At 42.0% G+C, this 71,436-nt stretch overlaps 6 protein-coding genes and 1 pseudogene across 6 annotated transcripts; 4 read left to right on the top strand and 3 right to left on the bottom strand.

The window, feature by feature from the left end:
• The first annotated feature begins 2,510 nt into the window (after positions 1–2,510).
• On the top strand, positions 2,511–8,336 carry LOC9271650 (small polypeptide DEVIL 9). Its single transcript, XM_066304316.1, has 5 exons — positions 2,511–3,484; positions 3,894–5,156; positions 7,178–7,308; positions 7,536–7,652; positions 7,987–8,336. Exons 3-5 carry the CDS (start codon positions 7,251–7,253, stop codon positions 8,100–8,102), a joined length of 291 nt encoding a protein of 96 aa, XP_066160413.1. The 5' UTR covers positions 2,511–3,484; positions 3,894–5,156; positions 7,178–7,250; the 3' UTR covers positions 8,103–8,336.
• Positions 2,514–2,987, top strand: RTFL2 (Small polypeptide ROTUNDIFOLIA LIKE 2). The gene has a single exon (NM_001426614.1). It carries the CDS (start codon positions 2,598–2,600, stop codon positions 2,715–2,717), a length of 120 nt encoding a protein of 39 aa, NP_001413543.1. The 5' UTR covers positions 2,514–2,597; the 3' UTR covers positions 2,718–2,987.
• Positions 4,232–4,736, bottom strand: LOC112936454 (small polypeptide DEVIL 4). Its single transcript, XM_066304317.1, has one exon. It carries the CDS (start codon positions 4,734–4,736, stop codon positions 4,617–4,619), a length of 120 nt encoding a protein of 39 aa, XP_066160414.1. The 3' UTR covers positions 4,232–4,616.
• Positions 8,337–21,019: 12,683 nt separating the features above from the next.
• LOC9269108 (small polypeptide DEVIL 4-like) lies at positions 21,020–21,532 on the top strand. Its single transcript, XM_015755989.3, has one exon. It carries the CDS (start codon positions 21,082–21,084, stop codon positions 21,205–21,207), a length of 126 nt encoding a protein of 41 aa, XP_015611475.1. The 5' UTR covers positions 21,020–21,081; the 3' UTR covers positions 21,208–21,532.
• A 1,305-nt stretch (positions 21,533–22,837) lies between these two features.
• LOC4346672 (bZIP transcription factor 44) lies at positions 22,838–24,879 on the bottom strand. Its single transcript, XM_015756663.3, has 2 exons — positions 23,912–24,879; positions 22,838–23,494 (listed from the first exon to the last, which is right to left on the bottom strand). The coding sequence occupies exons 1-2, from the start codon at positions 24,089–24,091 to the stop codon at positions 23,213–23,215; spliced, it is 462 nt and encodes a 153-aa protein (XP_015612149.1). The 5' UTR covers positions 24,092–24,879; the 3' UTR covers positions 22,838–23,212.
• A 20,710-nt stretch (positions 24,880–45,589) lies between these two features.
• LOC136351683 (uncharacterized) lies at positions 45,590–51,906 on the bottom strand (annotated as a pseudogene).
• A 438-nt stretch (positions 51,907–52,344) lies between these two features.
• On the top strand, positions 52,345–63,981 carry LOC136351682 (vegetative cell wall protein gp1-like). The gene is made up of 4 exons (XM_066303945.1): positions 52,345–52,632; positions 60,949–61,875; positions 62,445–62,523; positions 63,800–63,981. Exons 1-4 carry the CDS (start codon positions 52,345–52,347, stop codon positions 63,826–63,828), a joined length of 1,323 nt encoding a protein of 440 aa, XP_066160042.1. The 3' UTR covers positions 63,829–63,981.
• The last annotated feature ends 7,455 nt before the right edge of the window (positions 63,982–71,436 follow it).

The following is a 71,436-nucleotide window of genomic DNA, read 5'->3' as shown; positions in this document are numbered from 1 at the left end:
TCTGAACAACCCCAAAATAATCACTAATTCAGTTACTCTAGATGTCATGTCCTCTTGTGTTGGCGTCCTAGCTTACACAAGCTGGCCACGTTGGAGGGCCTAGAGGGGAGAGTGGTTCCATCTTTCTCACCCTCTCTCCTCAATCCCAAAGAGGTGGCTAGAGTGGTGTTCGGTGTTCGGATGTTAGGGTTGGGTTTTGGGCGATCTTGGTTGTAGTTCCTTTGTTGGCCTAGCGGCAGCCGGTCAGGTGCGCCTTCTCCTGGCCTGTGTGTAGGTGCTGTCGGTGCGTCGCTGGTGGATATTTTTCTTCTTTCCTGGCTATGGCCTCCCAGGGTTCTAGCCTTGTAATTTTTTTCCTGCTCTATTCAATGAATCTTCGCGCTGTCTGGTGTGGATTGTCCGAAAAAAACATTTACTGCATTATTATATGGACGGCTAAAACTTTCATTAGCTATAAGATTTTCCCCTAAGATGCTGTATGTTTGCATTAGAAAGTTTCACTATATTTGTGCATTGCTCCGATTGATAGGACTTGATATGTTCGGACTGTAGTCCAGAATAGATTTTATTCTGTTGAGTTTATGAATGATGCATCTTGTGCTAATCGTTTTCTAGTCTATGCATGACTTTAATTTTTCCCTTAAGAAAGGTTACAATTTTCTGAACTAAGGTGTACTTCCAAATATAGCTATACCTGAAAATATTGAATATCTAGAAGGTGGTGAATAATGTCAGGACTTTATCTTTCTTTGTTATGTTTGCTAAAAGAAGGCTCGATCACATTATTGTCCAGTAGAAGGCACACCTTTTAGCTTCTAGTAGAAAACGAGCATGGGGGCCTATGTTACTTCAGCTAGAAACATGGATTCAAACTTAATAAATTAGTATGCAAAAAATCTCCGCAATAAAAGAGAAAAGAACATCAAAGACTTGAATTAATTTTGCTGATAACAAAAGGTTCCACTCCCTTTCACTGATTGAAACTAAAGACTGAGATCATGCTGCATTACCCTTCAAAATAGGAAGTTTCTTTCTGGTGCCCGTTCAATCTACCTTGTCATCCTCAGCATTTTTTCCTAGCGTATGACTTCAGTAGTAGAGACAGATTCAGTGCATATGGAGATTTTCTTCTGATTTGATTCCCCAGTGCATGATTATTGTTCAATCCTGAAATTTTTATGGTTTCCTCTTGCACTCTTTTGGACTTAACAATGTCTTGTAGTGACTTCACTGATGATGCTTGTGTAACCACACGAGCTATACAAGATATTTCCGATGGTAAATGAGCTAAGGCAAGCCATTTTCAGCTGGAATCACTATATACTCCAAGTTTATGAAAATCTAAGCAAATACATTTTAGGCACTGGAATTTATGAAACACATAGGTTAAAACATTCTGTCAGGAAAAGAAGAAATAAAGGCAATTAGTGATATTAACATTTGGGAACTTGTCACCTTACCAGAAGGCAAGTTTTGTACTGCAAAGAACAGTCTGAGAGTCTGGGGACATTGATAGTTCAAATCTGTATTCTAATGCTTCCATGGGAAAAAAATTTACATAGTAAGAACAAAAGACAGAAGCTATCAAGTTATATGCTCTTTTCAAATTTATGCAGTTGTTAAGTTGCATGCAACTGAACGGCCTGTTTTTAAGGATATTGTCCTGAGTAGATAGAGAACACCTTTCAAGGGCTCTCCTACTGAAAAATTATCCAGATTCCAGGGTATATATGTTCAATCTGCCATCAAAAGTTCCTTATAGGTTATAGCACTATTCTGTTCCTAAGTTGCCGACTGAATCACCATTACCTGAGATTCATTACTGATGAAAGTATAACGTTGGAGTTACCTCCATCTCAGTGCATGGAATGTAAAAGGAGTTGGGAATTTTAGCATACAGGTCTCCTAGAAGTCCAAGATTTATTTTTATGATCTTGTAGATAATAATTTCTAAGTCATAGCTGCAATACTTCGTTCTTAGTGTTTGTCAGGGATAATCTTAATTACTTATAGCCCCATGCCAGTTCATGGAAAGTGAAATCAGACAAGTCTCATAGAAATCTGAAGTTTTCACCCCAGCTTGGCTGATGGTGCAACATTTTGCAATGAGAGTTAACCAGGTCTTAACATCTGTTGGTGATACACTTATATCAGTTTTATTCTATGCATCAAGGTGACCTTCCTGGAAGCTTCCTGCTAAGGAGCTAGGACATTTTGGAGTCCCATTCTTGGGGTTAGTAAACAATCTGCACCTGCCTGACCACTTTATCTTGTCTGGTTTTACCACAGTAATTCTCTTGTTAGTGGCCATGCATATTTTAAGTTTTTGCTAGCTCCTAAGCTCTATACAGATAGAAATATAGAATAGTGATTATGATAAGTTTAGGGTCAGAAGTGTGCCTCCTAGTGCATAAACAAACTGCCTGCATGTGGGGGTATGATGTTCTTTTGATATGGCATATCCCCTCCTGTGCCACTATATAAAGGCCCCTCACTCCAGCTTCCCTCTCATACCACACACTAGCCATTACATTCTACAACTTGTCTATCTCCATCTCTTCCATCCTTTGCCCTGCACCCAGCATTCTCATCAGACTATGAAGATTGAAGGCCGAAGGGGGCAGATGGGGAGGCTCAACAGAGCTTTCAGGGAGAAGAGAGCTAGGTTCTACATCTTCCGCCGCTGCGTCATCATGTTGCTCCGCTGGAGCGATTGATCGATGTCCATTGCGGACCTTGTTTTCCATTCCATTCTGGATGGAATTTTTTTTGGCTCTGCCATTTTGGTAGGATTTAGCTAGAACTGAGGTGTAGTTGCTCTGTATAGTTTGGCAATGTACCGCTCTGTAGTCTGAAGGTTTCATTTTGGGAGATGTCCTTTTTCTCTAGCTTGTGAGAGATCCAACTCTACAGTCTTGAGATGTCCCCCCCTCTTGTACAACTTGAGAAAAATTGATATGGAAAATCACTTCTTAATTGCCCTACAACTTGATGGTTCCGTTTGCTGTTGATGATGATCGCCACTGTGGAAACTTGCAAGTTGCAAGACTTGAAATTGAGTGATGGCACTTTACTTCTTTTTTCGAAACTGCACTTTTTAAATGTTTGCAGTGATTTGTATCAGATGCTTTGTACTTTGCACCTTCGATGGAAAAAAATGGAATTAGTTTTTTCTTTTTGTCATACTATTAATGCTCTATCTATATGTGTGAAGTCTTATGCACCATTGAACTTGATGCATATTACAAATATCTGTATACCATACACAAGAGAAAGTAATATATTGTGCATACAGTAAGGAGGCACAAAGCTCTTACCTAATTCTTTGCTTCATATGTTAGTCTCAGGCACCTGATTCTCTTGTCTTAGAGAAATACAGTCAATTTGTTTTGTGTGACCAATGTAGCAGAGGTATGGAATCCAGCAATCTACAAAGAGAACACTATTACTTTGTGCTGAGTGGAAGCTCCTTCTTAATGCAATGGTACGCAGTCCTCCTGTGTATTCGAGTTTTTTTTTTCTGAGTGGAAGTTTACTCAGAGTTAATATGAATTTCTGAATCTTGACTGAACAATGCCACTGGAATATCTTTGCTACTATCAGCAATGCTTTTTCTCAGTCCATCAAAGGATTGTGGGCACCGGTGCTCTCATTCCTAGTAGCCAGAATTCACTTTTGACCTGGGTGCAAAAGCAGACTAAATGGACTCCCTCCTGGCCATTGCTCAGAAGATGTCCTGCACGTGCCTCAGTGCGTGCGCGCGTGCGTGCGTGTGTTCGTGCGTTTGTCAGCTTGCTCCACTTTTGTCTGCATTTGTTTGGTCACATCTGCATTTGCTGTGGTTCTGCATCCTGTGTTTGTTTTCTTTTGTTCTGATAACTTAAGAAATGCAGGAGGAGCTCAGATCTTCCCAGAAGACAAGGCCCCTGCATTCCTGGTGAGCACTGTTTCTCTCTGTATCTGTGACTGCACTGCAGCTGGTTATTTAGTGATTTTGTCCTATCTGTGGGTGATAATATCATATGATCTGGTGGCTAACTTAGGTCTTAGCTAGAGGCTAGAGCCCTGCTGCCTGGATGCAGTGTTGCATGTGGGTAATTAAGAACAGATGATAGGCTTCAGTAGGCTTCATTCTTTCTGCTTAAGACATTATAGTCAGTAAAGATTCCATTAATCAAGTTATTTGCTTAGTCATCATGTCAAGAAAAGACAGATATAGACTCACTTGATGTAGAAATGTAAAAAAAAGTTCAGTTTCACTCGATAGAATTCGATCAACTTTGCTGTTCTTCTGCTGAATCATTCCTAGGTAGACTGCTTGCTACAATACATAGCATGTACAAAAAGCTAGACCTACCATATCCCACTGCCAAAGGGATAGCAGCAGGACAAAAGAACTGGATAAAAGGGAAAAAAAAGAAGAAAAAAAAACTCAAGAAACAAATGATAGGAACTCTAGACTTGCCAAGCTTGCTTCAATGCAACCTCAACCTAGCATGAGCACATGGAGTTCCTTCCTGGTTTCTACTTCTAACTGATATAGTTCCCTAGCTATGTGTGTAGACTCTCCATGGATCCTTGATGGGATCCAATGGAAGAACATGCAGTACTGGAGTTCATTCATGCCAGCAAAGGAGCATGACGATGCACCGGCGGATGATGTAGAGCCTGGCTCTATGCTCTTTCAGAGCTCTGGTCATCCTTCCTCTCTGCTTGCCTTGGTTCACAGTCTTCATGGCTTCAGTTTTGCTTGATGAAACAGAAGCTACAATGGTGATGAATGTAGGTGTCTCTGCTCTCTGATGATTACGTTTGGAGCTTGCTGCTGTGGTACAGAACTTGGAAGGAGGCTAATGATTTATAGAGAGGAGGCAAAGCATGTCGCACCTCTGCTCCCATGCAATCGTGCTAATACTTTAGTTTTCCTTTGCTTTCTTTAATCTAGGGAGACAAATCTCTGAACCTGAATGTAGCTTATTGTTCTTGTCGCCGACAAAAAGCTTGATTTTATTGATGGATATGATCATTTCAGATAACGGACAGCTCATCCTGCTGCCACCTGCATACGTGTAGAAATCTGCAGATTCAGTGGTTCAGCATGGCTCCGATGAAGGTTCTTGGTATCTGGCACTGGCAGTGCTGCTCATGCGCCGCTGGTATCGTAAACTATTCCCTTATCTTGCTTTTCTTCTCCATGGAGATACTTGGTATATCTCACTGCACTGTAATTTGCCCATCTGATTTCGTTGGAGGAATTAATTATGGTTTTGTTGCATCCCCCAGATCTTCTTGGACTTGTCAGAATTAACAATGTGTTTTAGTACTGTAGTATATCCTCTTGTCGGTAGATTGTGTGGTTAAAGAGTTGCAAAAGTTCTTAAAAACCAGTGTTCAAGCATCTTAGAGATCTCCTCATGTCCTCTTGATACGTTCGGAAGCTGCTAGGAAAGATGGGACGAGTGCACTGATCATCCGTGCAATCAGCATATCTTTTTTGACTGAAAAGTACTTTGTAGTGTACTTATTCTAGATGACCAGGAAATAGCTTTTGTGTGTGCGCGCACGCTTTGGTTGGAGTGTTCTTGTCTTGTGGACAATGTAGCCGTTTGATGCTCTGTTCTTTACTGAATTTCCATGTCTCCCTAATTCCCAGTCAAAACACTGGGCACTTTGTTATATAGGGCCTGTCTGCTGCTTGCCACTTGTACTTGTAGAGAGCTCCCATGTTTTCATTTGTGTGTCTCTTTGTTATTTTCTATCATGAGTTGATTAGTAATTACCTTTCTGTTGCTAAGTTTAAACTTTCTGAAGTATCTTTCATATAGTTGGATTAAGTTGGCGTTTTTCTTTTTTGAGGCCAAGTTGGATTAAGGCTGCTGGATTTTAGTTTTGACCTTGATTTAATGTGTTATGAATATATATGATTGATAATAATTAGCACATGCAACATTGTCTGACCAAGCATTGAATCTTCTGTATGAATGCTAGTCAAGCATGTGACATTAGATGTCTCAATGCTGGTCGTGTAGCACACAGGCGCTGTCTCATGTTAACCAACATTTTGGTCTCGACCAATGAGTTGATCATAACCTCACTATCATTTTTAGTTGCCTCTGTTAACTGCTTCCTCATTACTAGGTAGAAATTTAACACAAATAGTTAAGAGTTATTGAGCACATGCAGAGTACCCATGTTGTCTGAGGAAAAGGAGCACACTAGCTACCTTATAGGTGTGCCGTGTACAAAAATGTAATTTACATTATTTACCTGTAGCAGTTCGGACCAAGGTTTGAAATTTCAGAATGGAATTTGAAAAATTCCTATGACTTTGACTTTTCAGTCCCTCCGTATAGAACTTCATAAAGGTCAAAAAGTTTTAGGCATTCAAATTTTCCAACTTCTGCTTGAAAATTATCAAAATTTATTCTCTGAGATGTTTGTTTCGTTTACATGTATACTGACAACAAAGACTTAAGGTATTTTGGGCCCCTGGAATTTCAGTGACCCCTGAAATTTTATACCACCTCTGATAGTTGAACCCTGGTTATGACCTATAAGGATGGTTTGAAATGAAGCATGGCATCTGAATGTTAAAGATCTACAAATTGTGTTCTGGATCACGATTACCATTGGTCATCTGGTAGTTTAGTGCTTTGATTCGTTGCCTAGTGCCCTGGCTTGTAGTTAATTGACTGTTCAAGTTGTTAGTTTGCTGTCTTTTGTGATTGCCTATCCAAGTAGTTGCAGGGCTAGTGTAGGGGCCTGGGTTGTGTCACTTCAGTCAGTTCAAGGGTTGTCCATTTGGAATTATCTCATGATTGGAGTTTAGCCCCCCACCTTGATCTGTTCATCAGTGCCAGCTAATGTCAATCCAAACATTGTTTGTTTGTCATGGAAAGAACCTGGTTTGTTTTTCATGGAATGAATCTTGGAAGTATACTTAAGTCAAGAATAGACCATACCGATGGCGAGCACGGACACTAACAGTAGTATTTATCCTTGCAAAAAGAAAAAATGAACACATTAGGATCTTTCATATCCATGAATAAGTATTATTTACCTTTTGCTGGTACTAGATTGATAGGTCTATCAACAAGAATTTCTCTTCTTGTAAATGTTGACTGATGAATCTCTGAATTGATTTTGCTTGACAACCTCTCATTTCTTTCCAACCCAGGTATGTCTGTGCTGTGCTGTGTCCCTTTCTAGTGCGAGGAAAACTCTAGTATATTCTGAAAGAACTTGCAAGCATGGATCTGATTAGAGTTGTTGTAGTCAGTATGAGCAATGCACATGAGCAATCTGCAGGTAAGGAGAAAAGAAATCTCTTATCCAGTCCCTTCACTGGGTTTTTTTCATATTTTCAGACTTGCTACAGTGTCTCCAGTGCCCTTTTAGTAGTTTTAAGGGCTAAGCTTCTGCATTGAGATACCAAAATTGCAGAGATTATGGTAGGCTTGACTGTTTGAGGACCATGAACAGCCTCCCTTGGGGGCACTAAACAATGGAACCATGGTTGCCTTTCTTGCTTGCAGGCATGTATGGCCACTTGATCCTGTCCGCGGCGCGGCGCATGGTCCTCAATCATGGAGCAGCCCCTGGGTACTGTGCCTCAGCACCCATCAAGGGTCCATCTATGATCACATTGTTAAGTAAGTGCTCACCCTCCTTAACCATTATCATAAGCAATAGAATATCAGGGGCATGCATTTAGACTTGGAAGTGTCTCCTCCAAGGCAAAAAAAGAAAATAAGTACTGAAATTGCATGTGAGGTGGTGGGTGGTTATGGTGCAAGCTCTAGAGATATCCTTTGGCTCCTCTATATAAGCAAAGATTGCATCACTGCAGTCTCATTCTCTACCCGCATATCGGCATTCGCCTGAAGGCAAGCGAGAGAGAGAGAGAGAGAGAGAGAGAGAGAGAGAGAGAGAGCGCTCTGAACCTTGATTCGCATTGCATTTTTCAGTGTTCCACTGCATTGGCAGCCATGGAGAAGGTGAAGAAGAAGAGGGGGAAGCTGCAGAATGTCCTGAGGGAGCAGAAGGCCAGGCTCTACATCATCCGACGCTGCGTCGTCATGCTTCTCTGCTGGAGTGACTGATCATTTGATCAGATCAGGGGGCTCATTTCTCTTCTGTTTGCAAATTTTTCATCTTTTTTCACCCTGCCATTCTGGTGGGTGAGAATCAAGCTTGACATGTAACAGCATTTGATCATTTTCCTATGGATTTTCCCTTTGTTTTCTTGCCTCTTTGGAAGGCAAGGGTAACCACTACTCTTGTAAAGCTAGGAGAGTGTAAATACATACTAACAGTATACTGTTTTCCTATCATTATTTTGATGTGTGTCCATCTACTTGAAATTTCAAACAACCTTGAGTTCACAAGAAGGATTCTGCAGAATTCTTTCTCCACTTGGAAATAATATATTCGAGTCGTCTTCATGCTATTTTTTCATGCAGTAAGCAAGCATGACCTGCGTGGTAATCTGCCTTGGTTTCTGTAAAGAAGAAAATAACCTCTATAGGAAGTAAGTACATGTGGAAGGCTGCAAGATGGGCAGACATGTAAGGCTGCTTGATTAAATTATTGACTGCAAGATTAACTGGACTAAACCACTACAACTGTATTTGTGCACTTTGTCGGTGGGCTAGTAACGGTTAACACAGATAAAAACCAAAAAATAAATAGGATCAATCATGAAAAGTACGGCCGGTCGGTTGATCTAAAAATAAAGCAAAAAAATAAGAGCAATGCTACATGTACTAAATTTTTCTTACTAAACTTTTACTAACAATCATCTCAACCGTTTAATTTAAGTAGATGGAAGTTACAAAAAATCTAGATGCACTCATAGCATGACACATCAGTGTTAGTAAGAATTTAGTAAGAAAAAGTTAGTACATATAGCCTTTTCTAAAAAATAATAATTAAGTTTCAAAATACAGTATAATGGGAAAAAAATCCCTAAAATCAACTATGAAAATTAAGTTTAAAATGTAAAGTTTGATCGTGGTTGATATGCCAATAATTTAGGCACACAATAATCAGTAATTAAACTGAGTCGAGGATTTGCACATAAATTAGAATTATTAATTACTCCCACCGTTTCTAATATTTGACGCCGTTGAATTTTTAAAAATATGTTTGACTGTTCGTGTTATTAAAAAAATTTAAGTAATTATTAATTTTTTTCTATCACTTGATCCATTGTTAAATGTACTTATATGTATACATATAGTTTTATATATTTCACAAAAGTTTTTGAATAAGACGAACGGTCAAACATGTGCTAAAAAATCAACGATGTCAAATATTTAGAGACGGAGGGAGTAATTTCCTATAATTTCATCCACTCCAAAGGACTGAAGGAGGCCTAAATTCGGCCCAAGTTAAATTCGTTGCCTATTTTGAATGTTCGAATACCTTTTTGAACCCTATGTTGTATAAACGGACTCAACTATTTATATATAAACCTTTTCATGTTTAGTCTGAAAATCCTTATGTTGCCGAATTAGACCTGCATCTAATGACTTCTTTTAGATAATCTGCATCTAACGACTACGCTACGTTAATAGATCTATAAATGTTCTCTCTGAAAAAAAAAAACAAGATGCAAATGTAATGCTGCATGCCTTTTCAGGGTTCCTATAAGCCATCCTTTGCAGTCAAGCAGTGCAGATTAGTTGCTTCAGGATTACTACTACTCCTAATCAACTTTAATCATAGGCTAGAAAACCTGAAATGTACGGAACTTTGTATATTATCTTATTTGCCATGGAAGGAAGGAGCCTTTCATTCAGTCATATCCGGAGCTGTTTTTTTTTTCTTTATTTACTATTATTATTATTTTTTTCTGTGAGAGGTCTTAGAGTTCATCATTGAGGAACAGTCATCATATGTCAATATTGAAACAGGGTAGCTCTTGTCTCTTTCAAAGAGGAGACAAGAGGCTTTTAGAGAAGAAAAATCCTCCTCATTGCGACGTTTTTTGTAGCGAAGCGCATAGCTTATACTGTAATAATCGATCTGATATCGATAACACATTACTGGAATCTAACTGCCACTTATCCTTCATTCTACTGTTTCTGTACCAAAGCATTAGCTTTGAGTAGTGTATCATACTGTTTCAAGCTTTATGTGCAGCTGTAATATTCATTCCATTACCTAAACAAAACTTTTTCGGGAATTCGCACGTTGCGTATCTTTGTATTACGATTTGATTACCTAATCAGAACTTCTCATGTATTGAGGAAGTTTGGAAGATGCTAAAATACATAGGCGGCCTGAATTTGCAGCAATCAGACTAGAATTGCCTTGCAACTGAACTTGATTACTATAGTTCCTGTTGTCCCTGAAGAAATGCAGATACTGAAGCTAGTAACATCACTCTCTCCAAGCTACTCCCAAATAGAAGAGGTTCTGAAAACCACTTTGGATTCAGCAGTATCAACCAACTACTTGACTTACGAGTTCTTCCGAATCGAGGTGCCGATCATTGTAAATCAACCTCAATCTATGGTTGACACTGTATTAGTTTCCCTATTATATAAACCAAGTTTCAGTTGGAAGAAAACCTTTGACAATGCTCCAATGCTCACCCTGAAATCTTGTATCATATGTTCAACAGTCATCTTGGTTACAGGCTAAAAAAAAAAAACGGCAACCTGTTCCCAATGTGTGTGTGGCCAAGAGAGACCAACACCATGAGTTGAGTGCCACTGTCCATGCATATGCTTGTTCTTGTCACCATCTTGTTGTTGCTGCAATGCTGCCTTTGCACAGTTGCACTGCACCATCTAATGATCGACCAGAATGCATGTGGTCCATGCAGGCACTGAGCCTGAAACTTGCAAGCTGCTCTATTCTGAATTCTGAAAATCTGAACACAACATGCTGCTTCTTGTGTCTGGTGCAGCATTGGCATCAGAAAATGAGCATGGTGCCTTGATTGCTCTTGTGTCCTTATTGTTGGGTTCTGTCACATCATATCCCTCTTATCTTTACCTCTGGGTATAATAACAGATAGTCAGGCCTCTCTAGCTCATTATATAAATAAAAATAGTTAATCTCAGATGAATCATCAACTGGAAAAGAAAAAAAAATCCTTTTTTCACTGTTGTTTCCAAATCTTTTGCTTGTTTTTCGCTTTGGTCAGAAACAATTTGCTTTGCTTGAAAGTAGTTTGTCGACAAAATTTTGATTCTTGTTTAATGAGGCAAAATTCCTTATGATCACTGAGTGAATATAAGATCATGTTGCTGCACCCTTGAAACAGCACATCCAGAGGACAAGCAAGCAGTTTCTCTAGTGTCTGGTTGCTAACTGTCCCTAGTGTTCTTAGGGCATCTAACAGCAAAGCCACAAAGGTGCCAAGGGCAGTCAAATGATTCCATTGGTTTGTGTAAATTGGATGCATAGAAAAAAGTTGCTTAATTTCATGGCTGGGGACATTGACACGATTGCTAAGCAAACGGTTTAGGGAACGGTAAACATGCTTTATTGGATGGCTAAAACCAGGACTGAAAAGTTGAGCATCTCTGCAGAACATGGTTAGGTTCATCAAAGAACCTAATGCACAGAGAAATGCAAGTGGGCTCTCTAAAGTATGAAGCCCACTATGCTTACTGTTTTGGCACAACAGCAGATTAGTGTTGTGTGATTCTATTCCCTTGTTGGGTGCCAAATGTTTGACCATTTTGCAAGTGGATAGTGATGCAATTCCCAATTGCTTCACTTAATCTTTTTTGTTTTGTTTCGATTAAATGTTTTTGGGTGTTGATGGGATTAGCTCATAATCCATTGGATAGTTATGAACTTATGATGTTGTGTCCTTTTGCTCATACTCCACTAGGGGATTGTCATTTCATAAGAACACTCTCCCTTAGTATTTAAATATATATCACTGTTGACTTTATTCGGTCAAAACTTTCAAAGCTTTGATCATCAATAGCTCTCCATATATTTGGTTTGGAAACATAAAAATCATGCTTATATGTTTTTCTTTATTTTATAATATTACACTTTTTAAGAAAATATTATCATTATATTCTAATAGAAAAATGGTTGTTAAACTGGCATAGATTGACCAAAGTCAACGATGCCATATATTTAAATATGTAGATAGTAATTGTAGAAACAATTAATAATATTTAAAGGACAGTGTCATTTGTGGTGATTGACTAATAAAGAAGTGCATTCATCATGCACTTTTACTGCATGTCATTGGTCATATACCGGTGACCGGAAATCGCACTGTTGCTTGAGCGTTTTTCTTTTGTGTACTGTTCTTTCTTCTTTGATTTCTAGTGAAAGGTGACGACCGGAAGAGGATTCTTTTAGGAAGATTAGCAAAGGATAAGTTTACCACGTCTCCACGCAATCTTGGATTCCACCTAATGCAAGGATCATTTTCTTTTGGGTGAATCCATCCATACTTGTTTAACTTATTAATCATTTTGTTTGTGAACACTTGTCACTTCTAACTAAGGCAAAGTTAGAAAAAAGATAGAAACCATATTTTATCTAATGTGGGCTAAAAGCTTTAATAACCTTTCCGGTTTAGCTATCACCAATGAATTTGATGGAATCAAAGAATTAGAGAGCAAATAAAAAGAAGGTAAAAAAGGAACTCATGTATTGTGGAATGCTGGTTTTGACAAGCTTCTTAAATTTGTTGTGGACCAAGCCCACCTCTATACGAGGGGGGCCCAACATCGCACCCGTGCTTTTATCCTTGCTTTGCGAAAGGATTAAACAAGAGATGACTTATTTTTGAAATGGTCATGTTAATTATATGTTGGCTATAACCTATTTTAACTCCCTATCTTACTAAAATTTTCCGCTCTGCCACCGAAATAATGGACCAATCTATTACAGTGATAAATCCTTTTTGAATAAATAAAGTTGCCAAACCTGACTTGTATTTGTGAAAAAATGAGCTCTATGAGCTCACATTGTCACACGTTGAGTACTTTTTCATGAAAAGGAAGTTTCTGTGTTATACTATTTGACTTTCTACTCAAAATTTGTACAACCCATGTGTTTGTGCAAAGCAACACGTCGCCATTGTTCTCGTCCTGGATTTCGTTTTAGATTCTTCTTGATCCAAAACTAGGACGGTTACTTAGCAGCAACCATCCAAAACGCTGTTCCTTTCAACTTGAAACACTGAACACTGACTGATATATACATTGTACATAGCTGAACATTAATTAGATCATGAGGTCAAATGCTATGTTTAGTGCTTTCTTGTCTTTGTTTGTCTGCCAGCCTCCCTTTTGGGAGCAAAAGTTCAGTTGACATCAACTTGAAATGTTAACATATTGTTCTGACTTTGCACAAGTAGTTGACAATGGGACAACTTAGCTTCACTTCATACATACCCTCCTTGTTGACATATTATTTTGTTTTCTCCTGAAGGGATTGACTTTTCATGCTAATTTCATTAAAAAAAACTTTGGATGCTATTGCCGTACACCAATAGTACTACCAAAATTCAGTTCTCTCTCTGTGAAGCAAAGCAGAAGCTTGGTTGCTCTGTCTCTTCCTTTAGGAAGAATATAATGGTACCCATGAAAGTAACAAGATGTGTTATGGATTGGCAAATATGGTGATCAAAGTTTTGATCCATAAAAAAAATTACTATCCTACTCTCAGGCTACCAGAAGTGACAGAGATTCGGAGTACTATAGTCATGAAGCAGTATTGTTTTTTTTTTGAGAAAAGCAAATAGAGTATTGTTAATTGTGGCTGCAACATTATATATTTATGCAAGAGGGAATAGATCAATCTTTGTATGTACATGTGCTGCGCCTACCAGATGTTAATTTGGAACTCCAAACTAAATCATTTAGTTGACAATGCTGGCATTTATCAGTAATTATTTATAATGGTGGACTTTTCCGTAGTGATTTATAATGGTGGACTTCTCTACTCCTCTCAAAATTTATGAGCAAATAAAGTGGTCAAATTATGAAAAGTATACTCATGAAGTTAAGAATTATGATACCCTCTGTACGTCTGTGTCTTGCGCCATCTAATTTCGTGCACTGCATGTTATTCTGCGAAGCAATGCTCTCCTAGATTGTGTTTAAGATTGCTTGATCCAAAAATTATTAAGGTAAAATGAGCTCTGACTGGCAGGTACATTGTACATAACCTGAGGTTTAGCCCATTGTTAAATGCTTTGTTAATTTAGTGCCTTCTTGTCTCCGTTTGTCTGCTGAGCCTGCCTTTTGGGAGCAGAGTTTTAGTTTGCATGATGCGCCAGGAATAACTGATAAATTGTGTTTACTTTGCAAAACTAATTGAATATAGAACACTTTAGTTTCACATCTTACCTCCTCGTTGACATGATATATTTTTATCCTGAAGTATTGATTTTGGGAGAAGTTAAGTGTATCCAATAGTCTGACCAAAACTCAGGTGTTCTTGTAAATTAATAAACCAAAAATTTGGTCACTCTGCCTCTTCCTTTGGTAGTGACAGAATGTGTGGAATGGCAAAGAGAAAAAAATATGAACAAATTTTAGAAACCAAAAGTTTACCAGCCTATATATTATCAGGCCCTATGTAGGGCAGTAACAGAAGGCACACATCATGTTTTGTCTGTTAACTGCAAGAGCTGAAAAAAAATAATTTAACATAAAATAGTTATGTTCCTTTCTGTTACAAAAAAATCATAAGGGACTCTAGCGGCAGTAATGATATAATGCCGGACTTTTCAGTAGGGATTTATAATGGTGGACTTTCCACTTCTGTCAAAATATTTGAACAAATAAAGTGGTCAAATATGACAAGTATACTCAAGAGGCTAAGCATTATGATTTCCTATGTATGCACTGAATTTCGTGCACCACATGTTATTCTGCGATGCTTTGTGGCTCCTAGATTGTGTTTGATTAAGATTGCTTGATAAAAAAAACTATAATGGTAATTAACATAGAAACAACCATCCAATCATGAAAAAGGAAAATAGGTCTGACTGGCAGGTACATTGTACATAAGCTGATTGGCTGAGGTTAATTAGCTTATTTCCCAATGCCTTGTTTAGTGCTTTCTTACCTCTGTTTGTCTGCTGAGCCAGCCTTTTGGGGCAAGGTTTTAGTTGGCATCATGCACCAGGAATAGATAGCTGACAATTTATTTGCACAGTTAGTTGAATGTGGAACACTTCAGTTTCACTTCTTACCTCCATGTTGACATGATATATATCTTTATCCTGAAGCATTGACTTTGGAAGTTAAAGTGATACCCAAATAGTCTGAGAAAAGATTGGTCAGTCTGCCTCTTCCTTTGAGAAAAAGTATACTTTTGGGTAGTGAACAAATGTATGGGATGGCAGAAAATTATGAACAAATTTTATAAAACAAAATTTTACCATCCTATTAGGGCAGTAACTCCACGATATGATCCTATTATTGTTTTATCGTAGCGAAGTATCCTTCTCTAAAGGTCTTGCCATGTGAGCATCATGAATGGAGGCAAACTCAGGATAGCATCTGCCAGCGTAGAGATAATGAAAAAAAAAATCTCTTATCTTTTCTTTTCTTAGATCATCGAAGAATTTGTGTATGTGTGCATGGTCAAACCTAATACTTTGGAACTATTGGTTAAACCATCGTGTTGACAATGCTTAACAATGTTATCAGCAATAGTTTATAATCGCTGACATTTCTGCTTGCCATTTTGTTTAAAAACATTGACTTTTCTGTAGTTGACATGGTGCTAGTTATCTTGAAGGGTGTATGCTTAAGTAATCCCTAGACCAGACAGCCAATGTTGTGCCAACAAAGAAAAATCTCGATGGTAGGCTGCAGCAAAATACTTGAAGAAAACTTATTTATTTTCACTCTTTGGGGATCAATTAACCAAAAACTCTTGATATTAGGGAAACACCAGTAGTTTATGATGGAGTCATTGATGCATGACTCTACTTATTAGGTAAATCTTATTACCAAAATATTATACACACAATGATGCGTTTTCGATAGGAATTTAATGAGGCTAGAGATTTGTTGTTAATCTCCGTCTCTTTGAGAGTGTTAGGGGATGCATTCACCAATGGGTGGTGACGTGGTGTGCGTCTCCCGTGAGGGTGTGTGTGGGGGTGTGCATGCATAGTGGTATGTGCGTGTGTACACCTTTCATATAATATAAAAAATTAATCTTAATATTGGCTGCATACGTGAGCTATTTATTCGCGATGCAGGTCCGTTGGTGCGGAAAAAGGAAAACAATATGCATATAACCCTGGAATAATGAAAAGGCAAATAATTAAATTTCTTTTTCCAGCAGACATTGAAATTCTGATATTTCTTCTTCTTGTCTAAAAACGTGGATTTCTTAGATCTTTTCTCACTATCCCTTAGTCACATTTCTCTCTCTCTACTACTGATGTCTGGTCAACATTCATATTCACCTGGAAAAGACCATCAACCGTTAGGGACTTGGAGTTTGCTTCCAATGAAAAGTTTTAAAAAATTTGAGTTTGTAACACAAAAGGTAAGAAATATTAAAATTTGGCATCATGTGACATCTTCAAAATTTAACTAGTGATTTTTCCATGAAATTCAGTAGTTTTGTGTGACAATGGTCCCTGGTTGTTTGTAAGGCTCAGTATTTGCTTATTTTTTCATGGGTAGAATATGAGATGGTTCCTCACTTTTTTGAACTTTTGTTGGAAAAATATTTATTACCATATCCTTTGCAGCTAGGAACAACTTTAAAGGGCGAAAGAGCCATCTCTGAGATAGAGTGACACTGGTGGAGAAATGCTTTTTAGTCCCGGTTCGTAACCTCCCTGTAGTCTCGGTTTTCCAACCGGGACTACGAATCCGGGACTAAAGATCGCTATCTTTAGTCCCGCTGGGACTAAAAATCGATTTTTAGTTCCGGTTAGTAACAACAACCGGGACTAAAGATATTTTTTCTTTTTTTTTCTCTTTTTCATTGTTTTAGTATTGAATACTGATTTCACACCATCCCCTAATCATGCCAAGAAATCCCAAATCCAAATTCTCACATATCACAGAACATCTCTAAATTCTCAAATAGATCATCTCCAAATACATCACAAACTTTTAAAAAATTACATCACAAGTTCTAAAAAATACATCACAGATCCGCATCACACACAAATCAAATACATCACAGGATAAATCGTAAAAAAGAAAAAAAGAAAAAAAAGAAAAGCCGGCCGGCCGGCCACTGCCGCCTCCCCTCCTCCCCTCCGCGACGGCCGCCGCCGAGCGGCCCCACGCGCCGCCGCCCCAGCCGCCGCCGAGCGGCCCCTCGCCCGCCGCCGCGCGGTCCCCCGCGCCGCCGCCGAGCGGCCCCTCGCCCGCCGCCGCGCGGTCCCCCGTGCCGCCGCGCAGGCCGCCTCCGCGCGGCCCCCCGTGCCGCCGCTGCCGCGAGGCTCCCCGCGCCTCCGCGCCGGCCGCCGCCGCACCGGCCCCCCGCGCCCCCTCGCCGGCCGCCGTCTGCTTTGCTGTGACTAATGGAAGGAAAAAAAAGAAAGAGAAGGTAGGAGTTAGAGATAAGGAAGAGATAAAGAAGTTGGAGAGGGAGAAAGAGAGAGGGAGGAGTTTGTTGTGTGGATGGGAAAAGAGGATCGGTAATAGGGATTATATAGTGTGTTTTTTATTTTTATTCCCGGTTAGTAACATCAACCGGAACTAAAAATAGGTTTTTAGTCCCGGTTGGTGTTACAAACCGGGACTAAAGATCTTAGTACCCTGATACGGTCTGACATGGAATCAACCGGGACTAAAGATGAACTTTAGTCCCGGTTGGAGTTACCAACCGGGACTAAAGATGATTTTTAGTCCCGGTTGGTAACAACAACCGGTACTAAAGATCTTTCTCTTATAAACCGGGACTAAAAATCCCGGTTTTTAATGGAACCGGGACTATTGTGGATTTGAGTCGACCGACCAAAGATGGTTTCTCTACCAGTGTGAAATCAACTTTTGTTCAAAACTGACTACTTTTAAATATTAAAGAAGAACTAGAAAGATAGCCCGCGCGTATGCGCGGGCATGTTGTTTAATGTTGTTTGAATTTTTGTTACGAATAAATATGGATGATATTTTTTAAAATATTTCTTACACTATTTTAAATATGTGTTCGTTAATAACTGGTTTGGGCATATTTACTTCAAACAAAAAGTCTGTCATAATAATGGAGTTGGTTCATATCTATTTGTATTATGTATATAATATTTTCTATTTTGTAAGCTATAGATGACTTTAAGTAACATTTTAGTTTTTATTATATATTAATGAAAGATATTTTCTATTAAAAATATAGCTAATGGTACTCCTTCATCTAATCAAAGATAAACTTATATTACTTATACTCCCTCCATCACATAAATAGAAGGAATTAAATTTTATCCCAAAACAATAGAAGAATTTACATGTAACCGGGACAAAGTGATTTTTTTAAATACTACCACGATAATCTCCAAAGTACCATACTATATTTTGATAAATATCTATAGTGAAGTGCATGTTAGTTCAGTATCTGTTTTCAACACCTAGTGTTGCATATTCAAAAAGTGTTTTTTACACCTAAAATATAATGTGAAATTATTATCATAACAATAATTATTGCATATCGGCTCCATATGTTGTGATGTATTTAGGGTTATAGACATTAATTGTTTTTTATTTAAAGTAATACAACATGATCACAAATTGGATATATAATTTTAAAATAACATAAAAGATAAAAAACTTAAAAAGCATTGATTGGATATTTTATATTTATATTTGTGTAAATTTTAATATTATTATATTTTATCTTTAAATTGTATAAAATTTTATTTTCTGACTGTCGATTTTTTGGCTTTATCATAAGTACGCGCATATGGTTTACTGTTCTTCCGGGAAACGATACATGACCATTATTGTTTTTTTCCAATCATATGTACGTACGGTTTCCGGTCTAACAGTTCTATATTTCTCATGTATTCATGTATAGGAGAAATATATTATTTTTAAATAATAAATCTAATCCAATGATGTAAAATAAAACAACTAAATTGTGTTGTTTAATTTTTACGTATGTAGTTTTAAATTAGCGTTGTATATCGTTAAATGATACTTGACACCCTAAAATATGATATGAAATAAAAAAATTATCATAGCATTAATTACTATATACATCAGCCTCGTATGTTCAGATAAAACTTTTAAAGATCATTGATTGGATATTTCATATTTATAATATAAATCTAGTTTAACTACTTATATATATTTACAAAATTTATAGAGTAATATATTTATCTTTAAATAATAAGAGAAAGCACTATTTCAAAAGGTCATCGCTACATATTTTTTTTGGTTCTATTTTTTTATAGTAAGTCCGTATGTAGATTTTTTTTCTCTTTCTTCCAATGGACAGTTTTTTTTTCTTTTTTTTGCCAACATTTACTCCCGTCTATATAGACAGAGTATGATATTAGTTTCTTAAATAAAATATACCTAATTTAATGGTCTAAAATATTGGATTCATCAATTTAAATAAAAATTATGATGATATTTGCTTAAATTATAGAATAATATATTTTATCTTTAAATAATAGAAAAATATATCTTTAAATACCATCGATTGTTTTCAATAGTACTACAGACGTATGTTTTTTAAAGGAATATAATTTAAAGAAAAATAAAATGTGACTTTTTACATAACGTTAATTTGATACTTTATATTTTTTATGATGTCTAGTTGATGTATATTTGTGGAATAACATATTTTTATTTTATCTTTTATGTAGAAAATTATATTTTCGATTTGTTTGGATGGTACTACATACGTATATTTTTTGGCTTTATTTTACTCGTGGCTTTAATTTTTTTTTCTAAATACGCTGGCATATTTTTTCCTTCCTAACGAATCGTAGGTGAGCAGCATAAGCTTTACTGCTCTTTTCCCATTCTTAGGTACTTATATTTATTTTGCCAGCGAACCGATGAACAATATTAGAGTTTTATTGATTTTTAGTCGTACGTATACTTTGGAATTCTTATGTTTTTTTTCGGCCAACATTAACATAGTAGTTTCTATTTAAATAAAATACATCTAATCTAATCTAATCGTCTAAATTATCGGGTCCACCGATTTAAGTGAAAATCGACGATGAGATTAGGCATTGCCACATGGCGGTCTAGAAGCGTTTGTAGAAGTGTCACGTGACGGCTTGAGAGCGCTTGTAGGAAGATTAATGGACTTTTAGTATATAATAGATAGATGTGTAGACTTGGAGGAATTTTAAACCGAGGTAGAGCGAGCAAGGGCGAGTTTATTCCACCTCTGCCTTGAAGGTTATAACGGTTCTATTGGGTGAAATTTGATTGTTTCGATTACGAGTAGTGGTCAAAAAAATGAGTAGACTTACTAACAAAAGTCTGCAAAAGAATAATATTATACAGAAGCCGGAAGTAGCTCCTTGATGTAATTATCTTGATTTTAATAAAGCTTCCTTCATCTGAAAAAGGAAATACTGAATGATAAAGAGAGAATACTTGGCATTTCACTGGGAAAATATTTTTTTGTCAAACCTAAAAGTTGACTAAAAACCATCTTGCGCTGTCATCTTCAAGAAATTCCGCAATAACTATTGAATTACAAGACACAACACACGAACTCCTAGAGTGACTCACAATGTGGCATCACCGTCCAGTACCAGTAGGATAACCTTTTCATAGCTCAACCATACATATTGTGTATTTATTTATGTTAATCCATCGTGCAGAGCAAATGATGCCATTACGTGATCAATGAATTTTTTTTATTATCAAGTCAACCAAGCCTCAGGAAATTTAAGTAAGTTGATTCAAGATCACATAAACTATCTTTTGTTTATTCAAAGCATGAAACCAGTTACAAGTTAATTACTCAGATATGCATAAGCAGAGTAAAAAACACTTCAGCTGCTGACACAGCCCACATGACAAACGGCCTATATAAACCATGTACCATTGCTATCTCCAAACTCAAACAAAAGTTTGTACTTCCAAATCCAACAAGCAAAGCCTGTCTCATCTCTTTCAGTGAATCACATCTCTCCAGATCATGAAGATGAGGATGGGTGCTCAAGACATGAAGCTCAAGGGCCTCAAGAGGGCTCTCAAGGAGCAGAAGGCAAGGCTCTACATCATCCGCCGATGCGTTGCGATGCTCATAAGATGGCATGATTGATCGATCGATCGATCGATCAAACGATTGGGATGAAACTTCTCAGCAATTTTGGTTACTTCTCTATTAGTTTGTTCTTTGATTGGCCACTACCAGCTGCAATTTCAGCTTGTACCTGTGATACATCTAGTGTAAATATGAGAAATAGTCAGAATTAGACACAAATTGCAGCTTCTATTGAATTTTGGAGTACTGCTTCTTTGTCCATTCTTTCTTGATCAGAATTTCTCAAATTTGGATTTCCCTACCAAATTTTACTTAGTGCAGAAGTAAGTTCAGACTCAATGGCACCATGGAATTTGCCATGACCTGTTGGTTACTATTTCCATGTCTGATGCTGATGTCTCCATTTCGTGAAGTCACATGCCAACATATTCCAACAGCGACAATTGGGCAGTTATGCCTTTATCTATTCTTGTACCAATTTCTCTGAAAATTCACCCTCACCATCCTTTCAGCAGGATAGCTCAGCTCTGTATATATGAGAGCTCGATTCAATTAAATCAGCTTTACTGTAGAGGATATCTGTCATCCAATTAGGTGCACTTCAGGATTAGGCTCTATGGATTTTGGTAGAGATCTTGTGTTTCTCTCCTTGTCTAGCTCAAAATTCTGAAAGAAAGGATGCATCCAAGAGGTGTTTATGCAGAGAAATGAATTTTTTTTCCTGCTGAAGCCAGAGAATTGCAAAAGTTGTTATATGGAATTGGAGCATGTGGGAGCACATAGCTTTTGGCAAAGCACAACAGTGTCTTCCTCGTTTTCGAAATAAAGGATGATTGGTTCATTGTGAAATCGCACTTTGGAAAAAGTTGATAAGTGCTCCCACTGTTCTACAGTACGTACCAAGACATATAGCTATCAACCTTCTTTTCTTCACCTCTTACGCATCTTCTAGATCTTTTCTTCCCAAGGTTGGTGCTGTGTTGGATTTTCATTTTGGTTCTTCAGTAAGCAAGGTTTGTCTGAAATACTAGATTTTTCATTAGACAAATCAGTAAGGAGAAAATATTTCACATGTCCTCCAGACATATTGATGCTATACAAATTAAAATGCCCTTTGAGCTGTATCTAAATGTTCAGACTTGGACATAACACCTTCAAAAGGTGATAAATGCTTCCATGGCTCTGCTAAATCTGAAGTGCTAGATGAAGTCCACAATTAAGGGTAAAACTCAAGCTTTCAATATAGAGGGCCTTGAGAAATAAGTGAAGAAAAGTTGACGAAATATCTAGGTCACATGAAAAAACAAAAAGGTGGTTTTACATATGTCACGACTGCAGCTTTCGTCATGTATGTTGACACTTGTGTAAAAGAAATACCCCCTCCAGTTTCGAAATTTTTGATGTTTTGGACATGGTCTGCGTACATGCATGCAGTGGCAAGCAGATTCAAGATGCACAAGCAAAACCAAAATGTCAAGAATTAGCATACTTTGCTTCGGTAGCTAAAACGTCAATAATTTTGACACTGGAGTGAGTAAGAAGCAAATAATAGGTAAAAGAAAAACTATGTCAAAATGGCATTCTACCCTTTTTGAACCAATACTCAAAATAAATAGAGATGTTAATCATATAATCTATTTTCAGATAACCACACACACATATGGAGCACAAAGAAGCACTTGGCCTATGAAGATCCACCAAATCCACATATTACATTATAATCATAATTATGAATACTTTCCTTGAAGAGCATCATTACACAAAATCCTTTGCCTCCCCTCTTGCATGCTCAAGAAAAACCTACCAATTTTCTCCTCCCTACCCTTAACAACCAAAACCAGCCCCACCTAACACATTGCCAAAGCACCATTTTGCCATCTGGTAATCCCTCTACCACCAACAGCTACAAGAAAGAGCAAATATCCCTGTCCCCTACAGCAGGCAATTAAGATTGAATTGCATACATTAACAGTGACAACAATGGCCCTACATGATTGAAACATTACTTGATGGCTTCTGGTCCTACCCACACTACCACAACAACCCTCTTCTTATTCCTAGATCAGAAGCACTGGTACTGGTACAAGTCTATGGGTGGCTGGTTCCATGAGCTGGCACCAAAAATATCACAAGCACTTGTAGTGGTGGCTGGAATTGTAGGAGTAGGAGTAGCACTGGTGTTGTTCATGCACATCAGGATGTCAGTTAGGGCACACAGCCTGCTCTGCAGCTCCAACTCCTGGGTTTGCAGCACTGAGTTCTGTGCCTGCACTGCCACAAGGTTCTGTGTGGTCAGGCTCAGTGCCATGCTCAGCTGCTGGTTCTGATTCTTCAGCTGGTTCACCTGTTCAGTGACACATAATATTTTCTTAGTGATATGTGTTTAGACTTCTGTTCCTGATTTTTGATGCAGGGTTGTGATGCTAGTTTGGTGAGTGCTCAATTTATGACAAGGAAGATCATGATGATGAATTGTTTTCTAGTGTTATTGAACGAATTAGGTAGGAAACAGATGATGGGGCCTTTTGAAAAAGGCAGCACAATTATTGAGTTGGTTTTGGCAGATATTTCAAGTGGCACTTCTGTTTTCATCTGTTTTTTGCTTTCTACCTGCACATGAGTGCAAGCTATCATATAAAGATAAAATAAAGTAAAACAATTATGACAGCAAAAACAATAAACTAGATCTATGTATGCATCACAAACTTTAGACTTTTGTGCACATATATATATATATTATAAGCAGAGCATATATATAAACCTGCGAGGTGAGTTCGTCGAGGTGCTGTTGCTTCCTCATCCTAGACCTCCGAGCCGACTCTCGGTTCGACTCCTTCCTCCTCTTCCTCTTCTTCTCCATCTGGGCCTGGAGGTTCAGGTCATCTTCCGACCTGGAGCTCCGGGTTCCCTGGCTCGACCCGGACGAGGTCCCACTCGACATGGTCACCTCTCAACAATTTTTTTTTTCGCACCGGCAACAATTTTACTCCCTCTTATTCCTTTTCTTTTTGTAAATATATATATATATATATATATATACCTTGTAGTTTATATGTGGATGCCTTGATAATTATGTTGTATAAATAAGTCTTGTAATTTCAAAAGGCTACAACTACAGGGAGCTTACTGAGAAGACATAGAACCAGTAGAGGAAGACAACAGAGAAGGACTGAACAAGCTGGGTTATGGCTGGGCCAGTCATAAATCTAGAGAGGAGGTGCTCAGGGATGATGAGCAACAACATCTACACAACTAGGACAACTTCTCTAGGAGTCTATCATCAAGAACAGATAAAAACTCCTTCTTACCTTGCAAAAAGTTATATGTTTGTTGTATATACTTATGCAGGGTATGTCAACAAAGGGAAGATTGATGACCAGCGAAAATTTCGGCAGAACCTCCCCTTATAAATTAACCGATTTCAGAGAAAATTTTGGCAGAACCTCCCCAGGAATATTGATGGACAGAGATGAAAATTTTGGCAGAATCTCCCCTTGGAAAATGGATGGCCAGAGAAATTTTTTGGCAGAACTTCCCCTCTGAACACTGAAGAGATTCAGAAACAAAGACTGAAACTTCAGAGGAAGATTGAGCTGAGTTGGCAGGATGAAGCTGTCAATACTCAAAGGCAGTAGTAACAACTAGGAAATAAGTGAAGATCTGAATATGAGCAAAAAGAGCTCACTGGAAGAAAACCTAACAAAGGAGCTGGGGAAGAGGGGAAAAGGGAATTGAAGCTTGGAGGAGGGGGCCATTTATAGCTGAAAAATGATGGGGTTTTGGAGTGTGAAAAATATTGCAAAAAAATAAAATACTAGTGGAGAGGAAAAGGAGATAAAAGTAGAGACAGATGTGTTTGGAATCTTCTGCAGCATCTGCTGGCAATTGGGGGAATCATGTGGGCGCCTGATTTTCTATGTTCTTGGTTTGATTGCCTGTGACACCTGTGGTTTCTGAACACAGTGCTTTTAATTTGTGAGTAGAAAAATGGATAGATAATATTGGTACAAGTTATCCCGTGCGGGTACTCTTGTTTCTATCTGAAGATGGCATCATCAATTGTGAATAATAAATCTCTTCAATTTTTTATATAGGATGATGATATATCCCAAGTAGCGTGCGTTTCAGGAACTCCTATGTGGCTACTGCTCCTTCAATCAAAATATAAAGCATAGTTTGACTAAAGAAATGTTCAGAGTAGAACTTTGCTGATTAGAAGTCCTTACAGAAGTCCTTTTGAGTAAAAATTGAGTGAATATTTTCTAAGTATTTGTATAATTTTTTTTATGTATTACACAAGTGCGTAGTATCATTCTTGCTTCAGTGTCTCGGTCACTTGCCTTTGGCCTCTGCTGAGCAGAAAGGGCAATATTCATTCAGAGTTTCAGACAACTCCTACGTTCACATCAGGTTTTTGCACAATTGACTTGTAGAAGTACTCCTGAATTCTCAATTTTTGTTTGCACTTCAATTATAATAACTTGCCACCAGCCCTATGCATGATTGCACGCATATACGTTTATATATGTGTTGACACTTCAATTATATATGTGTTGACACAATAACTTGGAAATTCATTTTGTACAAAAGAACAGATAAACTCAGGAATACCTTTCTGTGGGTAAAACAGCCTCAAATGAAGCATCAATATCTCCTCAAAATTACTATACTTCTCCATATGTATATATAACAGAGATGTGATATCAGAGTGAATTAGTTCTGATATACAAATAAGCAGTACCATTTCAACAATCAATCGATCAAAACCGAAATTGCTAAGCATAACTATTTATGTGATTTGATACCGTTACCACAGCATGAACCGATTTTTTTTTAAACAAAAAACACACCGATTTTTTTTTTTGATTTCTACTGCACTATACTAGTATACTACTATTAACAATTTACAGATTACAGAACGATACGTACAACAGAAAGAAAAGAAAAAACAAGAGGTTACATAAGAGAATCAATCCATGATTGCCAAAGTAGTTTTTTTGACACCTTTACCCTGTGCATATGTAGAGTAAAATCCCCCTTAAGCCTTTCTTCCAAGAAAGAAAGGATGCACGAACATTGTTGATAGAGATCATTTATTCTTGTCCAAATATTGCAGATCATGAACCGATTGTTTGATCGTTGAATTCTTGTGCAGGTATAAGTGAAGAGGATTTTTACGTACATTGTACTGCAAGTATATACTGCCATTATATTTGATCTAACGGTGTAAATTAATCTGATCTTCTTCTTAATTATCCTGCAGTATAAAATTGAATAGGGTATATTTGTCTTTTTATCTATTTGCGTAGGGGGTAATTTTATAAATTCGCATTTGCTCAGTTAGATCCGGTCGATAGGCGTCCAGTCAAAGCAGCCGCTGCTGGCGGGCAGCTGCGGCAGCTCGCATCGGCAAAGGCAGCCGGGCAGCGGCAGCCGGCAGGTGGCCGAAGCAGCAGTGCGGCATGCAGCAGCAGCAGGGCAGGGAAGCCCCGCGGCGGCATGCGACAACAGCAATTTTAAAAAAGTGAAGAAGAATTTTATAAAAAAACATATGTACCGATTCACAAGTGTTTGTAGAGAATTAGACTTGTTAATTAACTTAATTATTGCTTGTATCCATTGTTATTGAAGCGGATGAAGCCTGAATCATAAACAAGTCTGATGCAAATATGCAGTAGTTATATATTATCACAGGCTCAGGCTTTTAACACTCAAGAACTTATATCGCTAGAGAGACTGACGGAAGCAAGTTTCTGGAAGCGGACGGCTGCTGCTGGGCCCGACGGCGGCAATAGTGCTGCGCACGAGAATGGCAATATGTTGGCTTTGCTCCCGGCGGAGGCTGTATCGCTTCCGGCGATCGGCGGCGGCGGCGACGGCATCATTGCGTACGACAGCTGCTGGGCGGCGCTTGTGGGACTGTGGGAGCCACACGCGAGACAACGTACGGCTGCCGGCGACCCGACGTACCACGTACGAGGTAGACTGGATTGGTATCACGTACGGACGACGACATCCGAAAAAATACCACCGATGGAAAAAAATGATCTCAATTAAAAATGGCTAAACAATCCTTTTTAGATTTTTAACAAATACCAAATCTACCCTTTCATATACTGTAAGTATATACTTTAAGTAGAATGTACCGTAAAAGTCCTCTAAGTGAAAGGCCATTTGACGGTATTATCCATATATCCAAACTGTTGGTGTCTTCGCTACCTTCACAATTATTGTTTAATTAGAAGTTATAAACAGTTCCAAAATTACCAATGTAGGGAAGATGTTTGCATACAAATATATAGATTTTCAGTATCTAGTTTGATATCATTTGAAATAAATGTAATTTACAACAAGTGTAATGTACAACGCTAAACAACTCTAGGTTGAAGTTTGAGTACTGTTATACTCCTATTCTTTCAACTGTTTGCAAATTTCGTATCTGAAAAACTAAATTGAAGCCTCCTCAGAAAAAGAAAAAAAAAGAGAAAAACAAGGCTAAATTGAGTTTTCAGACAGTTGTATAACAGCGCCTCCTCTACTTACAGTAACCTTTTCAATATCTTCTCAAAATACTATGATTTCAGAGTCTTTCATGACACGTACTGAATTATTATTATTAGTTTTTACCCGATAATTTTCATGCACAAAATAGGGAAAAAAGATGTTGTACGTACCAAAGCGGTCTGATCTTCAGGACGCCGTGGCTGGAGCTAAATGGTCAAATGGTTGCCTTTTGCAATTGAGTTAGAAAAATATAAATGAAAAGAAAGGCACAGAAGAAACTTCCCGGACCACACCTCGTGTCGTTTGATCGAAACTATGGGGAGTCTTTTCTAGAAGGAATCAGTTAAGGATTGCTCTCCTCATCCTGGTCATTGCGCACTTCAAGAACACCCTAGGCTATTGATCGAAATGTGGCTTAATCACGTTTGTTAATTAATTATTAATATAGCAAAAGGTGGTCAAGTATTAGTCCTCTTGAGCGCACACTTGTCTTGTCAATGTATCCATACGGTTTAGGCATCGTTGAAATCTTGGGCAGATCACCTGAAATTTTTTTCGAAACACAGAGAACAAACACATACATACACGCTCTTACTTATGAACACCTTTAAAAAATTAAATTAAATACCACTAAAATATTAACCATATATACGAACACCTATATTAAATCAGAATAAAAATTAATAAGAGCACCCTTATTAAGTTGGAGACTAAAAGTCGGGCGGGTACGTGATTAAAAAAAACCCAACTGAGCTAATATACTCTTCCTACATAAATATCCTCATTAGCTGTGATTATATGTGGCCACATCGTCGAGAATGTCAACCTTTATATCATTGAGCTTCTTAGAGCAGGTACAATAGCAGGCTATAAACCAGCTACAAATATATTTTAAGAAGATAAATGAGAAGAGAGGAGGGGCAGCGGGCTACAGATTTGTAGCCAGCTGTAGCACAGACTACAAGACACAGTGTGTGTATGACAGGTGGGACCATGTATTAATAGTGTAGTATGTAACTATTGTATGAATGAGCTATTAGATTGGCTATATATGAATTGGAGCTAGTAGGTGGCTATACTATTGAACTTGCTCTTATATATCAGCCATGGATACAACAAAAAAGCTATTAATGCATGGTCCATTCCTCTCATTAACTGTTGTCTCATAAAAAACTGAAATTAATCTGCTTTATTCCTGATATTGATTGCTTATTACTACATACTAACTAAGTATTGATACTGACTTAATGCTGAAATAAACCATCAAATAATCACTCACTAGATACCTACTACTCCCATTTCACTTCAATAATTCAACAATTTGAGCACAAATCCACCTCAATGGCTCTTGCTCCCAGGCTACACTTTTATTACCCCTTGTTTCATCCCATATAAACTTTATAAGTGTAGTCTCAAATCATGATTGTTGAAACATAATATGATTGTTTATATTTAAAGTTGTCCGGGCATAATTTGAGAGCATTAGTGAGATCGAGGTAAGTTCTATTGAGAGCAAGTTTAATAGTATAGCTAACTACCGGCTCCAAATCATCTATAGTTAATTTAAAATAGCCGATTCATATAATAGTCACCTATAAGAGTAGGTACAATAGCAGGCTATAAGCTAGCTGCAAACATATTTTAAAAAGATAAATGAGGAGAGAGAAGAGCAGCGAGCTATAGATTTATAGCCAGCTGTAGCACAGATTCTAAGACGCAGTGTGTCTATGACAGGTGGGACCAGGCATTAATAGTGTAGTATGCAATTATTGTATGAATGACCTATTAGATTGGCTACAGATGAATTGGAGTTACACTGGTGGAGAAACCCTTTGTAGTCCCGGTTCGTAACCCCCCTTTAGTCCCGGTTTCCAAACCGGGAGTACCAATCCGGGACTAAAGATCGCTATCTTTAGTCCCGGGTGAAATAACCGGGAGTAAAGATCGATCTTTAGTCCCGGTTGGTAACACCAACCGGGACTAAAGATGGCTCAGCCACGTGGCCGGCTGAGCCATCTTTAGTCCCGGTTGGTGTTACCAACCGGGACTAAAGATCGAGCTGACCATTTTTTTTTTTGCATGGCCCTGTTGCTGCATGGTTTATATATATATATAGTTTATATATATATATATATATAAACCATGCATATATATGTTTCAATACATATATATGCATACATATATATATATGTATATATATATATATATATTATATTATATTATATGTATATACATGCATAATATATATGTATTTATACACATATATATGTTATGCAAATTAATGCATATGTATATAGATATATATATATGACCAAAATATATTTACATTATAGAAAATATGTACACATGCATATAGAAACATATGTAGTCATGTATTAATTACAATCCATTATATGTCCTAGCTAGCTAGCTATCATTTCGACGTAGTAGTACTCGTTGCTAGCTCAGAAGCTAAGGACCGGTGAATTGTGTTTCCGTCGTAGTAGAATTCACCCTTGGGATTAAGGATTTCTTCGTTGATGAATCCCATGAGTTGTTCTTGAACCGCCGTGATAAATTCCTTGTGTGTGGTCAGGTTATCCCTCATGCGAATAAACTATATGAATGTATGAAATTGATTAGTAATTAAACAAGAAATCGCTACGTAATGAAATTTTGAATTTATTTGTACGTACATCGAGCTCTCTTGTGGTGATGATTTGGTTTGCAAGGCAGTGGCAATACTCGCACACGTAATAGCCGCACAAGTTATTTCCCTGCTTTTGCTTTGCGCACTACAAATAAATGACAAACAACGAGAGATCTAATTAATATACACTTGTATGTATTTGAATCGGAGAAATATAAATATAGAGCATGTGTACTCACAGGAAATTTGAACTTCCGCCTAAGTCTTTCTCTCCATTTGCCGCGGACCAAATGACGGAACCGATACCAAGCCCTACATGGAGTTTAAAGATATGATTCGTAGTAGCAATTAACATAACAAGATTTTCTTAATTAACAAAGGAACTTATGACGGTACCTGTCTATAAGTTCGAAAACCTTGTCAAACGTAGACTCTTTTTTATCCATTGAGTCATATACGTTGACGGTGCAGGCCTCCAGGTCGAAGAGTAAAAGCACCCAGTGGAATCTGCAATGTGCGTGGGATGCATTACATATGAAACACTTAGAAAGTTCGTACGGGAATGAAATTTGGTATGTAGGAAGACAGTAAAATTAAACTAACTCTGTGTTGTATGGCAACAGTATGAACGTCTTGTAATGCTGCGCCTTCAGGAGATGGACGAGATTGTCCTCTGTTTCTTGTGGATATTGGTCGAGCATTGCGACGTTTACTCTCCGAGGGTCGATGAATCCAGTATCGAAAACCCTCCGCCGTCGGGCCCTTTGAATCTCCATTCTACAACGATAAAAGGGAGTATATTATTTTCTATAGTCTACTTATATACAAGGACCTAATTTATTAAAGGAGACGTATAGTAAGAAATCTAACCGAACGATATACTTACAAAATCCAGCAACTCATAATAGAGACGTCGAGGGCGTCCAGCTGGTATAGTTCGTAGATTCCCTTGAAATTGATCCAGAGAATGTCATCTCCTTGCAAGAAGTCCGTGTCCCTGATCCTCGCTCCGATCATCTCTCTACCGGCGGCGCTCATCTCCATGTACAGCTGATGGAACTTGTACATTTGTGTGGGTAGGGACTGCAGCAGCTCAGGCTTGACAAGCGGTTTACCGAGTTCGTACATGTATTTCACTTCCGCCTTTTCGATTGGTGCGACTCCTAGCAATTGATCCGTAGTTAGACCGGTGTCAGTAATAAATTGTTCTATCGTCATTTCTTTACCGGTAACCAACGGCTCGATCTCCTGTTTTGGTTGCTCTCCAAGCTGAGGGACTGGTTTGGACTTTCCAGAAGATGCTTTCTTCAGCGTTCGCTCATAGTCCGATAGCTTGATGGCCTCCTTGACAGATGCAGACATACCCCTGAAGAAGTTCCTGACACTGGGGTCTATAGGAATCTTCTTTTCTGGACTTCGAGGCTTGAATTGTCTCTTGACTTCTGATGCAACGTAAGCGTCAAGCTCCTCTTGCGTGCAATCGTACCCCGGGTCCTTGTTCTTGGCGGCGTCAACTTTCGCCTTCTTCGTTGCCCTTGTGTGGGCAGGCGGTGCAGCTGGGGGGGCCCTTGACTTTGAAGGTGCCGGAAGAGGAGCTTGCGGGGGAGTAGGTGTAGGAGCACGAGGAGGAGTCGGTGCAGGATCCTGAGGAGGAGTCGATGCTGGAGCCTGAGGTGGAGACGGTGCTGGCGGAGCATGAGGAGGAGACGGTGCAGAATCATGAGGAGGAGATGGCGGAGCCGGAGGAGATGGTGCACGAGACGCCGCTTGTCGCCCAGGGAGGATGATGTACCGCCTGCGCCATAGAATAATGGCATGGCTTGTGTCTCGTAGATGCGTCTCACCGTCTCCTCCAGGGTAATCCAGCTCGAGGTCCTCGTACGCGCCTTCGACCAACTCAACTTCGACCTTCGAGTATCCTGCTGGAATCGGCCTGCAGTGGTAAGTACCTGAAGGGTCCGTTGGGATGGCCATGCCCGACGCCACCTTCATGTTGTGAGAGATTATTTATTAGTAATCAACATATATAAGCAGGAACTAGCGGAATGGCTAAATCTTACCTTTATTGATAAGTTCTTGAAAGGAATATGCAGCTCACATGGTGTCCGCTGAGTGATGTCATCAACGGGACAGGTCGATTCGTCCTGTGTTTGCATGGCGTCCATGCTCTGCGATCCTACCTGCCCCGTTGAGGCGCAGCTGCTACGGTTTCCTGACGGGCTCACCATTGCAGGAGGAATGGTCGGCTGGGGATCATGGGACCGATGTGCGGCCATGCGTTCATCAACCTTCCTTGCCACCTCCTCTTGCATGTTGAGTTCGTAGCTCGATACCCGGAACTCTAGGTCTGCAATCTTCGCCTCGGTATCTCTCTTGCTCCTCATCCGACTCCTATACGTGTGGATGTCCTCCTTGAAACCAATCTTCCAAGGAATCACCCCTTTCCCTCGTGTTCGTCCTGGATGCTCTGGAGTCTGCAGGGCGAGTGTCAGCTCGTCCCTATCTCTGTCGGGTCGGAACGTGCCCTGAGAGGAGGCTTCCACTGCATCTGTTAGTCGTTGCGCAGCCTCTCGTATCTGAACGCCGAATACCAGTGAGCCATCAGCTGGGTTGAGCGTTCCACCGTGAGCATAGTACCAGAACTTCGATCGTTCCGGCCAATTGGCTGTTGCCGGTTCGATACCCCTCTCAATCAAGCTAGCCTCCATCTCCTCCCACTTCGGCATCGCGACGCTATAGCCTCCTGACCCCAAGTGGTGATGGTACTTCTTCTTGGCGGCATTTTCTTTGTTTCTTTCCATCATCGCCTGCCCTTGTTCACCTGTCTTATATGCAACGAACTCGTCCCAGTGATCCCTTAGCTTTGGGAATGTGTCGAAGTTCGGTGTCTGCCCCTTCAGTATATACTTCTTGTACAGATCTCCCTTGAAGCTCTGAAACTGTTCTGCCATTTTCTTCAGAGTCCACCTCTTCACTTTGTCCTCTGTACCCGCAGGAAGGGTGAATGTCTCGAGCATTGTGGTCCACAGCATCTCTTTCTCCGAATCTGGGACAAAGCTCTCATGATCTCCTCGTGCCCTTGTTCTTCGCCAGTACACCGTACTGACAGGCACGTTATCCCGCACAACCCAACCGCTGTGACGTACATAGTTCTTGGCGGCTTCGGCCGGGGCACTAGGACGTCCATCTTCTTCCACTTCCGTTATGATGTGCCGACCCTCAAGCTTCTTCGCTGCACCTCGTTGCCCGCGTGCCCTCTTCTGTCCAACGGAGGGTTGACTACCACTAGCCTCCTCCTCCTGGTTCCCCTCCACATCCCTTTCCACGTGCCCCTGCTGGTTCCCCTCCGCATCCCTCTCCACGTTCCCTTCCTCGTTCAAGTACTGGTTTGGATCCTCGTTCCCCTCTTCTTCATTCCAGTACTGGCTGCTTCCCTCCGCGATTGTATCGTACAATATCTGTTCCTCATCGCGGTCAGCCATCTGTTGATACAAGAAACATCTGCTAAGTCACGAGACATTTATGTTTTAACAATCTAAGTCATGTATGCTAAGTGTAAATGTCGTACATTAGAACCCTACACAAACTTACGTGCTAAGTCTAATTACAAATCGTGATATAAGCTAAGTCTAGGTGACGTATATTATACAACCCTAGCTAGTAAATAATTATATACTAAGTCTAATTACAAATAAAGTAATCTTATATTAAAACTCAAATAATATTACATGCTAAGACTAAAATAGTCATGTATGCTAAGTGTTTCGTGCATATATGCTAAGTCTAATTAAGACAACAATAGTCAATTGCTACTTGTCGCACCATTTCCGTAGTAAATAATTATATACTAAGTCTAATCTCAAATAAAGTAATATTATATTAAAACTCAAATAATATTACATGCTAAGACTAAAATAGTCATGTATGCTAAGTGTTTCGTGCGTATATGCTAAGTGTAATTAAGACTACAATAGTCAATTGCTACTTGTCGCACCACTTCCGTAGTCAATAATTATATACTAAGTCTAATTACAAATAAAGTAATCTTATATATATATTCAAATAATATTACATGCTAAGACTAAAATAGTCATGTATGCTAAGTGTTTCGTGCGTATATGCTAAGTCTAATTAAGACTACAATAGTCAATTGCTACTTGTCGCACCACTTCCGTAGTCAATAATTACATACTAAGTCTAATTACAAATAAAGTAATCTTATATTAAAACTCAAATAATATTAGAACACTACACAATCTTATATGATAAGTCTAATTACAGGTCTAATAATCTTAATTAATTGCATTACAAATATAACAATCATTTATATTATTACGTCACTTGCCTGCTCCAATTCCTTCTAGGGCTAGCTCTTCCACTCAGGCTTGACGGACGACTCCGACAACACGTCTTTTCTGCAAGATACAAAAAGATGTATATAGTCAAATGCGAAGTAACATATACATATATATATATATACATATATATATATATACATATATATATATATATATTGCATTTCACGTTAACGTTCGTCCTCGTTCGTTCGCTCGTTCACGTTCCCTAGCTCGTTCACGTTCGTTCCCTCGTTCTCACTTGTCTTCGTTCGATCGTTCTCGTTATCGCTCTCGTTCGTTCGATCGTTCTCGTTCTCGTTCACGTTCTCGCGGCAACATACATTGACGTGTTCGTTCTCGCTCTCGTTCGTTCGATCGTTCTCGTTCTCGTTCACGTTCTCACGGCAACGTACGTTGACGTGTTCGTTCTCGCTTCTCGTTCGTTCGATCGTTCTCGTTCTCGTTCGTTAATGGCGGTGTGGCGGCATCGGGGCGGCGGTTGGCGCCGTGGCGACGGCGGCGGCGTGGCGACGGCGGCGGCGTGGCGACGGCGACGGCGACGGCGGCGGCGTGGCGACGGCGTGGCGACGGCGGCGTGGCGAAGGCGGCGGCGTGGTGACGGCGTGGCGACGGTGGCGTGGCGACGGCGGCGGCGGCGGCGTGGCGTTGCGGGGCCGTGGCGGCATCGGGGCGGCGGTTGGCGCCGCGGCGACGGCGGCGGCGTGGCGACGGCGGCGGCGTGGCGTCGGCGTGGCGACGGCGGCGTGGCGACGGCGGCGGCGTGGTGACGGCGTGGCGACGGTGGCGTGGCGACGGCGGCGGCGGCGGCGTGGCGTTGCGGGGCCGTGGCGGCGGCGGCGTGGCGTGGCGGCGGCGACGGAGAGAGACGGAGAGAGATCGAGCTGAGATCGGAGAGATCGAGAGATAAAGGGAGATCTGGCGGCGGCGGCTCTCACCCCAGAGATGCGGCGGCAGCGGAGGAGGCGGAGGCGGCGGCGAGGACGACGAGCTCGAGACGACGGCGAGATACGGCGGCGTCGGCGCGGGGATTTGCCCTAGGCAGTGGCGGCGAAGGAGAGAGGCCGAGAGAGATCGATCGGCCGAAAACGTCTAAGTGTTGGTGAAGAAGACGAGGGCGCACCGGGAATATATATACCCCCGGATCTTTACTCCCGGTTGTTCTCAACAACCGGGACTAAAGATATCTTTTAGTCCCGGTTGTTGAGAACAACCGGGAGTAAAGAAAAGATATTTACTCCCGGTTGTTGAGAACAACCGGGACTAAAGATATCTTTAGTCCCGGTTGTTCTTAACAACCGGGAGTAAATATCTTTTCCCGCTATTTCGAAATTCTTTTTAAACCCGGTTAGGGTTAAGAACCGGGACTAAAGATTATAGCACTGCATATGATTTTCGCTTACATATGTGTTTATAAAATAGAAGTTAATGCATTAACATTATTTAAAGTACTAAAGATTAATGACAATTACTTCGAAAAATTATTTTTGTCTGTAATAAATTAAGTGGATAAATCGTAATAAGCAAATATATGACTTATAATTAATAAAAATTCCAATATATATATATATACTTAGCATATATATGAATGATATTATTATATTGGTAAAAACTCTAATTAAGATATGTATGTACATACTGCATGATTTAAAATTAATAAAAATTGTAATCATCATATATACTTAGCGTAGGAATTATATTAAATTAAATGCTAAAAACTCTAATTAACATATGTAAATGCCACATGCATGATTTAAACCTTTTAAAAATTCGAATAGTCATATATAAGTAGCATATGAAAGATAGTAAATTAAATTGTGAAAAACTCTAATATATGAATGATAGTTTTAAAAATATATTAAATTTAATACTTTTAAAAATTCTCCAGTCAATTATAATTAGCATATGAATGATAGTAAATTAAATGTTAAAAACTCTAATTAACATATAAAATTGCCACTTGCGTGATTTAAAACTTTTAAAAATCCTCTAGTCAATTATAATTAGCATATGAATGTTAGTAAATTAAATGTTAAAAACTCTAATTAACGTACATATGAAATTGCCACCTGTGTGATTTAAAACTTTTAAAAATTGTAAGTATCACATATAACTAGCATATACATGATTTGAACTTGTTGAAACCTCTAATAATCGTGCGTAATTAACATATGCCATACATCAATTGATTTATATGGATAATCAATACATCCAAAATAGTTTACATCGTGTACACAATAATTACGGCATTACATCGGCGGTGACGGTTGACCGCACGTACTTTCTCCTCACTATTGTTCCCTCCTTGTGATCGCTGCGTGAGTAAGGGGTGTCTTCATTTGATAGGAGGATGCTAGGGTCAATCGTCACCGTGAAAGGGGGTTGCCCATCCAACTGATCGTAATCCTCGTCAGTCTTGTCCTCAACTCCGACGATTTTTCTTTTGCCTGGGAGAACCACTTGACGCTTAGGCTCATCAGGCCCTCTGCCCTTCTTTCCTTTGCTAGACATGTCCTTCACGAAAAAGACTTGCGTTACATCATTGGCAAGGACAAAAGGTTCGTCCGAGTATCCAACCTTGTTAAGGTCAACAGTTGTCATCCCACTGTCATCAATCATTACGCCTCCACCAGTCAACCTAACCCATTGGCACCGGAACAGAGGAACCTTGAGAGGACCATAGTCAAGTTCCCATATGTCCTCGATGGCACCGTAATACGTGGCAGTTGTTCCATCGTGTCCCATGGCATCGACACGAACAGCGCTGTTTTGGTTCGTGCTCTTCATGTCTTGGGCTCTCGTGTAGAATGTGTACCCATTGATCTCATATCCCTGGAATGTCGCGATCGACCCAGACGGTCCCCTCGCCAGGAAGGCAAGTTGTTGGTTGATCGACTCGTTACCGATGAGATGTTGTCGTAGCCACGCGGGGAAAGTATCAATGTGATGCCGTGTAATCCATACATCGGACTTACCGATGTTCCTGGCGCGAACTAGAGCCAAGTGCTCCTCGATGTAAGGAGCTACCAATGAAGAGTGTTGCAGAACAGTGAAATGGGCTTTACGGAATAAATTGTTGTCTACCGTCATAATTGCTTTCCTTCCGAGAGTTCCCTTTCCCCGTAGTCTCCCTTCATGGCGTGATTCCGGTACCCCGATTGGGCGAAGGTCTTCGATAAATTCTACGCAAAATTCGATGACCTCCTCTGTTCCATAACCCTTGGCGATGCTTGCCTCTGGACGAGCACGGTTACGAACATACTTCTTCAGAACGCCCATGTACCTCTCGAAAGGAAACATGTTGTGTAGGTACATAGGCCCGAGAATACGGATCTCTTTCACAAGGTGACAAAGCAGATGTGTCATTATATTGAAAAATGAAGGTGGAAATATCAACTCAAAACTGACGAGACATTGCACCACTTCATTCTGAAGGGCATCTAATCTATCCGGATCGATGACCTTCTGCGAAATTGCGTTCATGAATGCACATAGCTTTGTTATTGTTGCCCGGACATTGTCTGGAAGGATACCCCTTATTACAACTGGTAGCAGTTGTGTCATCAACACGTGACAGTCATGAGACTTTAGGTTTGTGAACTTCTTCTCCTTCGTGCTTATTATTCGCTTGATATTCGTGGAGTATCCAGACGGTACCTTTATGCTCTCCAAGCATTCAAACATACTTTCCTTCTCTGCCTTGCTAAGAGTGTAGCTGGCTGGACTCAAGTAATGGCTTCCTTTCTCCTTTGGTTCCGGGTGAAGGTCGCCGCGTTGTTCCATATGCTTCAGATCATTACGTGCTTCCAGTGTATCTTTCGACTTTCCGTATACACCTAGGAAGCCAAGAAGGTTTACGCAAAGGTTCTTAGTGAGGTGCATCACGTCGATTGCGTGGCGTACGTCCAAGAATTCCCAATATGGTAACTCCCAAAATATAGAGTTCTTTTTCCACATCGCCGCGTGACCATCTTCGCTCTCTATATGCTGGCTTCCAGGCCCCTTTCCGAACACTACTTTAAGATCTTTAACCATAGCAAACACTGTTTTCCCGCTGCGATGTTTAGGCTTCGTACGGTGGTCGGCCTTATGTTCGAAGTGCTTGCCTTTCTTCCGTACCGGGTGGTTTGCTGCAAGGAATCGACGATGACCCATGTATACAACCTTCCTACAGTGCTTAAGATACGTACTTTCTGTTTCATCCATACAGTGAGTGCAAGCCTTGTACCCCTTGTTGGACTGTCCGGATAGGTTGCTAAGTGCAGGCCAATCGTTGATGGTTACGAACAGCAGCGCTCGTAGGTTAAACTCCTCCTGTTTGTCCTCGTCCCACACGGGGACACCTTCCTTCTTCCACAACTGTTTAAGATCCTCGACCAGTGGTCTTAGGTACACGTCGATGTCGTTACCAGGTTGCTTGGGGCCTTGAATAATAATCGGCATCATTATGTACTTCCTCTTCATGCATAGCCAGCGGGGGAGGTTGTAGATACACATCGTAACGGGCCAAGTGCTATGGCCGCTGCTCATCTCTCCAAAAGGATTCATGCCATCCGTACTCAAACCAAACCGTATGTTTCGTGCGTCCTTTCCAAATTCTTTAAATTTTCTGTCGATGTTTCGCCACTGCGAACCATCGGCGGGGTGTCTCAGCATCCCGTCCTGTTGACGCTCTTCAGCGTGCCATCGCAACATTCTAGCATTCCCCTTGTTCCTGAACAAACGCCTTAGCCGTGGTATTATAGGGAAATACCACATCACCTTAGCAGGAATTCTCTTCTTTGTTAGCTGCCCGTCAACTTCTCCTGGATCGTCCCGTCTAATCTTGTATCGTAGTGCTTTGCAAACAGGGCATGCTTCTAGGTTCTCGTACTCCTCACCGCGATATAGGATACAATCGTTCGGACATGCGTGAATCTTATGAACTTCCAGTCCTAACGGGCAGACTATCTTCTTAGCCTCGTACGTTGTCTCGGGCAATTTGTTTCCCCCCGGAAGAATGTTCTTGACGAGTTTCAATAAATCGCCAAATGCCTTGTCACTAACCCCATTTTTTGCCTTCCATTGCAACAACTCCAGAGTGGTATCCAACTTTTTGTGCCCCTGCTCGCAACCTGGGTACAACGAAGTTCTGTGGTCCTCCAACATCTTGTCCAATTTATGGGCCTCCTTTTCACTTTCGCAGTCCTCCCTAGCGTCCTGCAACATTTGACCAAGATCATCCGCAACGTCGTTACCATCAGCAGCTATTTCCTCCTCGCCCGTTCGATTTCCTTCAAATCCAACAAATTGAGCAAAGTCCGGAATATTGTCGTCTTCCACTTCATCTTCTTCCATTTCAACACCTTGCTCTCCGTGGGATGTCCAACAATTATAGCTTGGCATGAACCCCGACTCAAACAAGTGGAAATGAATAGTCCTGGATGCAGAATACTCCTTCTGATTCTTACACTTATTGCATGGACAACAAATAAAACCCCTTTTCCTGTTAGCTTCGGCCACTCTCAAAAAATAGTGCACGCCGTCAATAAACTCTTTGGACCGCCGGTCAGCGTACATCCATTGCCGATCCATCTACATGAGTCAAAAAAACCGTACACAAATAATTATTCTTACAATAATGACAGTCATACAATAATTATAAGATATCTTTATTCATACAAAAATCATAAAATATTACACCAAATAATTCTTAAAAACTATTTGTTAAGTAATAAACTAATTTTAATGTGTTTTACTTCTTTTAATTTTCATTTTAGTTTGTTTTCTATTATTTAAGATTAACTTTCACTAGAGTTTTCCTTCTCAACTATTTTATAAAACCTTGTTTAGCAAATGAACTAAATTTCTATATATTCTTTCTTCCACACACACATTTTCTCTCTCATCAACTTACAACTACATTTTGGAGACAAAAAAAGTGTGCAAAACATAGGTGCAAATGTAGTATGACAAAAAAAACATTGGAGGATGAAGTTGCAAACCTTTTAGGCACCTCCGATTTGTATGTAATCACCAAAATAAATTCAATAGAAATTTTGGCATGACCTCCCCTCTTTTTTGAAGAAATTTTGAAGCTTGCTCGGGCAGCTGGAGGAGGAAGAAGACATATATATAGGATGGGACTTTAGTCCCGGTTGGTAGCACCAACCGGGGCTAAAGATCACCGGGATCTTTAGTCCCGGTTGGTATTACCAACCGGGACTAAAGTTACCATCTTTAGTCCCGGTTGGTGTTATCAACCGGGACTAAAGATACCGGGAGGGCCTGACAGGCCCTGACAGCATTCGAACCGGGACTAAAGATGATCTTTAGTCCCGGTTGGTAACACAAACCGGGACTAAAGATCAAATATGCCCGTTACCCTTTTGAACCGGGACTAAAGAACATCTTTAGCCCCGGTTTTTATTGCATCCGGGACTACTGTGGAAATCGGCCGACCGACGAAAGATGGTTTCTCCACCAGTGTTAGTAGTTGGCTATACTATTAAACTTGCTCTAAACGCATACTACACAATTCATAGTTGGTTCCACCAGTCATACGCACATGCATCTTGGAGTCTGTGTTATAGCTGGCTATAAATCTGTAGCCCGCTGTCCTTCTCTCTCCTATGTTATCTTCTCCAAATGTGTTTATAGCTGGCTTATAGTCTGCTATTGTATCTGCTCTTGTATCTGCTCTGATGCCATTTTAGTCTCTCAATGTTCTCACTAATTATGTCTCAACAACTTTTCTCACAGTATATCACGATTAAAGCAAACATTTTTTTTTCAATTCGCATACATGTTTTATTAATGTATTATACCACTCTACTACGTACCTCCGTCCCATAATAGATGTCGCTTTGATTTTTTCTTGCAACGCTTGACCATTCGTTTTATTTAAAAAATTAGTGCAAATATAAAAAATGATAAGTCGTACTTAAAGTACTTTTGATAATAAAACTAGTCACAACCAAAATAAATAATAATTCTAATTTTTTTAAATAAGACAAATGATCAAATATTAAAAAAAAACTCAAAGCGACCAGTAATGTGGGAAATGTGGGACGGAGGTAGTATCATTTTTTTTATCACCACACATTTCATTGAAGTGTCGCTTCTATATCCTGCAACAATTCGCTGCATATCATTTAGTTTGATCTATCGTCAATTCCAGATCACGTTAATTTAACCTCTAGTTTTAAATTTAAGAGTGTCAAACTTTAGTATGCATGACATACTCCCGAATTTACACTGACACTGACACTGACATAGTCTCTTCAATGCCTATGTTCGATTTTTGTTTTTGTAATGATATATTCATAAATATGTTAAAAATATAATTAACTAAACGAAGACAGTTTTAATCAAATTTCACATATAAAATTTTAGTGTTTTCATATATACAAGATTTTGAGACTTGATGCGTATCCTAACCGACATCCATTCGAGATGTAAAGCATATCATTATTTTGTCGACACATGTCGCTAGTACTTGCGATGTAAATATTAGTTAAGGTCTTATTTGGAACACAGAAATCTTGTAGCAAAAACATGAACAGAAGGAAAGTTAGAGATTTCTACTGCCTGACGGGAAGTGTAATTAACCAATTAAGAGGCATCGAAGATAATATAGTGTTACACCAAAATTGACATTAAAATGTGTGATATATATAATAATTTACTCTATATAGACTAATTAGGAATTGTAAATAAATAGGTGGTACATACAATATGCAATACATTAAAAAATGAAAAAGATGACATAACCTAAGAAGTACATAAACCCATCTTTTAATTTGGGCCTGGCTCTCTCCTCCCTCCGCTGAACGCTGATGACCTACTCTGGTAATCTCGTACGACACACCATACAACTGTCAAAACAATTTTTTATGCTTTACATCTTGAATATGTAATAAGTGACTGTAGCTTCAATTAAAGCAAATGCCGAATTTAATATCCATTATATAAAAAAACATCTTGAATATGTAAACCCAAAAGCCTAGGCCCATCCTACCAATGTATACGTACCTAGATGAAGTTGAGAAGAGGTCTGTAGACTCTGCTGATTCCAGAGATCACTTTGGATGGCTTACAGTCCACGCGTACATGTTACGACGGTTCTTGCATGCTTTTGTGCTATGCATCTCGGACCATTGCTTTCCTGTTTATCAATTCGATCACAGCATCTATATATATGCTTTAGCATATGCTTTGCTTTTCCAAGTGTCACTAAACTGTTTGTACGTATGGAATTAATGGAGGCGTTTGCCGTAAAGATTATGGTCGAAAGCCAAAGCGATCACTTCTCCCTTTGCTCGAGCTTGCGTTGCGTTGGCAATTAATCGATCTGTTTGGAAATTAAAGCAACACGTATGCTGATCGATCTTGATACGATCATCTCCAGAACAAATTAATTAATTTAGTTTGATGGTGCTTGTTGTCTTATGAGCTTTGATCGTATTTGCTTCTACATATGTTTCTTAAAGACAACATAATAGGAAGTTAATTTGCAACTTCTATATGACTTGTGTCACGAACTCGGATTTGAGTCGCAACGAACTCTCATGTGATTCGAAACGGAAGGGAAAGGAAGCTGACTTGAGGAAGAAGAAGAACAGAGACAACGAGAAGCAGAGGAGCAGGAGGGAGATTGGAATTGAGTTTGAGGTTTCAGTTTGAATATAATATTTCGCATCCCGCTCTCTCGCACCTGCCGACTATATAGCAATGCGCCATCTAGTCTCTCTCACTGACAGTGGCCCAGCCTTTCGCTACTGGGTCCACTCACTCAACGGAAAGCGTGCGTTGGGCCGCTACATCCTTTTGGGTCGATCTTGCTGTTGGGCCGCTGTTGACGTCTCAGTTTGAATGCCCTGCTCAGATGCCGCCGTGACATCCCCTCCCCCTTGAGTGGCAACTTGTCCCCAAGTTGTTGTAGTTGGAAAGCGACGACGTAGCTCCTGCTCATTCTCCCAGGTGACGGTGGCAGGTTCACCGCCAGACCACTTGATCAACACTTGTTCCACCATCTTGGATCCTTTGCGTACAAATCGACGATCCATAACTTGAAGTGGTACCGGAGATGCCTCTGGTTTCGGACGAAGAACAGGAAGCCTGGGCGACGCTGTTTCACTTGGTGCCAAAGCTTGCTTCAATTGTGATACGTGCACCACTGGATGAATAAGGCTGGAGGAGGGTAACGCCAAGCGATAGGCCACTTCCCCCACCCGCTCCAAAACCTGAAAGGGACCATAAAAACGGAAATAGAGTTTGCGATTTACTCGAGTTACCACTGACTGTTGTTCGAAGGGCTGCAGCTTCATATACACCCAATCGCCCACAACAAAAACTCGTTCGGAACGACGATTGTCAGCCTGAAATTTCATCCGAGTCTGTGCACGCAGGAGATGATCCCGAATCAGAGTTTGCATTTTCTCCCGCTCATGAAGCCAATCAGCAAGCTCAGTAGACTGACAAGCTGCAGTAACTGTCAACCCAAAATATCAAGGTTTGTGGCCATAGAGAACCTCAAAAGGAGTAGTGCCCAAAGCAGAGTGAAAGGATGTATTGTACCAGTATTCTGCCAAAGCGAGCCATTTACTCCAATGAGAAGGACATGTGTGCACAAAACAACGAAGAAAAGTTTCCAAGCACTAGTTCACACGTTCAGTTTGCCCGTCAGTTTGCGGATGATAAGAGGAACTCATCCTTAATTGGGTGCCAGCCAATTTAAAGAGGGAAGTCCATAATGTGCTAGTAAAAATCCGATCCCTGTCTGAAATGAGAGACTGAGGAAGACCATGTAACTTATGAATGTACTGCATATAAGCCTCTGCAACATCAAGGGCAGTAAAGGGGTGAGCCAACGGTACAAAATGACTATATTTGGAGAATTTGTCCACCACCACTAATATGCAGTTGAAAGAATCTGAGCGAGGTAACCCTTCAATGAAGTCAAGAGATACCATTTGCCAAGCATGTTCGGGAACTGGAAGTGGCTGTAACATGCCGGGATATCTGACATGTTCAGACTTAGCATGCTGACAAATATCACACGAGTTGACAAATTGAGTTACTGTGGAGCGAAGTCGAGGCCAAGCAAACAATTGTTTAACTCTTTGATAAGTAACATGAATGCCTGAATGCCCACCCACTGCAGCAGTATGAAGGTTTGCTAAAATTTTCTGTTGCACAGCTGTATTGGTACCAATCCACATACAATCCTTGAAATATAACACACCATTTTTCAGAGAAAAATTGGGTACAGCACCAACACTGATGCATAGGGTCTGAACCTTGCTACAAGCATCAGGATCAAGCGAGTAACCAGACACCACCTCCTGAATCCAATCAGGCAAAGCAACAGACAAGGCAGACAATTCTAAAGTGGCAGAAGAAGGATACCTAGACAGAGCATCTGCTGCACCATTATCAGTGCCCTTCTTATAAATGATTTTGTACTGCAATCCCAGTAGTTTAGTGAGAGCCTTGTGTTGCCAGGGAGTGGTCAGACGCTGATCATCCAGAAAAGATAGACTTCGATGGTTAGTCCGAATGAAAAATTCAGCATGTTGGAGATAAGGGCGCCAATGTTCAACAGCCAGCATAATGGCCAAGCTCTCCTTTTCATATGTTGACAAGCCCTGATGGCGAGGCCCAAGAGACTTACTGAGAAAAGCAACTGGATGCTTTTGTTGCATAAGAACAGCACCAATGCCTTTATCGGAAGCATCCGTCTCGACAATAAATGGTTCAGAAAAATTTGGCATGGCCAAGACGGGAGCAGTAATCAAAGCTTGTTTTAATGCTTGAAAGGCTGCCTCTGTTTCAGATGTCCAAATGCACAACTGACCCTTTTGCAGCAGATTAGTAAGTGGTTTACTTAAGATGCCATAGTGACGAACAAATGTGCAATAATACCCTGTTAATTCCAAGAAAAGCAACAAATTTGCCAATTCTGGACCACTCAAATCTTGTCGTCATCAGTCGACACACCATTGGGAGTGATGATATGCCCCAAGTAGGAAAGCCGTTGTTCAGCAAAAGAACACTTACTCTGTTTTACCTTGAGCTGATGCTTGACCAGAATTTGGAGCACTTGTCGCAGGTGGTTCACATGATCTTCCAAAGTTGCACTGTAAATGAGTATGTCATCGACAAGTACCAGCACACATCTGCGAAGTAAAGGAGATAAGATGCTGTTCATCACACCCTGAAAGGTGGCAGGTGCATTGGTCAAGCCGAAAGGTATCACACGAAACTCATAGTGGCTACTATGTGTTTTGAAGGCTGTTTTATGCTCATCCGACATCTTCATACGAATCTGATGGTAGCCCGCCCTGAGATCAAGTTTAGTGAACCACTGTGCCCCCGACAACTCATCCAACAGCTCATCTATAATTGGCAATGGGTGCTTATTCTTCGCAGTGATATCATTTAGATGGCGGTAGTCCACACAAAACCGCCATGTCCCATATTTTTTCTTAACCAATAGCACAGGAGAAGAAAATGGGCTGGAACTAGGTTGAATTATACCCTTGTCCAACATTTCCTGAACTTGCTGTTCAATCTCGTTCTTTTGAGCCGGTGTATACCGATAAGGGCGCACATTAACAGGCACTGCACCAGGGACAAGAGGGATTGTATGATCAAAAGATCGAGCTGGAGGTAAACCCATTGGTTCATCAAAGACAGAAACAAATTCTTGAAGAACGTGTTGAATCTTGACAGGAATTTGTTCTGAAGATCCTCTGTCCTCCAAAGAACATAACTGAACAAAATGAGCAACTGCTCTCTTGTCACTGAACTCTTTTAGTTGTTGAGTGGATATCATTTGACACTGTTGCAATTCTGGCACAATTCCTTGAAGAGTGACAGATTTTCCCTGCCAGCAGATAACCAAGGACTTTTGTACCCAATCCACTGACATTGGGCTGCACTGCATTAACCAATCCATTCCAAGAATTGCATCATAATTAGTTAAGGCCATAATCTTAAAGGTGGTGTAAAACACATGCCCTTGAGTCGTCCAAACACAATCAGGTAACTCAGCTGTACAAGACAAAACAGCTCCATTGGCCACCTTTACCTGTGCTATAGTAGGAATTAACTGCACTCCTGACAGCTGATCTGCTACCTTGGAACTGAGAAAACTAGCTGTGCTGCCTAAATCCACCAGTATCAGCACCTCCTTACCTTGGATATAACCCAAAATCCTCATTGAACCCACATGTTCTGCCCCTTGTATTGCGTGAACTGGTACAACCATTACTACTTGTTCTTCAGACGTAATCAATTCAGCAGATTCAGAAAAAGAACTCTCTCCAATTGCATCCAAAACAGAGAATAATTCCTGAACTGCGTGTAACTGGACAGAGTTAGCACATCTATGAGTTGTAGACCATTTTTCAGCACAAATGTAACATAACCCCTGAGCTCGCCTTTGTGCCTTTAGAGCAATCATCTTGTCAGAACCCCAAATTGGTTGACCACCATCAATTCCCTTTTTTTGTCATCAACCTTTCCAACTGCAGATAGAACTCCTTTGCCTGGTGGTAGAGGTAGTGGCAAAGCCCCTTTTAATGCTGAATTAGAGCGAATGTGCATTCCTCCTTTAGAGTCCTTCACTCCAGACTCCGGTGGAGCTTCCAGCACTTCCTCTTGCAAAGACGCAATAGCCAGAGTAGATTCCAAATCGCGGGGATGTTGTAACAATACTGCATTTCTAATCTCTCGGCGCAATCCTTCAGTAAAGCGATGCACCAGATACTTTTTGCTAATGACAGGATCATAGGCCAGCAATTGGTTCATCAACTCGTCAAATTTCTCATAGTATTCCCAAACTGTTCCCGACTGTCGAATTGTATCCATTTGTATAATTAACATGTCATGCTGATCCCTATCAAACTTAGTGGAAACTGCTATGCAAAAATCATCCCAAACAGGAAACCGCACATGAGCCCTAGACGAACGCAACCAGGATGCTGCTCTACCATAGAAATAGATGGTGGCTACATGAACCCACAACCCTGGAAAAGTATTGTTCACATCAAAATAGTGCTCACACCTCATCCTCCAATCCTGGGGGTCCGTGCCATAGAATTTAGGGAAATCTAGTTTAGGAACTCTATGATTATACTGTCTACCGCCTTGTTCAAAACCAAACTCCCCAACCTCCGAATCAGATTTGAAATTCTCCAACGAGTGCAAAGGAACTGAATGAGATTCAAACGTAGCCTTGTCTAGAGTTGGGATCAGAGTGGTCACCACTCCAGATGCCCTCCTCCGGAAATTCTGTTGAGCGCCGTGGCCATGGGCCCAATTGCTTCCGCCTTCCGCCGCGACTTGATGCGAAGATGTCGGCGGCGTAGGCAGCAACGGCGCCTTCCTTTCCTCATCCGTCAACGGAACCCGAGGGGAAAGCGTCGTCGGCGAAGCTTGCATCGATTTGCCAAGGAAATCCAGTTGCTGACGAAGTTCGCCAACCTCGTCGCACAAATCCTGAATCGCTGACTCCACTTGAGGCTGCCACCCACCGACTCCTGCATCCAGCTTCGCGACGACTGCCTGAGTCTCCGCTTGCTTGTTGTTCAACGACATCAGCGAATCCTAGATGTCGCCGAGAATTTTGCTGAAGTCGAGGTTCTGTTTCTCCATGGCCTCAACCTGCAATTGCAAACGAGACGTGTACCTTGGCTTCTCCAGGATCGCTGCTATGATACCAAATGTCACGAACTCGGATTTGAGTCGCAACGAACTCTCCTATGATTCGAAACAGAAGGGAAAAGAAGCTGACTTGAGGAAGAAGAAGAACAGAGACAACGAGAACCAGAGGAGAAGGAGGGAGATTGGAATTGAGTTTGAGGTTTCAGTTTGAATACAATATTTCGTATCCCGCTCTTTCGCACCTGCCGACTATATAGCAATGCGCCATCTAGTCTCTCTCACTGACAGTGGCCTAGCCTTTCGCTACTGGGTCCACTCACTCAACGGAAAGCGTGCGTTGGGCCGCTTCATCCTTTTGGGTCGATCTTGCTGCTGGGCCGCTGTTGACGTCTTAGTTTGAACGCCCTGCTCAGATGCCGTCGTGACAACTTGATGCACGTAGCCAAATCCAAGGCACATGATAATCAAACACAATAATCTATTCTTATTATTTCTTGGTTTGTGTCAAAAATAGTGTTTGCCCTTTTCAATGACTACAATCAAACAACTAGAAGTATTCGATGTCGTGTTGAGTTTAGTTTCCATACCAAATATTAATGACGATAAAAATCACATCATCATCCACTAGCAATTATTATTTAGAGTAGTTTACATCACATGCAAGTATGTCATGTTGGGTTTAGTCTCACATCGATAATTGATGATGAGGGAGCACAACTTAAAAGGTAGGGGACGGTCCTCACCTATCAGACTAGTCTTTTGGGTTGTGTAGACCCATGACCTAAAGTTGTGGCTCCGATTGGGCCTGTGGTGGAGCAGGCCCAATGTGACCTGGGTGGCCCACAATTGGGGGGCCAGGCTACGCACTCTAATAAGTGGTATCAGAGCCCAACGTTTGAAACCCAGAACAATTTTTATGGGACACTTGGTGAGGAGGCCGGTAACAAGTCTTCGGGGTCCACATGTCACATGGTGGGGTCACATGGGTTGATGGGGAGATTGTTGGGTTTAGTCCCACATCGGTAATTGATGATGGGGGAGCACGACTTAAAAGTTGGTGGGCGGGGCTGCGCACTCTAACATGTCACATCATCACACACAAGCAATTATTGTCTAAAGTATTTTAAATATCATGTAAATATGACATATCATTTACAATTTTGTTGTATTTTTAGAACTCATTATGCAAGCAATGTTTAATCATTATCTCGACACCATTTTCACATTATTCAAACATATACATCTATCATTTATATAATAACATTTATTTAACCACGTATCCCGCGGTAAAGTGCGGGTATCAACTAGTTAATTATAAGCAACATGTATGTCTTCCAATAACGAAATAATATCCGGAAATAAAAGACAAACGAAGCATAAATTTAAAAACTATGCTCTAAAACTAAAATTATAAAATTTCTCTGTATCCAAATCCAAAATATATATTTATACTTGCAGCCTATGTTTATTGCACGGATTGATGGGATGATGACTAGTGATATGAAATCAGGGGCGAAGCCAGGATAGATGGTCACCGAGGTCACTATTAATTAACGATCCTAACAATTGGCTATAGCTTCTAATAATTTTAAGTCTATTGTTGTAGTAGTGGTTACCTTTTACATATCAGAGGGTGTTTAGATCCAGAGGTGTAAAGTTTTGGCGTGTCACATCGGATATTATATAAGATGTCACATGGGGTGATCAGGCTCTAATAAAAAAAACTAATTACATAATCTATCAGTAAACAGCGAGATGGATTTATTAAGCCTAATTAATCCGTCATTAGAAAAAGTTTACTGCAGCACAGCATTATCAAATCATGGAGCAATTAGGCTTAAAAGATTCGTCTTGCAAATTAGTCGCAATATGTGCAATTAGTTATTTTTAGCCTATATTTAATACTTCATGCATGTGTTAAACGTGCGATGTGACATGGTGTAAAAATTTTACGTGGAAACTAAACAAGGCCTCAATTACAACCATATCATTATTGTACTAGGTTACTATATTTGGGAAAAGAATATAACAACCTCTTATATGGTGAAAATTACCTTTGTTATATTTCCCCAGGCTCATGCTTCATGATCATGTAATTGAACTTGAAAAATCAAACGTTCATATTTCAGAACTCTAATTTCGTCAAATTCAAACTTGAGAGACCAGGTTCAACCAAATTGTGATGATAATTAGGAAATAATAATAGGATTAGTTGGTTATCCTAAATAAGGGCCACTTTATGAGCGCCAGTCTAAAACATATATGTATATCTATCTAGACTGACGTATAATCACAATTGCTAACTAATTTTCTATTTGCTAGTTGATAATAGTATCGTTCCTTGCCACCAAATGAGCTTTAACGAAACAATCACCGGGGTCTAGTGTTTTATTTGACCGGGGTCATAGCTATAAAATAGGAAGGAGTATAAGGGGACTCATAAGAAATCATCGGGGTCTCCTAACCCCAATAAATTGCTATAGCTTCGCCCTAATGAAATATCCATCATCCATCGTGCATCGTCGATTTTAATTCCTTTAGTGGGCCTAATCCGACCCATCCACATGGAGAGGAGGTTATTTTAGTTTGGAAAAGGTACACCAAAGGTCCCTCAACTTGTCATCGAGTTACGAAATCGTCCCCCAACCGCAAAACCAGATACCGGACACCTTTCAACTAACAAAACCATGCACTTTATATCCTCCAGTTGTTTTGACCCTGGTTTTGTCCTATGTGGTGGCTGAGTCAGCGTGGGACCCACGTGGGCCCCACATGTCAGTATTGGCAAGTCAGCCTTTCTCTCTCTTTTCCTCTCTTCTCTCCCATCCTCATCTCTCTCTCTCTCCATTCTCTGCGACTGCGAGGCCGGCAATGCGAGGTGGGAGAGGAGGGCGTCGGCGGCCGGCAGCCAGCGATCGGCGACGGGTGGCGCGCGGGCGGCCGGGGGAGGCGCGGTGTGCGGGCGGCCGGGAGAGGGGCGGCGCGCGGGCTCCCCCGCCGGCTGCCGCCCACGAGGCCCGCGAGGCGGTGGCGGGGGAATGAGTTGCGGGCGGGCGGCAGAGAATGGGTGGCACCCGGCCGATGGGAGAGGAGGAGGTCGGCGCTGTACCTGCTCATCTGGGACCACCGCGTGGTCTCTACTCGGAAGCAGAACACGCGGCCGATGTCATAGCCGCCGTTTAGGATGGCGGCGTCGCAGATGTCACACTCCTCGTCGCTGCTGCTGACGTCGGCGTCTTCATGTCCGCCATCGCCGCCTCCACCACCCGGGGCAGCTACCTCGTTGCATCCATGTCCGCCGCCGCCGCCTTGTTTGGGTACGAATTAGACGCCGTTGCCAACATGGAGCTCGAGGACGTTGGTGATTGCTTGGGCAACGTTGCCGGCGGGGATCGAGGGAGTGGTGAACTGGCGGTCGTGGAGATACAGCGGTAGGCGGTGCCAGAGGTGGATCCAGCGCGGGGAGAAGAGGTAGCCGAGGCGGAAGAGGTCGAGGACGCGGGCGACGGCGGCGTCCGGGAGCCGCCGCCAGTCGGCGTGCCGGTTGGAGGGAGGCGTGAGCAAGCGGCGCGGAGTGGACTCGGTGACCTCCGCTTGCGAGGACTTGAAGCCGGACATGATGAAGGCAGATGCGCGGCGGCGGCCGGGGACCTCCTCGTGAGCGGTGGCCGGCGGGGCAGCCCGCGCATCGCTCCTCTTCCCGCTGCCCGCGCGCTGCCCCTCTCCCGCCGCCCGCCACAGCTCCTCCCCCCACCACCCGCGCGCCGCTCCTCCCTGGGCCGCCCGCGCTTCGGTGTACTTTTTCCTTTTAGTTTTAAATTCCAGCCCATGACATGGATGTGCCGGAAGTGAGGCACATCCAATGGAGACCTCATTGGGCCATCCATTCCTCATAGGTTGTCACCCACTTAGCATTTAGGCTCTTCATCCGGTCAAGGAATAAGTTCACTCTGGGTCCCTCTATTTGTCGTCCAGTGCAGATCCCCAACTTAAGAAACCGTTTAAATAAGTTCCCTCGATAGTATTGTGTCTGGTTTTGGCTGAGGTGGCACCTACATGGCTCATTTTGGCGGAGCGGCGACAGCCGCGTCCAGCTCGTCGGCATCGGTCGTGCTGCTGCTGGTGGTGGTGGTGATGGCATCGTCGTCGCTCGTGGCGGACGGCTCGGATGTGGCGGTCATGGCGTCCTCGGCGACAATGTCGATGGCGAGTGGAAACACAGACGACGACGACTCCCGCTGCTCGAAGTCCTCCAGAGCCCGCGCCACGGAGCGCTGGACGTCGGCGGCGCTGTGGAGGGTGGCCGGGGGCGGCACGGGCGAGGGGCGAAGCGGCGAAGTTGAGGCACGCGGCGCGGCCACGGAGCGCGAGCATGGCGGCGTCGTGTGCGCGCGCGGTGGTGTCGGCGCCGTCGAACGTGCCGAGCCAGAGCCCAGAGCCTGCAGCCGCGGCGCCCCTCAAAATCAAATTCATCAGTTCTTGTAATCTTGTTCTCCTAGACCCTGACAAATGAAAACTCGCAGTGGTTCATCTGACCAAAAAAGAAACAAACAGTGTATTGGTCCTTGGTCGAATTCAGATTCGGATGGATTCACGAGTCGAATAATCAAATCAAACGCATGACTAGAGTAGACTCGATCTAGCAACAAAAACCCAGTGGTTCATCTGACCACAACAGAAGCAAAACAGCTGACCAGATGATTCGGATGGATTCAGTCTGGCTAACTCTAACCTGACGTTTCCTCCGCGAGCGTGGTAAGATGAAGGACTCCCCCCCCCTCCCATGGCGCTGCTCCTCAATCCTACACGCCGCCATGGCAATACTTGCAGTTGAGCCCGAACTTGCACCATCCCTTGGTGGCGAGCTCCGGGCATGCATGGACGTCCCCCCGCCGCCGACTCTCATCTCCGGCACAATTCGTTGGTCCTCCTCGCCATGAGCGTAGCGACACGCTACCCCGTTGTGGCACCTCCCCTCCCTCCACTTCATGCACAGCACACTCTTGTGGTTGGCAACACCCATGGCGCCGGCGACCGCGGGCGCGGGTGCGGGCAGCAGCGGTGGGAAGTTGACGGCGTAGGAGCTCGGCCTCTCTGCCGCCGCCGAGTCCATCGCGCTAGGCAAGTCCCGCGCGTCGTTCAACCTGAATACATGCGGGCGGCTGCCGCGGCTTCCGCCGGGTTATCCGGAGGCGGAGGCAGGCGCAGCGGGCAACGAGAAGAGGGGCGGCGGCCGCCATCGGTAGGCCCATGGGGGTGGGAATGGAGGACGTCCTTATCTCCGCCGGCGAGAGGAGGGATTAGAGGGGAGAGATGAAGAGAGGGGAGATGGGGAGGGAGAGAGGAGGAAGAAGAGGAGGGGATTGAGAATGACAGGTGGGCCCCACCATTTTTTGAAATTATTGTATGTGTGAAGCTGACATGTGGGTCCCAGAGGTTTTGTTATTTTTCACGGTCGAATTGCCACGTAAGCACCACGTCAGATAAAAACACCGTCCAAACCGCTATGGGACCTATGTCACTGGTTTTGACAGCCGAGGGACCTGTTGTATCTGGTTTTTCAGTTGAAGGACGAAAATCGGATTCGTTGACAAGTCAAGGGACCTCAGATGAACTTATTTCTCCGGCCAATGAGCGAAGGCTGTGTTTCACACCAAAATTGGAAAGTTTGGTTGAAATTAGAACAATGTGACGGAAAAGTTGAAAATTTATGTGTGTAGGAAAGTTTTGATGTGATGGAAAAGTTGGAAGTTTGAAGAATTATTTTTTAACTAAACACGGCCGAAATGTTTCGGTCGCTGTATAGTTAATTTCATGCGGGCTTTTAATCTACTGGGTTCATCTCATGCTGCTGCTCTGTTAGATGATAGGGAAAAGTACGTACGAGGTCCTTCATCTTGTCATCAAACTATAAAATCGTCTCTCAACCAGAAAATCAATATATGAGATCCTTAACTTACAAAACCGGTTTAGTTTAGGTCCTTAGGTGGTACGTAAAATCTAAACCAAGAGGCTTCTCGCTTTAGTCGTATCACGCGACACGCCTCACAGCTGTTCGATCGTGCTTGTCGTCCTGACGTACATCCGCGTGGCCGCGCTCTAATGGCTCAATGAGAAGGATCAACGTAGTGCCTGCCTGCCTTTTTTTTAATAGATCATGTATGCCTTTTTCCTCTTCATTCAAATAAAGTTTTCTCTCAAATTATTTATCTGATCTATAATCCGATTACAATTATGTTTATTACAATTAAATCTGTCGACGTTCGATGTCTCGACTACGGTATTTGCATGGCATGGGGATCATCAGTGCTAGGATATACACGAGACTGAGGTAAAAGAGATGGAGACAAGGACTTTTATACAGGTTCAGGCCCCTGAATTGTCAGGTAATAACCCTACATCCTGTTGGCCAAAGCCGGTATTGCTCTTATTCACCATAATCACACTAGTACAATATTTGGGGTAGCATATCTAACTGTTGTCGACATGGCGGTCTGAAGATCTGACTCGTAGTCGATAACATGGTAGTCTTCCTCCTCGAATCCGTGCCCGGCGAGATCAGAGATAGCGCTTTCGTCTCTCCTGACAGTATCCGGAGACACCGTAGGGTACTAGCCGTGTTTATCCCTGAAGTCGATATCCGGCGGCGTGTCTTGGCGTATGTAGGCTTCTATGTTGTGGCTTCTATGTCGATTGTGTTGGGTGTTGATCCTCTGTGTGTGTTGATCGTGGTGGTCGTCTTTCCTTATTCGGAACTCCTCCTATATCCTATATCCGAAGGTTGCTTCCGTATAGGACATGGTATGTAGTGGGTCCTGCCGAGATTTAGTCGACTACTATTAGGTATATGGTATCCATAACCCTGACAGTATCCCCCGACTTCAATGCAAATAAACGAGTTCATATTCTCAACCGCAGACCTTGGAGGAACTGTTATCGAGCGCACGTGACCGTTCTCGATAAGTTCAGAGATAACGTTAGACTTCCTTTATCAGCCTCGTGCGGACACCTAAAGGGTTTGTCTGAGTCAATCTCCGACGTCAAACAAGAAAGTACAAAGCATACGACTAAGTCTCCCGTCTTAGTCTCCCGTCTTGCTGTAATCGAGAATTTGGATTGAAGTCAAGAAATTTTATCTCGGCGGGTACACCATTTGTTCATTCCGTATTCCTTGTCGAGATCGATCAACCGTTCTCGAGTGATCGAGAAAGTGCATAATCTGCGACGGAGCCTTGTCAATATTTGTCGTATTCGCCTTAGTCGATCTTGGTGTAGAACCATAGAGACATGCGATCTTCGATAATGTCGAATAGAATTTTCCTAAAATCAATACTCAGAAAAGAATATTAGATACAAATAGCCCCTGAGCGAATGCTCAAAGGGTGACATGTTATAATATGTATGGAAAACTGAAAATGAATTAAACTTACAGACCAATGTTTTGTATATGAGCGTCTACTCTTTTACCGACTCCGATCAGTCAGTTTGTTGAGTTATACACTCTCCCTAGCCCCCAGCCTTGTCGTCGGAGAATCGTTCTCGGAGGATAAGACTCTTGGACCTTTGACCTGCCTCGGTTGAACAAGCACTGATTCTAGCCCCCAGCCGTGAAATTGGAAAACCCAATTTCCGATTACACGGCTTGGTTAATACGCACGGCGAGAACTCTTACACGACCAGATCTTACATGGTCTTTCGTCTCTGAAGGATCCGACAAGGCCTTATCGGCTCTGGGCGTCCCCAGCCGAAGTTCCCTTAGGTTCCTCAGAGGCCTTATTAATACGGCGTAAAGGGACATTAGGATAGGTTTCAACGCTAGGTGTCTTTTGTGGTAAGGGATCTCTGGGTAAAACACTTGGCGATTTTGTGTATCTGATGTCAACTTTGTTGGAGTAGAGGTAATGGAAGAATCGCTACACCTCTGGTCGAGGACTAGGTGGTAGTCGCAAGTCGACCACTAGAAGTAGAAATAGTGGGAGAATCGCTACACCGCTGGTCGAGAACCAGATGTAGTATAAACTCGACCACTAGAGGTAAAGGTAGTGGGAGAATCGCTACACCGCAGATCGAGAACCAAGTGTAGTTTAAACTCGACCACTAGAAGTCAGGGTAGTGGGAGAATCGCTACACCGCTAGTCGAGAACCAGATGTAGTCTAAACTCGACCACTAGAAGTAAATGTACGAGAGATCGCTACGATTGACTGGTTGAGAACTAGTGAGTAGGTGTCTCTCGATCATTTGGAGTCGTGGTACGAGGACCGCTACGCTGCCGGTCGAAGACTAGTCGTAACTGTTCCTCAACCATCTGAAGTCATGGTGCGAGGACCGCTGCGTTATTGTTGTAGTCGTCCCTCGACCATCTGAAGTTAAGGTGTGAGAGATTGCTACATTTTACTAGTTCGAGAACTAGCGAGTGAGTAGAATTATCTCTCGAACACCAATGGAAGTTGCGGTGCGAGAGATTGCTACGTACTGGTTCGAGGACCAGCGAGCGAGTAGAATTATCTCTCGAACACCAATGGAGGTTGCGGTGCGAGAGATTGCTACGCACTGGTTCGAGGACCGGCGAACGTGTAGAGTTATCTCTCGAACACCAATGGAGGTTGCGGTGCGAGAGATTGCTACGCACTGGTTCGAGGACCAGCGAACGTGTAGAGTTATCTCTCGAACACCAATGGAAGTTGCGGTGTGAGAGATTGCTACGTACTGGTTCGAGGACCAGCGAGCGAGTAGAATTATCTCTCGAACACCAATGGAAGTTGCGGTGCGAGAAATTGCTACGTACTGGTTCGAGGACCAGCGAGCGAGTAGAATTATCTCTCGAACACCAATGGAAGTTTCGGTGCGAGAGATTACTACGTACTGGTTCGAGAACCAGCGAGTGAGTAGAATTATCTCTCGAACACCAATGGAAGTTGCGGTGCGAGAGATTGCTACGTACTGGTTCGAGAACTAGCGAACGTGTAGAGTTATCTCTCGGACACCAATGGAGGTTGCGGTGCGAGAGATTGCTACGTACTGGTTCGGGAACCAGCGAGCGAGTAGAATTATCTCTCGACACCAATGGAAGTTGCGGTGCGAGAGATTGCTACGTACTGGTTCGGGAACCAGCGAGCGAGTAGAATTATCTCTCGAACACCAATGGAGGCGCTAGAGTTGGTTTATTACATGTGTATCTCATGTGGCCAGCATGACTCACATACCCAACTTGTAGCATATCCGGATGTCCGTTCGCAATCATGTCGGGTGATCAAGCCGACGGCATTCGCGAGGAATTATCCATTAACAACCTTTTCTCGAGTAGTCCAGCCATGGCCGGTGCTATGAGATAGGTTGTCGGTCTTCGTTGGTAGGTTGGGCGCGACGACTCTGCATTTGTCGAGATTATTCTCGATAATACAGTGTACTCGACCACAACCTACTCGAGTGCTCAATTGTTCCTGAAAAATATTTTCTAGAAGGCAAAATATATAGCAGATAATATCGAGTATGTACTCAAAAAACTGCATGGATCTTCTAGTATTATCAGGATATAACTAGCAGATGTAAATATCAGGTATTATGTAAACCGTAAACAAGCATGATTTATACAGAAGAAAACAGAGGGAGCCCCTAGTGTTAGACTGTAGTCGGCCTAACATCAGAAACACTCGCGCAATAGATGTTGTATAAAAAACATGCTCTAGGTAAACATAATAAATCATAGATCTGACAATGCTGTATGATCTGAATAGGTACGATAAATTGCATATAAAATATTGCGTACCTTTGTAAATACATGCCGGATGTATCTACGAAATTAGTAGATCAATTTAAGAAACCAATCTACCAATTACCTTGTTGCGTACTTGTTCGATATCATGCGATCTGACATCTTTTGGTATGTCGCGGAGCTTGAGGCTTGGATGATCTCGATAGACCAAGTTGTCGATGACGATGATGGTTCCGATCTAGTCAGAAGATATACTTGGATAGGTTGGATCTCCCCACAGCCGAAGTCGCCGAGTAGCTTGTACTTGGAGAGTCCATATCTCAAACCCATCTCATCGAAACCTTGAAGCACCAAAATCCCCCTACCTGGCGCGCCAACTGTCGACATTCGATATCTCGACTACGGTATTTGCATGGCATGGGGATCGTCGGTGCTAGGATATACGCGAGACTGAGGTAAAAGAGATGGAGACAAGGATTTTTATACAGGTTCGGGCCCCTGAATTGTCAGGTAATAACCCTACATCCTGTTGGCCGAAGCCAGTATTGCTCTTATTCACCATAATCACACCAGTACAATATTTGGGGTAGCCTATCTAACTGTTGTCGACATGGCGGTCTGAAGATCTGACTCGTAGTCAACAACAGGGTAGTCTTCCTCCTTGAATCCGTGCCTAGCGAGATCAAAGATAGCGCTTCCGTCTCTCCTGACAGTATCCGGAGACACCGTAGGGTACTAGCCGTGCTTATCCCTGAAGTCGATATCCGGCGGCGTGTCTTGGCGTATGTAGGCTTCTATGTTGTGGCTTCTATGTCGATTGTGTTGGGTGTTGATCCTTTGTGTGTGTTGATCGTGGTGGTCGTCTTTCCTTATCCGGAACTCCTCCTATATCCGAAGGTTGCTTCCGTATAGGACATGATATGTAGTGGGTCCTGCCGAGATTTAGTCAACTACTGTTAGGTATGTGGTATCCATAACCCTGACAAAATCTTCACAACAAGATCTTACATATTATATTACGATGAAAAAATATTTATATTTGTAAATTACTTTTATTATATACGTAAGTTACTTTTATCATATATATATATAAGTTACTTTTAGATTTGACTAAATTACTTCTTAGACATATAAAAATAAATTCAATAAAGTCTAAAAGTAATTTACATATATTATAAAAGTAACTTAAAACAACACAAAAGTAATTTTATCACGATATTAGAAGTAAATTCATTGTAGGGATAAAAATATGATTTTATCTAGAAATTAAATTTAATCAGTACATATCAACACAAGTAAGTTTAACATTTTTTAAAAGTAACTTCAATGTTAATTGGAAGTAACTTTTGCATGGTTGAGAAGTAACTCTCTGTAAATCCGTTTAATCACCGATTGTTTTTTTCCTTTCGTTTTCGCTTTTCATATAGAATGAGAAAAGAAGATAAAACCTTTCATGGATTGTAAATAACATTGATGGAATAACTTTTAGGTTTATTGAATTACTTTTTTATGTCCAAGAAGTAATTTAGTGAAATTTAAATGTAATTTAGATATATTATCCAAGTAATTTATATTTTTTTCATCAAAATATAATCATGTGAGATTTTGTTATAAAGATTTAATTGTTACGAACACAACAGTGTAATCGGATCATAGATTGGATGAGTAGTTTAAGAGAAAATTTTATTTGAAGTATAGGTAGATACTATCTTTAATAGATGGAGTGGTAGCTGGTTTAGACAAACCAGCTACCACTAGCTGTGTAGCCACATCCTTGGTGGTATTGACCCCGGTTTTATCTGACGTGGTGGCCGAGTTAACGTGGGCCCACGTGTGTCCCACATATCAGGATGACCACGTCATCACTCTCTCTCTCTCTCTTTCCCTTTTTCTTTCCTTTCTTCCCCTCTCCCACTCTTCTCGTCTGGGGAAGTTGGCCAGTGAGTGGACAGGAGGCTGGCGGGGCGAGTGTAACATCCCGGCCTAGAGCTTAATAGGATTAATAGAATACTCGTACCAACAAGTTGCAACTTCTTTTCCGGAAGCCGATCTTGTCACGTCCTGATAAATTCATTCCAAAATAAAATTCATTTTCTAAAAGGAATAATAGAATTAATTAAAATTCGAAAAAGAAATTGGCAAACACTAAAAATACGTACAAGAAAAATTCAAATGTGGCCCGGAGAATTTTTGTTAAATTCTCCTTGGTCTAAAAGGAGCCCTCAAATTTTACTTGAATTTTCAGAGCACCGGAAATAATTATTAAGCAACAAAAACAATTATCAAAGTTTAATAAAAAGAAAAAACCTAAAAATAATTCTCCTCTTCCTCCTTTGGGCCAAGCCCAGCCCGAAGTCCTTCTCTCCTCCCTCTCTTTCTCTCCCTCCCCTTCTCTCCCTCTCTCTCTCCCGGGCCTCTCTTCCCCTCCCGGGCAGCCCACTCCCTCCTCTCCTCCTCCTTCTGGGCCGCCCCTCCCTCCTCTCCTTCCCGGCCCACCTTTTCTCCCTCCTCTCCTCCTGGGCCGCCTCGGCTTCGCCCGGCCCAAGCCGAGCCGCGCTCCCACCCGTGCCGCGCGCGTGCGCGCGCTGACCGCGCGCCCCGCGTGGGGCCCACGCGCCAGGCCGCCGTCGCCTTCCTCCTCCAGCCGCCCGGCCACCTCTCTCTCTCTCCCGTGAAAACCCTACTCCTTTCCTCCCTCAAATCCGTGTGATTCGCTCATGGGATTCCAAAATTAAATAGGGGAAATTAATCCCCATTGAATCCTCTTCAATTGCCCCCAAATTCCCCCTTGATTCGTGCCTTCAATCCCCGGGAACGGACGCGCCAAGTCCGGCCGCCTTCCATTGCCGCCGGCCGTGGTTCCCGCCGCCGTTCCCGCTCCTCCCGTGGCCGGCTCCCTCCCCGCGCCTATAAAATGCAACCCCCTCGCTCCGTTCTACCATTTTAGCCTCCTCCCAAGCCCCCCCCCGTGGCCTCACCACCTCTCCCCGCCTTCTCCTTCTCTCCCTCCGGCGCCGGCCTTCCTCCAGCCGCCCCTGCCGCCGCGTCACCACGCCGGCCGGTCGCGCCGTCGCCTCCTCCAGCACCGCAGCCGCCTCCTCTTCGCCGGCCTACCCTCCGTTTCCCGCGGAGACCTCCGGAAGTGCCTCCCCGCCGGCAACCGTGGTGTTGCCGCCACGATTTCGCCTCCGGCCGCCTCTGCCGCGTCCCCGGTGCGCCGGCCGACGTCGCCACCACCTCTCCCGGCACCGGAGTGCCGTCCTCTCTCCCGGCCAGGCCACGGTGTCGCCCGAATTTCGCCGGAACGCCGTCATCTCCGCGCCGGCCTCTCCTTCCTCCTCGTCGGCTCGTCGCCCCGCTGCACCACCACCTTCACCAACATCGCAGCGGCGTGTTCCACGCCGTCCCCTCCTCCGCTCAGCCGCTGCTGCCTGCCATCATCGTTTCATCGTCGTCTCCGATCGTTCTCGTCGTCGACGTCCCGTCGGTCGCCCGGCTCGTCGTCTCGCGGCGCCGCCTCCGTCATCGTCATCGCTGCGGCGTGTTCCACGCCGTCCTCGTCCCCGTGCAGCCGCTGCCGGCTGTCCTCGTCGCCTCCTCGCCGGTCCCGGTCGTCGTCGTTGCCGTCGTCCTCTCGTCGTTCCCGGTCGTCGTGACGTTCGTCCCTCCGTCGAGCCGTTCTCGTTCGTCGTCCGCGTTCGTCAAGCGAGCTGCTGCAGCCCTGTCCTCTTCTTCGTCCTCGCCTCCGCGTCGTCAAGCCCCGTGCCGGCCGCGTCTCGCCTTCGTTCAAGGATCGCCGCCGAAGTCGTTCCCTCGCCGTCCGTCTCCGCCGCGCCCGTTCGTCGTTGTCGTTCCCACGCCTCGTCGCGTGGTGGTAAGGTTTCCTCCTCTCGTTGCCCCGTCCTCGTCCTTTCGGTGTCGCCCGTGCCCGTTGTGCGGTTGTCGACCCCGGTACCCGTGTACCGGTGTCGGTAGTCGTTCGCTTGTGTGTGTGGTGACCCTGTTAGTGTGCCCACTCGGAAGCCGCGTGGTTTCACGTGTGCAGTCCGCGTGGTGTCTAGTGGAGTCCGTTTGTCGGCCACTCGCCTCGGTTGACACACGGGGTCCGCTTCCGTCGACCCGTGGACCGTCTCTGTGTACTCGGTCTACCGCGGTCCTTTAGGTTGACATGTGGGGTCCGCATGTCAACGGCGCAGCCTTCCTGTCTTTTCCAGGCTAGCGCTTCCACATGTTTTATAATTGCAAAGCTTAATTATAATAATCCGCAAATCTCCATATAACAGCATTAAACTTCGGATGATCATATCTTGGTCATACGAACTCCGAATCGACCCGTTCAAGTCTCCTAATGTTTGTTAAAACCTAAAGAACCCTGTGCTTTCTTTTTATGTATTGTTATTGCTTCTTTATAGGCTTGTAGCTTTGCTTGTGTGCTTCGCGTAGCTTTCGTCGTTCCGGAGGTTCCCGAAGCGTGGTTCGCGGTCGTCGCCGAAGGTTCGGAAGGCCGTTCTCTCTGAGCAAGGCAAGTCACATCATCCTTGAGCATATTGAATCCCAGTTTATAAAATTATTTTGATTTAAATTAATGCATTACCGCTTTATTTAAATTCCCGCGTTATCACTGTTTTATTTAGCCATGCCTATTTATCGTTGTTAAGACATTATTATTGCTATTGTTATTATTACCTTGTTCACCCTAGGAAAATAAAACCCCAACTAGTGGGTACTCTATTTATGGTTCCACTAGTATGAACTTAGGTAGATGCTTCGCTGGTTAATTAGGCAACATTAGGTGGTTTTATAACTTTAGACTTTGGGAAGTCTCATATCATTTGGACACTATGGAATTGTTGGATTATGGTGGAATTGGACATACACCTCTCTTCCTCTTTCAAAACCCCTAAAACCTGTTTTCGATGGGGTTTGGGTGCATGCCAGTTGTGGGAAGTAGCACCCCGGCCACTATAAGGATTAAGCTCGGGCCTCTGTTGCAAAGCACTACCGTACTTCCACATGTCTAGTGGGTAAGGCTTAGTTTGTGGCTCAGTCTGGTTATAAACAAAAGTACACGGATGGAGGTGGATGAAGTCGGGGGTCGATGGACATTCTCCAGGGCAAATGAAGGCTACACGAGCTGCGGCCCGGTAGTCGAGATGTCGTGGCAGAGGGTTGGTGCCCTGCTACTTGGGGCTCAGTCCTGCCTGCCTGTCCCGGAGGTTCCGGCCGTAGGCGGGATTGGGTCGGTACTCTTGTCTATGGCTAGGATGGGTTGGAAACTATGTCACGTCTTCCGTCCGTATACCGTGGTGGTATGTGGCACGTGGTTACACGTGAGGAAGATGTGTCTTGTGGGTAAAGATGTACACCTCTGATCAGAGTATAATCTATTCGAATAGCCGCGCCCTCGGTTATGGGCAAGCCGAGCAATGTACCCAAGTCAGTGTTCTAATTCTTAAAATTTGCTCAACAACTAAAATGTGGAATGGTTGGCCTGGGTTGGCTTGGGACGAGCTGGGACCCAGGGTCGGGTTGCCAGTTCGGTCTGAATCATCGTAGGCCTTGGGTTAAGGCAGGTTCGTGAGGGTTCACGGCCTTGTTTAATAATACTGTGTAGCTCTAGGATCGTCTTTATAAAATGGCTTTGGGCAACTAAGTGACTTTTAAATGCTGTTTACTGCAAAACTTAACCCCTATATTATTATCCCCTTGTACCCCCCTTGCATTAATTATGCATCTCCGGTGTGGCTTGCTGAGTACTGTGGTTGTACTCATTCTTGCTCAATCTTTCCCCTCTTCAGTAAGAGAAGCTTTGGAGAAGATGTCTTAGGTGGAGTCCTGGCTTATACCCCAGTTGAGCGCCTGTGAAGATGGAGCCGTAGGCCCGCTAGTCCGCTGCTGTTTATTTTTGATTGTCAGGCCTGAAGCGCCTTTGTAATAATGTAAATATTATCGATATAATAAAGATGTGTCTTTTATATCATGTTTGTGTGGTGTACCCCGGCTTTTCCTGGGACGGGGATTAATACACTGGCGTTCGGGAAAAGGCAATTTTCCCGGTCGCGACAGATCTCGAAAGAAATCTGAGGTTAAGCATGCTTGGCCTGGAGCAATTTCTTCCCGAGTGCATATAAGTGAGGAGAAAGTGTGCAGAAAAGACTTGTCCAGATATAAGCGGGCCTGTATATCTGATTTTCTGGTTGAGGGACGATTTTATAATTTGATGACAAGTTGAGGGACCTCATATGTACCTTTTCCTTTGATGATATTGGCCATGTTTAGATTCCACCCTAAAATTTTTCACCCTGTCACATCAAACGTTTGAACACCTGCATGAAGTATTAAATATTTGAACACCTGCATGAAGTATTAAATATAGGCTAAAAAATGACTAATTACACATATTGCAACTAATTTGCGAGATGAATCTTTTAAGCCTAACTAGAAAGGTAGCCCGCGCACATGCGCGGGCACCTTATGCAAGTGGATTTTTATTAAAATATCCTGTATTATGTCCTAAACTAAAATTAAACTTATTTTGTGTGATTTTTATTAAAATATCTTGTATTATGTCCTAAACTAAAATTAAACTTATTTTAAAATGCAATCAAACAAAAAAGATATTATTCGATTTCTTTTGGGGTTATAAGATATCCTTCTGACGAGTTAAAATACCCTAAATTAAATTTGTGATGGAAATATTAGTGCATATAACTTGGCATGGGGTAAAGGCATACGTTCTAAATTTTCTCCCATAAAATATTGAAGTAATGGTCATAGTATATTTAGCTAATCATCACTAAAGTGGATTGTCTTGTAATGAATACATGTTTCTAGATTGTTCTACGTCAAAACTTTACAATGTACTATAGCAAGTTTAACAAAAAAAAAAGAAATGGACATGGTCTTTAATTCCTATATGGAACTGACTTGATTTATTGCTAACGCCACTGCAATGTTGTTCCACTGTTAAAATTCCTAGGTACAACCCAAATGCTTATCAGTATGATGTTTAACCAACCACACTTTTCAACCTGTTGTCTATATTGCTAGATGAATACCTGCTATGATTAGTGACTTCATAGATCATATGTGTAATTCGGACACTATGATTGTCTTTCTTAAAAGTATTTATTTATCGCCTACAAAGATCATTCTAAAAGTATCAAGGTCAATTTGTATAGGTACATAGCCCTCATATGCATGTTAAGAGAAATTAATTAAGTTGGCATAAAGTCGTTAGATGCCTAACAGGATATAAGTAATAGATGGAGGTCCATTTGTGTTTTTTTGCCCATATGGATAATTTTAATTGTCAAGGAGATAAAAACAGAGAGAAAAGAATGGTGCACGTTGTACACAGGTAGGTAGGGAGGGAGGGAGGGAGGTTTGGGATGTTTTTCTAAATGACTAATCTAACAACCTAAAATAATGTGTCAGATGTTTATGTCGAAACCGATGGTTGGATGTTTTGTTTTCTTAAGAGCATATATAAAATGTGTAATGAACTTTTAACACCGCATGCCGCAAAGAAGGAGGGAGGGAAGGAGATTTAGGGTGTTCTTTTTAAAAATATATATCTAATGACCTAAAATAATGTGTCAATCCATTGAAAATAATGTATCCATCGATTTATGTCAAATACGATGGTTGGATGTTTTTTCCCCAAAATTTCTAAGATTTTTCTTTAATTTAAGAACGTCATGTAGCAGCTTACCTTTTATTGTTCTCGCCCTTGCCTTGCATTCTCCTCGTTTTGCATGAGATGATAGAAATAAGGAATTGCAGACAAGACATCTTGCAAGTATTTATAAGATGTTTAATGGATTTTAACACTACATGAAGGTGGGAGGGAGGGAGGGAGGTTTGGGTTGTTTTCTTATTAAAAAAAATTAACAAATCGATATCGAATGCTTTGTTTGTTTTTAAGATTTTCTTGTATTTTCTTTAATTTAATAGTACCATTTAGCAGCTTAGAAGCATTCGTAGTATGTTTAGAGTGACAAAGCGAGAGCTACTAGACCTAATAGGTGGAGGTCTATTTGTGGTTTTCTTAATGTCAAAATAATTGTGATTTTAATTTGTCATGAAGATAGTTTGTTGGTACCTACGTGATGTGGAGGTTCCGGATGTGTGCTTTTTGTTTAGAATAAAAGATCTAAACTTCTAAATTAAAATAATGGATCGTCGATCTAAATAAAAATCGATGGTCAGATTAGAGTGCTACTTGACAACCTAGGAGTGCTTGTAAGGTGCCATTTGGCGGCTTAGTCGTATTCGTACGATATTCAATGAACTTTTAGTATACAATAGTCTTTTTTCTGAAATTGCTAAGATTTTATTTAATTTAAGTATGTCAAATAGTAGCTTAAAGGTGTTTATAAAATGTGTAATGGTTTTTAACACTGCATGGGGGTGGGGAGGGAGGGAGGGAGGGAGAGAGGTTTGGGATTTTTTTATTAAAAAAATCTAACAACCTAAAGCCATCAATTTAAGAAGAAATTGAATGTTGGCTGCTTTATATTTTTTGAAGATTTTCTAAGTAGAAATTGAATGTCGGCTGCTTTGTATTTATTAAGATTTTCTATTATTTTCTCTAATTTAATAGCACCACGTAGCGATTTAGAAGTGTTCGTAGGATATTTTAAGTGACGGAGGGATAGCTGCTAGAGCTAGTAGTTGGTCTATTTGTAATTTTTTTTGCCTATAAGAATAGTTTTGATTTTAGTTTCTCATGAAATAGAAAAATAACAAAGGAAAGACAGAAGGGAAGTACGTACAGTACATACTTACGTTTGTACGTTAGTACCATATATGTTGGTTTCGGATGTTTTTTTACAAAATAGATCAAACCATCCAAAATAATGGGTCTACCAATTCAAGTAAAAATAGATGGTTGGATTTCTTTTTATTTATTAGAGTGCCACTTGACAACTTGAGAGCGTTTATAGGGTGCCACTTGGCGGTTTGAGAGTGTTTATAGGAAGTTTAATAGACTTTTAGTATATAATAGATAGATAGATAGATTGCTTCATGATTTGACAATATAGTGTTACAGTAAACATTTGCTAATTACAGATTAATTATACTTAATAAATTCGTCTCTTGGTTTACCGACGAATTCTGTAATTAGTTTTTTTTATTATTGTCCAAACACCCAAACACGTCGTAACTTTACACCTCTAGATCTAAATCCCATAGCTATAGTAGGACTAGCTATACATTTATCACAAATTTAATCCGCCCGCGCTAACTACCGAAGAAGCCACTGCTGCTGTCCTAGCAAACTGCCGGCCGGGGTTTTTGGGCTGCTCAGCTGGTGCCGGCAACCCGTGCTGACCTGGAGGTGATGCGAGTGTGGGGGAAAGCTTGTCGTGTCGATGGAGACCCAACACATCTATGTGATATAACTAATTACTCCATTCGATCCAGAATATAAGAAGTATTAGAATTTGACATAGTTATTAAAAAAATAGATAGAAATAAGTGATGGAGGGTTGTGATTAAATAGGTAGTGGAGGTAGGTAGGAAAAGTGAATGGTGGAGGGTTGTGATTGGTTAGGAAGAGAGTTGGTGGAGAAGTTATATTTTGGGACAAATCCTAAAAGCTAAAAATTGTTATATTTTGAGACGAATGGAGTAAATCGGAAAGGATCAATCTCATTAACATTCTCACGTTTTTTCAACAACTAGTTGAGTGCCTTGCGTTGCTGCAGGAAAAAAATAGTAAATTAAAATCACAATGAGAAAAATGATGTTAAAAAAATCATTGAGCGTAAATTTGTTGCAACAAAAACATTAAAATAACATGAACAATAATTACATAATATACACTAAAACCAAGCCTACAAAACTAATCAAACACTGGCACATGCATGTATGTATATTGGATTTCTGCTGACACGTGAATTTATCGAGCAAGTATAATAATTTTAACCATAAAATCAACCAGTTTGATCTCAATCAGCAATCTACCCGCCCACGTACAACTTGCTTTTGTTTTATTACTTGGACATCCTCTTAATGCTACGACATTATTTGATAATTGCAAATATGACATCCACATTACTGAAAAATGCCTTCCATGAAACATGATACACATAGACCTAACATTGCAATCGTGCACATACATCAAGCGGTTTTAGCTATATGCATCATACGATGCAGATGATCACGTTAAAAATTAAAAATTTTATCGGCCATGATATATACAAACCAAATTTATATCAAATTCAAAAGTTACTTTAAAACTGATGAGCATAGTAGATATCTCCAGGCAACGCAATGTCAATCAATAGAACGGCGACGGTGACGATCAGTTCTCATGGTATTTGCTCAGGGGAAGGACTTGATTGTCATGATTGCCGTCTTTAAAGGGCACACCCTGAAAATGGATGACAAACAAAGTCGTTTGGTGGTCTTGTTAGGTAAAAAAAAAACACAATTCTATATATCTGCCATCAGTTTTAAAGGAAGAAACAAATGATGCTTGTATATAGGGGTAGTTAGGATTACTGAACCATAGGTTGGACACTTGAAAATATTCCAGTGGAGTTCAGGGCGTTAATAGCAACACCATGAACCTTCAAATATGGAGTATAAGGTAACAATATATACCATACCATAGCAAGGAGCCAATGTAACAGGAAAGACCAACATTGAAGTACTGTTGAAAAAGACACTAATTCCATCCAAATTCCGTTTTAGTACCTCCACAGATACACTGTGGCTGTAATAAAATAAAGCATTCTCTTTTGTATTGACTCCGCCAATCAGAAAATGTTAATCAGAATTGTCACCAGGTGATAATCTCAAAACCAAGTAGACAAATCGAATCAAACTTTTGCACATCATCATCGTAAATGGGGTAAATCTTTTTTTAGTTGAAACTGGCCACTCCTGGAGAAATGATCTTTGTTGGGCCACTAAAAAATCACATTAGTCCCGGTTTGAGTAAAAACATATTTAGTCCCGATTTGAAAATACAGTACTTCAACCGGAACTAAATATTATTCTTACTCCCGATTCAAAAACAGGTTTGACGGAGCGTGGGGCTCCTCACCGGGAGACCGCGCAGGCCCCCCTTTGCCGATTCGGCCGGGGGCGCTAAGTGAGGTTCTTCGCCCTCGATCTGAGGAACGTCAGCGAGAGAGGAAGTGCACAAGACACGGGCGACGTAGACAGGTTCGAGCCGCTGAGAAGCGTAACACCCTACTCCTGTGTTCTGGTGGATCTGTGCGTGAAGGAATACCGAGAGCCGGAGAGCGAGAGAGAGTTCAGGCTCTAGAACCCCTCTTTCTCTTTTTTTCCCCTCTTTTTCCCCCTTCTAGGCCTGGTCCTCCTTTTTATCTGGTCAGGGGTCACCACATGGGCCTCTAGCTGCCTAAGAAAGGAAACATGCTTTTTACAATGAGGGCTAGTCTACAGCCGGAAGTGACCTCTGACAAGCAGAGCACACGCCTCCAGCCCCGCTCGCCAGCTTTCCCGGTGGACGCCCATTTCAACCTTCATTCAATGGCCAGCGACTTCCTTGCCATGCTTGCGCTGAAGCCTGGAATGGATCTGACCGGGACTGACATACCAACTCCAGGAGTTAGCATGCCGGCTCCGGCTAGGGACGAGAGCCAGGAAGCTCTCATCATTCCGACGGGACGGGGCGAGGCGTGTGACAGGCCGCCTGTTGCCACCTAACCCGCGATCTGACCGGTCTGTGACCGGTCACACGCCGCGACCGGTCACGGACCGGATAAGCGTGCGCTGCGCCGCATTAAATGCGGCGTGGCGCGCTCGTCCAACCCGCTATAAATGCGGTTAGGTGAGCCCCGCTGTGCTCACCTAACCCACACACGTGGCGCCAAAACCACAGGGGGTCGGGGCGCCCCAGCCCTCGGGGCCGAAACGGGGGCGGCCCGACCCCTCGGGGAGACAGAGGGAGGGGTGGCCACGTCACCCTCGGGCCCGACCCCCCCCAGGGGGTCAGGCCACGTGGGTGACCGCGGCTACCCAAGCCTCTAGTCACGATACCCCCGACCCCATGTCACCGACAAGGTTAGAGCCCTATTATTTTTAGCGGTTGTTTATACCAACCAGCACCAAACTTTTAAAAAATCACAAAAATCCCTTTCCGAGCCGTCCTCACCGCCTCGTCGATCCTTATCCCCTCATCATCTCCTCCTCTCATTTTCTCCACCTCCTCCCTCTCCCCATCTCCTCCCCCTCACCCCTCCCTTCTCTGACAACGAGAGGCCTCACCCTCTCTCTCTATTTATATATGAGGTAGGCTGTGCAAAGCCAACGAATCTAACACAACTTAGCTAGGACTCCTAACTATGTAGGAAACCCTCTCTTGCAAGTAAACAACTTATCTCTTTCCTTATCTCTATCAAACTTCCCGAATTCGGACTCCCTTACAAATTCGACTCCTCTTTCCATACGTACACAATTCCTCTTGTATATCATATGGATTTCTTCATCACCACATGCATTGTCCTCTAGCCTTAAGTATCCCGCATGATCTCTTGATCCTTGGACATCAACTTCTCCCAAGTTGACTCCGATCTTTCACCGGCAACACTCTCCCGAGGCCTCAAGCAACACCTACACATGCAACAACCAAGAGACCATATTCCGAGCCCAAGTTCGTCCAAACTTGACTCACATTAGTATAACAATAGTATCCATACGCATAGAAACCATCTAGAAGCCAAATCCAACAAATCAACCCGAAACCGACATCGATCAGGATCATGCCGGTCAGACCGTCGGGCCGGCCGGTCTGACCGCCGCAACACCCGCGGTCTAACCGGCGACACTCAGCCGGTCTGACCGCCAGGGTCAACCAAAACAGCTCACTTCACAAAATCAACCATCTTATAAAATCTCTAAATTAACATTAGCAAACCAGCAATATTTTCATCACAAAATCTAAATCAACTCCTTGATTCTACAATCTCCCTCTTGATGAAAATCATTGGCAAACAACAAATGGTTTGTGGTGTTTTGTGAAGCAAATCCAAAATGCATCTTCAATGCCAAAAAAAAATTTTCAAAGAAAAATCTCTCACTTTTGAAAAGAAAGAAATTCCTTCTACTTATGACAATTATGCACAATTTGTTACCTTGTTCTCCCCCTTTTGACAATGAGTTCATCAACATTTTTTTTCCGGAGAGCTTTGCTATACCAAAAGTAATTCAAGAACATGTGTTGCAATAACAAGGTAGATGGCATGACAATCTAGTTAACAAGCATGCATAGAAGTGTAAACATGAACCTAAGATATTGTCAAAAAGATCAAATCAACACTAAAGATTCATGACTTCAAACGATTTATAATAAAATATATTAACAAGCACATAGACTGAAAAATAAACACTATACATATAGACCTATTGCATGTATTACTCTTTCTCAAATTAGCTTTAGCACAAAAACAATCAA

This window comes from Oryza sativa, chromosome 9 (genome assembly GCF_034140825.1).
Source record: "Oryza sativa Japonica Group chromosome 9, ASM3414082v1".
Taxonomy (NCBI): Eukaryota; Viridiplantae; Streptophyta; class Magnoliopsida; order Poales; family Poaceae; genus Oryza; species Oryza sativa.
Note: the sequence above shows the minus strand (reverse complement) of the source record. Positions and strands in the feature narration are given on the sequence as shown.

Excerpts from the sequence above, each read along its gene's own strand:
- LOC112936454 (XM_066304317.1), bottom strand. The coding sequence starts at position 4,736 with ATGAAGACTGTGAACCAAGGCAAGCAGAGAGGAAGGATGACCAGAGCT.
- LOC9271650 (XM_066304316.1), top strand. The coding sequence starts at position 7,251 with ATGGATCTGATTAGAGTTGTTGTAGTCAGTATGAGCAATGCACATGAG. Across the intron at positions 7,309-7,535 it reads TGCACATGAGCAATCTGCAG|GCATGTATGGCCACTTGATC; the intron begins GTAAGGAGAAAA and ends TCTTGCTTGCAG. Across the intron at positions 7,653-7,986 it reads ATCTATGATCACATTGTTAA|CCATGGAGAAGGTGAAGAAG; the intron begins GTAAGTGCTCAC and ends CTGCATTGGCAG.
- LOC4346672 (XM_015756663.3), bottom strand. The coding sequence starts at position 24,091 with ATGTCGAGTGGGACCTCGTCCGGGTCGAGCCAGGGAACCCGGAGCTCC. Across the intron at positions 23,495-23,911 it reads TCGACGAACTCACCTCGCAG|GTGAACCAGCTGAAGAATCA; the intron begins GTTTATATATAT and ends GTCACTGAACAG.
- RTFL2 (NM_001426614.1), top strand. The coding sequence starts at position 2,598 with ATGAAGATTGAAGGCCGAAGGGGGCAGATGGGGAGGCTCAACAGAGCT.
- LOC9269108 (XM_015755989.3), top strand. The coding sequence starts at position 21,082 with ATGAAGATGAGGATGGGTGCTCAAGACATGAAGCTCAAGGGCCTCAAG.
- LOC136351682 (XM_066303945.1), top strand. The coding sequence starts at position 52,345 with ATGGCTCATTTTGGCGGAGCGGCGACAGCCGCGTCCAGCTCGTCGGCA. Across the intron at positions 52,633-60,948 it reads GGCGAAGCGGCGAAGTTGAG|CCTCCTCCCAAGCCCCCCCC; the intron begins GCACGCGGCGCG and ends CTACCATTTTAG. Across the intron at positions 62,524-63,799 it reads GGCCGTTCTCTCTGAGCAAG|TAAGAGAAGCTTTGGAGAAG; the intron begins GCAAGTCACATC and ends TCCCCTCTTCAG.